General features: G+C 36.3%; 1 protein-coding gene across 1 annotated transcript; it reads left to right on the top strand.

Annotated features, from left to right (window-relative positions):
• Nucleotides 1-13,401: 13,401 nt before the first annotated feature.
• On the top strand, nucleotides 13,402-69,937 carry SNX2 (sorting nexin 2; the record flags this gene model as incomplete). Its single annotated transcript, XM_079703174.1, has 15 exons — nucleotides 13,402-13,509; nucleotides 36,954-37,071; nucleotides 41,832-41,995; nucleotides 43,584-43,650; nucleotides 43,981-44,024; nucleotides 45,732-45,873; nucleotides 49,874-49,952; nucleotides 55,992-56,067; nucleotides 57,011-57,124; nucleotides 57,381-57,474; nucleotides 58,803-59,008; nucleotides 65,878-66,021; nucleotides 67,222-67,302; nucleotides 67,427-67,498; nucleotides 69,452-69,937. 15 exons carry the CDS (start codon nucleotides 13,402-13,404, stop codon nucleotides 69,500-69,502), a joined length of 1,560 nt encoding a protein of 519 aa, XP_079559300.1. The 3' UTR covers nucleotides 69,503-69,937.
• Between the last annotated feature and the right edge of the window lie 2,152 nt (nucleotides 69,938-72,089).

The raw sequence follows: 72,089 nt of genomic DNA, 5'->3' as shown, positions 1-72,089 counted from the left end.
TTGTCTGTAAAAGTTTTCATTTCTCCATTGAATCTGAATGAGATCCTTGCTGGGTAGAGTAATCTTGGTTGTAGGTTTTTCTCTTTCATCACTCTAATTATGTCCCACCACTCCCTTCTGGCTTGCGGAGTTTCTGCTGAAAGACCAGCTGTTAACCTTATGGTGATTCCCTTGTATGTTATTTGTTGTTTTCCCCTTGCTGCTTTTAATATTTTTTCTTTGTATTTAATTTTTGATAGTTTGATTAATATGTGTCTTGGCATGTTTCTCCTTGGATTTATCCTGTATGGGACTCTCTGTGCTTCCTGGACTTGATTGACTATTTCCTTTCCCATATTAAGGAAGTTTTCAACTATAATCTCTTCAAATATTTTCTCAGTCCCTTTCTTTTTCTATTCTTCTTCTGGGACCCCTATAATTCGAATGTTGATACATTTAATGTTGTCCCAGTGGTCTCTAAGATTGTCCTCAATTCTTTTCATTCTTTTTTCTTTATTCTACTCTGTGGTAGTTATTTCCACTATTTTATCTTCCAGGTCACTTATCCGTTTTTCTGCCTCAGTTATTCTGCTTTTGATTCCTTCTTGAGTATTCTTAATTTTATTTATTGCATTGTTTTTCATTGTTTGTTTGCTCTTTAGTTCTTCTAGTTCCTAGTTAAATGTTTCTTGTATTTTCTCCATTCTATTTCCAAGACTTTGGATCATCTTTACTATCATTACTCTGAATTCTTTTTCAGGTTGACTGCCTATTTCCTATTCACTTTTTTGGTCTGGTGGGTTTTTACCTTGCTCCTTCATCTGTTGTGTGTTTCTCTGTCTTTTCATTTTGCTTAACTTACAGTATTTGGGGTCTCCTTTTCACAGGCTGCAGGTTCGTTGTTCCCGGTTTTTTTGGTATCTGCCCCCTGTGGCTAAGATTGGTTCAGTGGGTTGTGTAGGCTTCCTGGTGGAGGGGACTGGTGCCTGTGTTCTGGTGGATCAGGCTGGGTCTTGTCTTTCTGGTGGGCAGGACTGCCTCCAGTGGTGTGTTTTGGGGTGTCTGTGACCTTATTATGATTGTAGGCAGCCTCTCTGGTAATGGGTGTGGTTGTGTTCCTGTCTTGCTGGTTGTTTGGCATAGGGTGTCCAGCACTGTAGCTTGCTGGTTGTTGAGTGGAGCTTGCTCTTAGTGTTGAGACTGAGCTCTCTGGGAGAGCTTTCACTGTTTGATATTACGTGGACTGGGAGGTCTCTGGTGGACCAATGTCCTGAACTCAGTTCTCCCACCTCAGAGGCACAAGCCTGACACCTGGCCGGCACACCAAGACTCTGTCAGCCACACGCTCTCAGGAGAGTCCACAGCAGCCTCTCCAACCTAATATTCTTTGCATCGTCCATCCACGTTAGGCCCACAGACAGCTGGCCTCATAGAGCATCTTAATGACATTCTTAAAGAGGCACTCCTTAAATTACTTTCAGGCAAGTCTAAAAACCTGTTTTTAAAAATGACTAAAGTATCATTTTAACTTTATTTCTTTATTTTGATTAATTAATTAATTAATTAATTTATTTTTGGCTGTGTTGGGTCTTTGTTGCTGCGCATGGACTTTCTCTAGTCGCATTGAGTGGGGACTACTCTTCGTTGCAGTGTGCAGGCTTCTCATCACGGTGGCCTCTCTTGTTGCAGAGCATGGGCTCTAGGCACATGGGCTTCAGTAGTTGCAGCACTCGGGCTACGTAGTTGTGGCTCGTGGGCTCTATAGCTCAGGCTCAGTAGTTGTGGCCCACAGGCTTAGTTGCTCCACGGCATGTTGGATCTTCCTGGACCACGGCTTGAACCCATGTCCCTGCATTGGCAGGTGAATTCTTAACCACTGCGCCACAGGGAAGTCCCTGGCCTTTGTTATTTAAACTGGAAAGTGACTGTAGAAATTTTAGATCACACTGGCTGAAGAATCAAATGAGAAACAAGTGAAAAAGGAGGCAAATCATGAGGGAGGCTGTTTGCTCCCCCTGCACATAAACTCAGGTCTCTATCCACAGCCTTAGGTTTTGAATATCATCAAAGAGCACTTATTTGATTAACACAATAAGTATCCCTAAGATGTATATTATGACAACACACTTAAATACCGAAAGATCTGATAGACATAAAACTACATATCAGTTGGTTAAAGAACTAACTTCCTAGTTCCAGAGGCAGATCCAAAGGCTTTTATCCTCTAGATCAGTGGTTCTCAAAGTCTGATACTCCAGCAATAGCACCAATATTATGGACAACTGTTTAGAAAAGCAAATTCTTGTCCCCACCTCAGATTCTTTGAATCAGAAATGCTGAGGGTAAAGCCCAGAAATCTGTGTTTTGTCAAGCCCTCCAGGGGATTCTGGTACTCAGTGGAACTTGAGAATAACTGCTTTCCATAAGTCAACTTTTACACAAGGACATAGTCCCACAGAGTGTGGAAAAAGCATAAACAGATTGTTATCTCACCATGCTCTCATGACCAAATGAGGGAGAAAGATAATGATCTTTAGCCAAGAGTTAGTTTCTCTAGCCACTTAGGCAAGTGGAGGAGGTAGGTGGGTGGAGACATTCAGACAGCCAACAAGTCTTCAGGGGAATTGAGTCTGACTTTGCCCCAACAAACAAGGTCACTTAAATTAACAAGTAACTTTGACACTGGCAGCATGAACTGGGTGTGTGCTCTGTTGCATTATGCTTTTCCAAGAGATGGTCATTGTTCCCTCCCTCCCACTGGGCTGGCTGACTGTAGTCCTCTTATTGACAGAGGCAGGAAACAGGGACAGGACTGCCCATCACATCGAGGGAAGCCAGGCATTCAGGGAAGGGGCTGCCAGGCAAAAGGGACTCTCCAAGCCTTTGAAAACATATATCCAAAAGTCAATCACACACTAAAATTTAGATAGAACTTTGGTACTTAAACAGCTGTATTTAATCACATACCATCAGCCTATTTTATATCTAAAGTCTATGGCTTCAAATACTTTGAGAATCTGGCCTCAAAGATAGAAAGCCTCATTATAAATGGTATTTACCTGGAGGGTCTTGGCCCCATACTAAGAGATTATCCTAGGGAATTCTCACAAAAACAAACTGACAACTATAATTTTAAAAAATGTCCCCACAATCGCATTTTCAGGGAGTTTTAAAAAATTGTTGGAAAAAAAATTATTAGTATAATCTCTACCAGTTAAAATATGGTTTCTCAGATCCTTTTTAGGGCCATTTTATATAACTTATTCATGAATCATTATATCAAAAATATAGAGACGATTTAGGTTTTTTATTTAATTAGAATATTCCTTTAAACATAGAGGACAAGGGAATGATATGTAAAGACTGCTCTTCCACTGGTAAAATGCCAACTTTCATATAAAACACACTGAAGAATAAGATATTTTCACTGTGGACACTGAATAATGAATAAAAATGTCCCAATCTAACTCTGTGTAAATTACACACTGACTCTATGAATAATATTCTTTTTCCATCTATGCAAATATTTTCCATTTATACTCTGTTTGCTGAGATAAAACCACTTTTCAATTACTTCCTTAAAATGGCACCACCTCCTTTATTTCTTCTAAGCCCTATGTTTACTTTCAACTAAAGATATTTTTAAAGTTTCAGGCTTCACTGGAGATTATTTTAGAAAAGGGTTAGATATTGGCTTAAGGAAAATTTTTTTTTTATTTCATAAAAACTACCAAATGGATGGAATTTCTTCTGATTCTAGTTTACTGGTACACTAGTTTCCAAAAATACAGAGATATTATGCAAATATATGGAAATTGCTCTATTGATTGAAGGAGAAATATCTACTTTTTGTATGTACATTTTTCTAGTTCATGAGAACTTTTCTGACCAGGAGCTCACTCCAACAGCAGGAATTAAATTTCTTGGTAAACTCAGGGCTCTTTTGAGGATTTACTTGTCTAATAATGGTGCTTTGATTAAGAAAATATAATTCCCTTTCAAATGTCATCAGATTCACTGCTTTTAGGGATGATTTAAGTGTGATATAAAAACAATAATATTTGAGATTTCCTCATTAGTCTTAACTTTAAATAGATCATATATATGCTGTCTTGAAATAACAACACACTGAGCTCTTCTGTGGTCTGATGAAAACTTTTCACTATCACTCCCACCGTCTTTAATACTTCTTAATGTGAAAAGAGCAGTGTGCGCAGGAAGTGAAATATGTATCTCCATATGCCTTGCCATCTCCAGGCCATCATTCTGTCTCATCCGCCTAGAATTTAAGGAATGAGACTTTTCTGTTTGGCTGTGTACATTATCTCATCTAATCTTTCCAAAAAACATTAAGGAAGTTCCTATTTTTATTATCCTCCTCTTATAGATGAGAGACTCGAAGCATAGAGATATTCAGAAACTCCAAAGCCTGCGTGCTTCACCACCACACAATATTAGCAAAGACAGAGGAGCCTCAACCAATTTGTATTCATGAAATGTACAAGTATCCCTCCCAAATTATGGGATCTACTGCACACATCCTTCTTTCTGAAGACTATGATTTTTCATAGTGTTTACTTTTTAATAATAGTAATCATGATAAAGAAGAAAAATCCTGCTTATCAGAGATGATTTGTAGTTGTATTATTTGGGATTAGGTTTGGCTGTATGTGACAGAAATTCCCAAACAATGATGGCTTAAACCAAATAGAAGTGTGTTTCTGTCTGATATAAAAGCCTGGAGGTAGGCAGCCCTGAGTTGATACAGCAGATTCTCAGAGCCAGGGACTCAGGCCCCCTCTAATTGATTGCTCTACCAGTCCCAAGTTTACTTTATGATCCCAAATGGCTGTTGGAGTGCCAGCAATTACATTTAAATTCCAGCCTGCAGAAGGAGGAAGTGGGGGAAAGGGCACATTTTTTTTTTTAAAGAAGTTGTATATAAAACTCTGTTTACATCATATAGGATGGCCAGAACTTAGTTATATGGCCACCCTTGGCTGTAAGAGGAGGAAAAGTTCTCTTTATTCTGAGTTACATGATGCCTGCTGAAACCTGATGCTTATTATTAAGGAAGAATGGGATATGGTTGGATTTGAATTTAGGGGATCAACTCACAGTCTCTGCCACAGAGGGATGGGGGGATTCATCCATGTTTTGAGGACAGCAGGGTGAACTGGGGACTGTGAAGAACAGGATAGCACATGCCCATAGAGGTCTTGACCATATGTAGCCAAATTTTTTAAAGAGAAGCCAGAAATCTGGATTTTTATGTGAAATCTCCTGATTTTTAAATATTACCAGTTGATTAAAATATAAAAAACGGTGTGGGCCAAATAAAACTCATCTGTGTCAAGGCTGCAGGCTGAAAATCTGCTTCCTTTGATCTAAAAGAATTGGCTTTGTTTCTTTTGTAGATTTATTTTCAATTAAACAACAAATATTGATTGAGGAGTACAATGTGTAAGGTACCACGTGAAGGACAATGAAAGACAAAAAGATATAATCTTTCATTGGCACAAAAAGTGTCTGATGTAGGAGACAAGGTTCATGACTAGAATTGGAAAAAACAAAAGAAAGAGATTGCAGTAACTCTTTTTTAGTTTTGTTTTATTTCGTTTTGGTTTTGGCCCAGTTTCTTTACCTGACCCCCAATGCTGTATCTTATTTCCTTAGATCTTTTCTCCATGTTTGATAGTTTCCGTCCCCATTTCAGCTCAACCAGGTAAATAACTCTGTCCCTCGAAGTCTGTATTCATAAATGCATCTCTTAGAAATATCAAATATTATCCTCCTTATTTTGTTGCCAATGTTACATTGTACTGAAAAATTGCTTTAAGCCTTTCTTTATATGCTCTAGTTCTTGTAAAGTTAACCATATACACCTACATGACATAACTTATGTCTGAACTTGACTTCTTATCCTCAGAAGAACGTATGATGGGACAAAAATTATTAATATGTAAATGTCTACAACATTCACTACTGCTCCTCCCAGCAGTAGAGAGGTGAGAGGCATGGGTGAAGCCACCAAAGCCACTCAGGCAATTCTCTTGACTTGAGGCCCTAGGGGACCTGGGACACCCAATCCTCCTGCTGTCCTCTGGCACTGTCATAACTGGCAGACTGGTGCCAGGACCAGCTATATAATCTGCAGGGCCCAGTGCAAAATGAACTTGTTAAGAATTTCAAGACCAGTGACAGCGAAGCATTAAACTAAACATGAGGTGCTTCTGAGTGCAAGGTGCCGTGTTGGCTACATAGCTCTCATGGCCATGAAGCTGGCCATGACTGTGGTAGTGCCCCTGTGGACACTTGGAGCCAGGGAAGTGGGTGGCAGGTGTGTAGCAGGAAAACATGGCCCAGAAACATAGGGTGAGGGTTTTTTTCAGGGGCATTTTGGGGTGAGAGAGGCACACGGGTCATTTACAGTATGAGAAAAAGGAGGGAGGGAAAAGGATAAAGGCTTTTTGTTTGTTTGGAGTGGTATGATTTTGATGTCTCCCTTTAGGGTGTTCAAGAAATAGAACCAAAAGAACTGAAAGAAAAAGAAACTGAAAGAAAAAGAAAAAAAAGGAGAAATATAGGTGAAGAGGATGGACCTAAAGATTATCATACTAAGTAAAGTAAGTCAGACAGAGAAAGACAAATATCATGATATCACTTATATGTGAAATCTAAAATAATGATACAAATGAACTTATTTACAAAATAGAAATAGACTCACAGGCATAGAAAAATTTATCGTTACCAAAGGGGAAAGGAGGGGAGGGATAAATTTGGAATTTGGGATTAACATATATACACTACTATATACAAAATAGATAAACAACAAGGACCAACTGTATAGCATAGGGAACTATATTCAATATCTTGTAATAACCTATAATGGAACAGAATCTGAAAAAAAATACATATATATGTATATACATGTAACTTTGCTGTACACATGAAGCATTGTAAATCAACTATACTTAAATTAAAAATTAATTATTTTTGAAAAGAAATAGAAGTGAAGAAACAATTTTGAAAGGATATTTTATTCCGTAGGACTCTGTGACATTCAGGGACTGAGACATAGGGGTCATAACTATATAATCATTTTACGGCTAGTAGTAATGTCAATGTTTAGGGAATTACTGATACTTTCAGAGTAATGGTAGTTTGTTGGCATGTATGACCTGTGAGAAAGAAAACACTGTGCTTGACTTCCTTCCTTCCTTCCTTCCTTCCTTCCTTCCTTCAACAAACAAATGTGGTCTTTCATTATCTTTCAAAAAGAAGCTTAAATATCTTCACTTAACTATTATTAAAGTTAAGCAACCAAACGATTACTCTCCCAATATAATTGCAAAGAAGATCGTAATGAATCTTATTTTTTCATAGCTGCTACCCTATATGTCACGTCACTCACCAGAAGCTATGTTCAAGGACAAGGTCTCTCCAGGGTCTTCTCGACTTGTTCCCCTCACCTCACACACATCCTTCCATCTATGCCTGACTGCTGTCTTCACTCTCACTATGCCTCCTAGATGCCCAATTCCCATCCAAATGTTCTTACATTGTGAATGTCTGCCCAGAGGCTCCTTCAACCGCCTTGCCTTGACTAATATGTCACTTTTCACCAAAAATATAGCTCATACTGGGTTCTAAATATCACTTTAATACTATCACTTTTTAATCCCCTTGGAAAAAATCTCTTCTTTGGAATTCACGCCACCTGCTATCCCTCCTTGTCATTGGAAACCATCTATTTTTGGTCACTCCTCCCTGTTGAGGGGGCCCCAAAATTCTTAGCTGCCTTTTCCCTCCACCAAGCTCATCCTCAAAATATCTAGCCTCAAATCAATCCTATCATCCTCTTGCACTCCTACACCTCCAATTCCAGACTACAGGAGAAAATCACACAAGTGTTGGGATTATTGCTGCCAGAAACATATGGCTTCCACCTCAATAGGCTTCCAGTACTATCTGCCAGTTCCTTATATGTCCCTGGTGAATGTTCTCGCCAAATCTTCAAAAGATCTACTGAAAATACTTCGAATTGCCACCTCTGCTGGTACTGACTTCTTTTCTCTTAGAAATTAACCTTTCCTACACCAATAAATAAATAAACTATGAATTTAAATATATGTACCAATATCTATGTACCTATATGTATATATAAATATATAGATATCTTGGGTGTGGACTTTTGCGTTTCCTGCGCCTATATTTATAAACAAGTCTGTAAATGCATCCCCCTGTGGTAAACTGACTGCACTAATGGCCCAAATTAATGGCTTCCTTTTTATACACCCTTTGCCCTACAATTTTATAGCCCCTTCCCATTCTGATCCTGGGCTTGGTTATGTGAATTTCTTTTGTGAAAGCTTGAAAAAGTACTTGTATGTGTCTACCTTCTTTTTAGGAACCCTGCCATAGCCTTGAAAGGAAGCCCAGTCTAGGAGAAGGAAAGCACATGGAGCAGAGCTAAACTGTCCCACCCCAAACCAGCCTTGTCCAGCCAGCTCCCAGTCAATCCCTCAGCTGACCACGGATACATGAACAAACCCTACAAGAAGATTTGCCAAATCCGGTCCAGGAGAACTACCCTGCCGACCTGCAGACTCATGAGAAATAAGAAATGGTTGTCATTTTCAATGACTAAGTTTTGGAATGGTTTGTTATGCACAATAGCTAGAACAGGCTCTAAATGGCCCTTTCTCTATTCACAAAGGAAGAAGTATACCTTCTCTTTTTTAAGGCACATTCCTCTGCTTGCTGTTTATCCCATTCCTGCCTGTATGCTTTCAGACCTCCTCCATTCTGATTATTTCTCTATATTATATTCTCAACCTACTGTTCTCTTTTCACCTCTTTCCCTAATATATAAACATGTTTAAATCTAATTAAAACATGCAAAAAAAATAAACCTGTGTCTTCAGCAAGTTACTGACCTATTCTGTGTTGCTTCCATTTATATATTTTAAAAGAATAGTTTATACGTGTGTATTTGTCTGGATCTGCCATAGAAACAGAACCAACAGGATGTGTTACATATATAGAGGGAGATTTATTTTAGGGAATTGGCTCATGCAACTGTAGAGGCTTAGTGAGTCCAAAATCTGATGAGGTAGGCCAGCAGGCTGGAGACTCAGCAAAGGGTTTCAGTTCAAGAGCAAAGGGTTTCAGTTCAAGTTCAAAGGCAGTAGTCTGCTAAAATTCCTTCTTGCTTGTGGGGAGGTCAGTCTTTGTTCTATTAAGGCCTTCACCTGATTGGATGAGGCCCACCCACATTATGGTGGGTAATCTGTGTTACTAAAAGGCCACTGATCTACATGTTCATCTCATCCCAAAAACACTTTCACAGAAACATCCAGTATAATACTTGACCAAATATCTGGGCACCATGGTCCAGCCAAGGCAACACATAAAATTAACCATCACAACTTGTTGTATTCCTTTTTTGTACTCATTAATCATTCACCTTTTCAGTTACCATTTTATTAACATACTCAAGGCAATGGATACTGCTGAACACTCTCTTCTTTGTTCTTTTGCTTCCTTTTGCCCTCTCTCCTACATTGCTCCCTATCTCTTCGTTGCTTTTTAGTTTTCTTTATGGCACCTCTTCCTTTACCTGCTTCTTTAATGATCCTAAGGGTTGTGCTTCCCAGGCTACCTGGGGCCTATCATATACTAGTGGCTTAAACTACCAAATCTGTATCTTCCACTTAGCCCTCTCTCTTGAGTTTCATATTCATTCATCTATTCATTGAAGGTGTTAATTGCATACTATTTTATTGAGCACTAAATACTATTGTGGTTTGTGGCAACCTCTAAAATGGCCCCCAAGATCCCTGCTTCCTGTTAGCTGCACCCCCATTTTATCCCTCTCCTTGAGTGTGAGCTTCTAATGAACAGAATACAGCAAAAGTGATGAGATGCCACTTCTGAGATTAGGTTACAGAAAGACTCTGGCTTCTGTCTTCTTCACCCTCTCTGTCCTTTCTTGGCTCACTCTGTCTTTCTTAGAGTTCTTACTCTAGGGGAAGCAAGTGGCATGTTGTTTGAAAAGCCTTATGGAGAGGCTTATGTGCCAAGGAACTCAGTCTCCAGGCAACAGCCAGCGAGGATCTGAGACCTGCCACCAGTCACGTGAGTGAGCATGGAAGCAGATCCTCTCCCAGGTGAGTCTTGCTTGAACTGACTGCAGCTCTGCTAGATACCTTTACTATAGCCTTGTGAGAGACTCTGAGTCAGAGGCACTCAGCTAAGTTGCACCTGGATTTCTGACCCACCAAAATCATGAGAAAATAAATATTTGTGTTTTTAAGCTGTGCTAAGTTTGTTGTTTTACAGTTATAGATCACTAGCTGAGGGCTACCCAGGATCCAGAGTCAAATAAGAAATAGCCCTGGAACACAACGATCCTGCAGGCTATCAGGGGTGATAGAAAAGTGGCCATGATCACAGTACAATATAATAGGTGTTATAGAAGCATGCACAGTAAGTGATGGGAGCACAGAGCGAAGAGAATTTCCATCCTACTTGAAGGCTGAAGGATTCAACTGGCAGATTTTATTTTGTCATTGAATGAGCAGGCTAAGTCATTTGATGAAAATGAGGAGAAACGGTGATGGGATACTTGAGGAGAAAAGAGAACCTTTACTGGAAAGAATAGTTGAAGGATTTGGAAAACAAATGGTGGTATCTAGGCAGTGGGGAGTTGCTGTTAGAAATCATGGACTTACAGGCTCTGCAGTTGAGGTTGGGGTTTACTTTTCAAATGCTCTTAGCAATATGGATATAAGATTAGAGAAGCTGATGACTGAATTTGGGACTTCAGAAAAGATAAAACAGAAAAGCAAAGGACTGAGGAAGAAAAAGAGCAAGACAATTCTTGAAGTCCTGGTAGAATTTAGGTTGAATAGGGAAAGAAAGACAATCAAAGCTGCTAAGAGTTTGGGGAAACGAGGCTGAATCTGACCTCCCACAAATCACTAGGGCCAAGGGAGTCAATGCTAGGTTTGGCTTAAGCCTAGGTCATACACTCCATTCCTGAACTGGTGGAGACTTCCAGGCTAGAGTAGGAAAGAATGGTTACCCAGAAGGAAATTCAGATATGCTACCATAAAAAGAGTGAATAGATGCTTTATAACAGAGACTGCTGGTTTCCTACAATAGTCTTCATTTCTTCCAGAGTAAGGGAACCCCTAGTTTTTAGGGGGTGGCATAATGATGGCATTTTCTAGTCTCCTGTAGCTAGGGATGGCCACGTAACTAAGGAGCTGATCAAAGGGATGAGGAGAGAAGTGGTGCGTGCAATTTCTGGACTACGCCCTTAAAGGAAAGGGGATGTCATTGCATTTCCCTTTACTCCTTTTCTGCCTGCTGGAATGTGGTTTGTGGTGGTTAGCCAACATGGACCATGAGGAAGAGATTACACCCTAGGGAGAGGAGGACCACAGAAGGAGCCTGCAATCCCTGGATGAGCTCATGGAGCCTTCATCTTCCCACATGAGGGATAATTACACTGCATTTTTCTAAAGCCACTTTGAATGTGGTCTGTGTTACAAGCAGCTGGACCTATATTTCAACTAATTCAAATGTCCAATAAAAAAATATGCTGGGAATATAAATGACCATAGCATAAGACAGAAAGTAGTAAGCAATAAACAGAGACACAGGTTAAAAGGATACAGAGAAGAATCACCTCAAGCCACAATGTGAGCTTTCAAAAGAGATTAAAGTTTCTGATCAGTGACAGGCCACAGACTGTCCATAGGTGGTGGAATGCAGGCCAGGGAATGTGCCTCAACATCTGATTCCAGACAGGCCGACGGCAGTGCCAATGGTGATGGGAGCATGACAGTGACAACTGGCCCATGCATCCAACTCACCCAGGCAACACTTGATACCAAGAAATGACTTGGTATACTTACTTAAATTAGTTCTGGTTTGGGTTGATACTTCTTGACAATAATCATAGAAATTCAGAAATTTAGGGGTGGAAGAAATCCTAGCGACTAGAAAAACCTTCTGCTCCAATACCCTTAAAAAAATAATAATTACAGTGATGCTAAGTAAGTCTGGCACATAGCCAGTAGAACCCAGGCCTTCTAACTCCCAGGCCAGTGAGGGCTGAGGGCTTCTATATACTTAATTTGTAAAGAATCCCTGTGAAAATTTTTTTTTTTTTTTGCGGTACGCGGGCCTCTCACTGTTGTGGCCTCTCCCGTTGCGGAGCACAGGCTCCGGACGCGCAGGCTCAGCGGCCATGGCTCACGGGCCCAGCCGCTCCGCGGCATGTGGGATCTTCCCGGACCGGGGCACGAACCCGCGTCCCCTGCATCGGCAGGCGGACTCTCAACCACTGTGCCACCAGGGAAGCGCTGTGTGAAGATTTCTTCTCTAGCAGAATTGTAACTTCAGGTTGCTACCTGCAATGCCCTTTTATTTTTCCATGAACAAACCTTGCATTGGCATAGCAATCTTTAGCTTTCAGAATAATTTCACATTTTTTTCTCATTTGACCGTGACAGTAATCCTATGCAGTGAGGTGAGGTAATTGAAGCTGAAAGTCTTCAAGAAACCCTCTGACAATGAAGATCTATTAATTGGCAGAGGAAGTTGCATATGATGCTCTCACTAATCATCCACTAATTTTCCTAATTGTCATTTTTCCAACCTTTCTGACTCTTACTTTATTGAGGAAAAATATTGTGTGCTGTCTTGTGATGAAATTGGAGTAAATCTCAGACAACAAGTTATTCAGGGTGGTTTTTGTTATTTGGAGCTGCATTGTCCAATAAGTAGCCTCTATCCGCATGCGGACTATTTAGATTTAAGTTAATTAAAATTAAGTACAATTTAAAACTCAGTTCTCAGTCACACTAGTCTCATTTCAAGTGTTCGGCCACCGGCTACTCTACTGGACGCTACTGATATAGAACATTTCCATCATGTCAGAAAGTTCTATGGGACAGCCTAGAGATCTAAGAGACACGTCTCTCTTCCGCCAATCTTCAATCTTGCCCTCAGTCTGTGCATAATCCAAGCCCAAAGACTGGTCCCCAAGCTCTCCCACTTCCTAAAGGAGATTTTAAAACTGGTAACGACAACAGAAATCGTTTGGCCTAGTCCTGCTAAGAAAGGGACGTGGCAATAAAAGTCCAAGATTCTTCCACAAAAGTCAGTACAGCAAGTGGGCGGTGAAAAGGTGGCCGCGACCCAGACGTGGAGGTGGAAGGAGAGGCAAATGGGCGGGGCTGAGCGCGGCGCGCGCCGGGCGGGCGCAGTCTCGAGGCCGGGGGCGGGGCCGCGCGCGGCGGGCCGGGGAGGAGGGGGAGCCCAGCGGCCCGCGCGCCAGCCTAGCCGTGCGTGCTCACGTGACAGGTCCGTGAGGTCCCGCTCGCGCAGTAGTCTGGGCGAGCGAAGATGGCGGCCGAGAGGGAACCTCCTCCGCTGGGGGTCGGGAAACCCACCGACTTTGAGGAGCTGGAGGACGGAGAGGACCTGTTCACCAGCACTGTCTCCACCTTAGAGGTGAGACCGCGTCGCCGTGGGTGCTGCGCTCCGTCGCTGCCGCGCGTCTCACCTTTCGGTGCCTTTGCCGTGCCCCGACTTGTCCCTCCCCACCCCCCCGGATTTGCAAGGACCTGGTTGGGGCGACACCTGTGACGCGGGCCCCACCTCGGGGACCTGTCATTGGGCTGGAGTTGGCCTGGGCGGCTAGGCCTGCTTAAGAGAGCAAACTGCGGGCCGGGGGGCCGACCTGAACCCCTGAGGGGCCGGGACCGGACAGAGCATCGCAGTGCCCTTTCCCCGTTCAGCTGGCCCTCGTCAGTGTCACTTGCAACTCTTCTTCCAGAGCAGAGAAGGTTTTGCTCTGGGTCCCCGCAAACCTCACCGCGCTGCCGGGCGACCTCCGCAGCCCCTTTTAAGAGGTGCTTGCTTTTCCCTTCCCAAGGGAGGGTGTGCCTCCGAAAGGGGAGAGCAGTGAAGAGAGTGCTCAGTGGCCGGGGCGCTGGAGGGAGCGTGTGGATGCACTTTTCCCGGTCCTGGCCCTTCTTGGACTGCTAGTTCCCCTTGAGGGAGGTACCTGTTTTGGACTGTTAAATAGGTAAATGCATTTGACCGGTCTTGCTTGTCTTCTTTAGTTCTTAAGCTTTTTAAGGATCATAGTGTTGATAAAATATAAAGTTGAAGGGAGGGAATAGTTCAGGAAACTGCTGGGCGGTGGGGGAGGTTTTTTGTTTTTTGTTTTAAGTTACCAGGGGAGAAATAAAAAAAAGATCCTCACTCCTTTTTCCTCTTTTCTCGCATGATCAGCGATCTCTGAAGCTAAGTCTTCCTGTTTTTGTCAAAGGAAACGCCCTCTGTGAACTTAACTGTACTGGGCCTCCTGTATCCAGATCATATTTGAATTGCTTTGCCTTTGATGAGCGCGCACACACCTCATAGCCCAACTTTAAGTGTGTGTATGTGTATTAAAATATAAGCACATTTCCCAGAGAATTGTTTATCTTGGGCTGTACTTCTTTATAAACTGCTTTTTAGTAAGCTTTCCTAGCTTGTTGAACTCTGCAGCAAATCATTTGGAAATTACTGTAAAATATCCATTATTTGGCATTCGCTTAGCTGAAACTGGGAACTTCCGGCACCCGTTTTCGGTACTGACCACATTTTGCTAATTGTATATGCAGGTTCCTGCCCAAACCCCACCTGTCCTCAGGATTATATGCTTCTTGGGCCTAGGGATAGTGCCTTGATCATCTTTGTTTCCTCAGAAAATCTTGACCATTGATTGTATTTAGCAAATGTTTGCTGAATTAATTGTCAAAACCAGCATCCCCTAAGAATTAGTAAAAATTATCTTGCACAGCAAATTACCTTTTGGGGCCAATATCCTTGTAGTCCTTTATGTATACTCTACAGCTACCTTAACACGTATTGAAAGTTACTGTCTATGCATGATCGTAAGACCTGTATTCCCTGTGAGGGCTACAAAGGTTTTCCACCAGCAAGGATCAGAAGAAACTTAATTAACATAGTGTAAACTAGAATATTGTGAACACTAAGCATTCTGTTTAATTGAAGTCTTTTAAAGTTGAGTAAAGGGAACTATAATTTATATTTCCCATTTGGATGGGACTTTTAAATAAGGTATTTGACTTTTTTTCAGTAGAAGTCTACAAAATTTTGAGTATGAATAAATTTATTTTGGTTACTGCGTTTTGAAAACTTTTTAAAAAGTTGGTTTTGATTGTTCATCTAAACCCCTTATTTCATGAGACTCATTCAGGGTATTAATTTTAAGGTAGTATAACTGTGAGACTTAAAAATTCAGAAATTTTTTTTTCGCTTTTCAAACTATTTGGGGAAGGATATATAGCAGCATTTATTAGTATACCAAAGCTGCTCTAAAGGAATGTTTTTTCAGTATGCCCCTTTTCTTTTGAATAGTGCTTCTCAAACTTCAGTGTGTAGGGGAAACCATAGGATTCTTGTTTAAAATGCATATGCCTTTGCCTCACTAGAATCTGCATGTTTTATAAGTGTTCTAGATCGTTATTTTTCAAACATTATATGTAAGTTACCTAGAGATCTTGTTAAAGCAAATTCTGATTCTGTAGGTCTGGGATAAGCCAAATTCTGCATTTTTAACAAACTCTCTTCATGACATTGCTTCTAGTCTCAAGGACAACAATGAGTTGCAAAGCCCCAGGTGATTCTGATACAGGTCATCTGCTTTGAATAGTTATTACCTAAGCCGTAAATTGTAAGAAAGGCATAAAAATTAATGTCTTTCTATTTAAAAAAAAAGTAAGTCAGAGTTTTAAAAATATTATGCATGTAGAAACTTTTTCATTTGAGGGCATTTGGAGGAAAAAAATCAGTTGAAATCCATATAAGTGAAAATTAAATTATACACAGCTTCCATGTCATAATTGTTAAGCTTGTAATGACTATACAACTTAGTGTATATGTATGCTATGAGTATGTTTTTATCCCAATATTAAACTCCTTTCCTTTCAAAATTAAGAACAGTCACATAAAGCTATGTTCAGTAGCTAAAGCATATTTAAAACCCCTAGTGTATGTTTCTGTTGTGACTATGAAACAGAGTGGAAAAGGGCTGGCATGGGGGCAGGGAAGTGAATGAGAAGGGAAAAAATCTGGCAAAAGCTTGTTCTTTTTTTGTACCTGAGAGGCTTTACATTGTTTAGGAATACCACTTTTACTGCCTTTTTTTTTTTTTTTTTTAATGATACAGTCCTAAGCTTAAAAGGTGCTTGCCCTAAGGCAGCATGAAGTAGTAAGACAACACCTTAAAAAGGTCAGGAAATTTATATTATATGCCTGTTCGTTTTTTTTCTTTATTGGATTATAGTTGATTTACAGTGTTGTGTTAGTTTCACCTGTTCTTTTTTTAAACAGCTTTATTGAGTTATAATTCACATACCATATAACTCACACATATAATATGTACAATTTTATGGGTTTTAGTATATTCACAGATACTACAACATTTTCATCACCTCAGAAAGAAACCTCGTACCCTCTCACCCCCGTCCCCATTCCCTAAACTCCTCTGTCCCCAACCTTAGACAACTTCTAATTCACTTTCTGTCTATAGACATCCCTATTCTAGACTTTATATGAATGAAATCATGTAACATGTGGTCTTTTGTGACTGACTTCTTTCACTTGGCATAATGTTTTCAAAGTCTATACTTAATTCTTTTTTATGCCTGAATAATAATCCATTGTATGGCTATACCACATTTTGTTTATCCATTTTGTCATTCATTGGACATATGCATTGTTTCCACATTTTGACTATTATAAATAATGCTGCAATAAACATTTGTGTACAAGTAGAGTTGCTGGGTTATATGGTGACTCTACATTTAATCATTTGAAGAATTGCTGGAGTGGTTTCCCAAAATGGTCACACCATTCTACATTCCCACCAGACATGTATGAGGGAACCAGTTTTTCCACATCCTCACCAACACTTGTTATTATTCGACTTTTTTATTCTATCCATCATAATGCACGTGAAATGGTATCTAAGTGTGGTTTTGATTATATTTTCTTGAAGACATCTTTGTATGTGCTTATTGGCCGTTTGTACATCTTTGGAGAAATGTCTGTTCAGAGCCTTTGCTCATTTTTCAGTTGGGTTATCTTTTTATTTTTATAAATTTATTTATTTTAGGTTTTTCTGTTTTTTTTTTTTGCCATACGAGGGCGTCTCACTGTTGTGGTCTCTCCCGTTGTGGAGCACAGGCTCCGGACGCGCAGGCTCAGCGGCCATGGCTCACAGGCCCAGCCGCTCCGCGGCATGTGGGATCTTCCCAGACCGGGTCACGAACCCGCGTCCCTTGCATCGGCAGGCGGACTCAACCACTGCGCCACCAGGGAAGCCCTATTTATTTTAGTTTTGGCTGCATTGGGTCTTCGTTGCTGTGTGCAGGCTTTCTCTAGTTGCAGCGAGCGGGGGCTACTCTTCGTTGCGGGGCACGGGCTTCTCATTGCAGCGGCTTCTCTTGTTGCGGAGCACGGGCTCTAGGTGCGCAGGCTTCAGTAGTTGTGGAGTGAGGGCTCAGTAGTTGTGGCTCACGGGCTCTAGAGCACAGGCTCAGTAGTTGTGGCGCACGGGCTTAGTTGCTCTGTGGCATGTGGGATCTTCCCGGACCAGGGCTCGAACCGGTGTCCCCTGCATAGGCAGGCGGATTCTTAACCACTGCGCCACCAGGGAAGCCCTGTCTTTTTATTTATAAGAATTTTTTGTATATCGTAGATACAAGTTCTTTACCAGATACATGATTTGCAAAAAATTTTCCCCCGTTCTGTGGATTGTCTTTTCATGTTCTTGACAGTGTTATCTGAAGCACAAATTTTTTAAAAATTTGATGAAGTCCAGTTTATCTGTTTTTTATTTTGTTGGTCATGATTTCAACATCATATACAAGAATCCCCTACCCAATCCAAGGTCATGAAGATTTATATCTGTTTTTTTTAATTAATTAATTTATAATAACAATAATCAACCTGTTACGTGTCAGCATAAATCATGTTTTTAACAGAAAATATATTTTCCAAAACAAGAGAAAATATGTGAGAAGAGCGGCATTGTTTTACATTAAGTTCTTTTTACATAAATTTACATCACATTTTTTTATTCAAAAAGAAAGTCACAAAAATTATAATCATCCTCAGCAGTTCACTCAGTCCCATGTAATTAATTTTTTTTATCTTGATCTTTTGTTAGCACTTTATGAATTCATCAGTTTTCCATTAGAGTTCTGAAAATGCTTATTCATTCAGTTCAGCAGTATAGTCAGTTACCAGAAACCTGTACTTGTCAGAGTCTTTTCCATGAATCCCATGAATATCTATTTTCTTCTAAGAGTTTTATAGTTTTGGCTCTTACATTTAGGGGTTTGATTCATCTTGAGTTAACTTTTGTATATGGTATGAGGTAAAGTCCAACTTCATTGTTTTGCATGTGGCAATCCAGTTGTCACAGCACCATTTGATGAAAAGACTGTTTCTCCATTGAATGGTCTTGGCATCCTTTCTGAAAATTGGTTGACTGCAGATGTTTACACCTGGTTCTTGTACTAACCTCAAATCTTAAGGTCAGCTGAAGTTAAGTTGAGAACCACAGTTTCCCCAACACTGTCACATGATAGTTTATAGTGCATTTCAAATGAAATTTCCAGATGGGAGTTTCACAGGTTTTAGAATTCCTTTCCCACCATGTAACCCTATGCCATAATTGCTCAGAAGATACTGTACTTAGTTGACTTCAGTAAATACTTGAGTATTTACTCTCTACCATACTTTTTAGATGATAACGGGAGTGCAGATATTAGCAAGATAATGCAGATCTTTGAGGACAGAAAATCTCCAGTGGAGAAGAAAGATGTACAGAAAACTCTGATACAGACAGACTGTGACTATATGATCTGAAAACACTGAAAGTACCAGTGAAATGGGAGCGATTCTAACTCCTATCAGCATTCCTGACACATAGTAGATGAACAGTAAGTGTTTCTGTTGGCTAGGAAAAGCCATTGAGATGGTAATATTTAAGAGAGACTTCGAAGGGTGGAACGAAATTTCAATGTGGGAGAATGGCACATGTCACTTAAGGTTCAGTCCATATTTTAGGGAAACATAAATAATTCTGAGTGGCTGAATATAGGATGTTACAGGTTAATGTGGTCAGATGTGAACAGCTTTGAAATTTGTTTTGTAGGCACATGAGAGCTCTGGAAGATTTTCAGGGCAGTAACATGATCACCCAGGAAGCTTAATGTGCTAGTGGTCTGAGGGATAAATTTGAGTGCGAGGTATCATTGGTAGGTTGATGAGCCAGAGGTTATTTTAAATCTGAGATTAAAAACCTCAAGAAGAAAAGTGCAAATAATGAAGGACAGAAAGAAGTTGATGCAATAGCAGATTAAAAGATAGACATCTTAAGACTTACAATGTCTAGGGGAAGGAATTATAAGTTTATTTCATTTGGGAATAAGTTACACCAATGCGGATACTATCAGACAGCTAGAAATACTGGATGGCTAGAGATACAGATTCAATACAATTTATTGAATGGTGACTCTAAACCAAACTAGTTTAGTAGAAATCTAGTCCTTGCCCTTATGGAGTATATGAACCAACAGGAGTCAACATAATAAACACACCTGTGTGAACAAGCCCCTGCAATACCAGGTGATATATGTGTAATTGAAATATGCACATGGTACAGAAATAGTATAGAAAACTGGAGTGACTTAATTGCATAGAGATGATCTTTGAAACCCTGAAAAGTGTGTGACATTATCAAGAGAGCAAGTAGAGTAAGACTAAAGAGTCTTTTGATAAAGAACGGAAGTTAGTATCTATTGTTCTTACACAACAGGTAGTAACAGCATATATCTTGTTTTCCTAATTCTGTCTTCTTTGGGTTGGCATCCAACTTTAAATGTTTTAATTTTTTTGAAAATTTCATTATGAATTACCTATGTTTAAGAGGAAAGACATTTCGTGACCAGGTATTTAAAGGCAACAGCATGGAAAATACCAGAAAGAGATTTATGACGAGGTATAACTCTAATTGACTACTTTCCCTGGAAGCCATTAAATATAAGGGTTTTGGAATGAACTATTTTTAGTGCCTGTAAAAAATGTTATTCTATGTAGTTGCTTGAGGCAGAGGTGCTTAATTCTTTTCAGTTTTTTCTTAAAAAGAATAATTTTTTTTTTTTTTTGGCCCTGCTGCACGGCTTGTGGGATCTTAGTTCCCTGACCAGGGATTGAACCCAGGCCCTCAGCGTGAAAGCTTGGAGTCCTAACCACTGGACTGCCAGGGAACTCCCCAGATTTGTCCTTAATGTTACTTTTCAAATGCCCACTTTCCTATAAAATTGAACTCTGGTGTTTTTTTCCTGTGATGATAGTTTTTAGTTGTGATAAAATTTACCTCAGTTGGTAAAGTTCACTACCACCTCAGTCAAGATATAGGACACTTCCATCACCTCCTAAAAATTCTCTCATGTAGTTAACGCCTCCCACTCCCAGCCTCTGGCACCCACTGATCTGTTTTTTGCCTATAGTTTTGTCTTTTCCAGAATTTCATATAAATGGACTCATATAAATGGAATTATATTTTTTATAAATAAAACAGTATGAAACTTCCTGAATGTAGCTTCTTTAACTTAACCTAAAGTATCTAATATTTATTGATATTGTTGCATGTATTAGTAATTCATTCCTTTTTGTTGCTGAATTTAGTATTCCATTGTATTGTGTATCACAGTTGTTTGTTGTTGAAGAATGTTTATGTTGTTTAAAGTTTGGGGTATTAATGACTAGAGATGACGTAAATATGTACAGATTTTTGTATGAACAGTTTTCATCTCCTTTGGGAAAACACTTAGAAGTAGGATTGCTGGTTGTGTGGTAAATACATGTTTAACTTTCTAAGAGACTGCCAAACTTTTTGCCAGAAAGGTTCAAGGGAGATAAAGCATAGGGAGATGAAGTTAATTACTTTTAGTCTTGCAAGTTAATGGCTCTAGTAATAATATAACTCAAGTTATAATAATAACTAGTAATATAACTCAAGACCACGTCCATTAGGACAGTGTTCTCCAAGTCTGAGAACTGATAATATATGGTTTCATTAAAATGAAAGCATGATGTTTCAAGACAAAAGTATGTTATGGTATTTCCTCCCATCATAAAAGTTATTTTAATGTTGAAGTTTTAGGGACTTCCTTGGTGGTTAAGAATTCTTAACAGTGGTTAAGAATCCACCTACCAATGCAGGGGGACACAGGTTCGAGCCCTGGTCCGGGGAGATCCCACGTGCCACGGAGCAACTAAGCCCACACACCACAGCTACTGAGCCTGCACTCAAGAGCCTGCAAGACACAACTGCTGAGCTGGCATGCCACAACTGCTGAAGCCGCACGCCTAGAGCCTGTGCTCTGCAACAAGAGAAGCCACCGCAATGGGAAGCCTGCACACTGCAACGAAGGGTAGACCCCGCTCACCACAACTAGAGAAAGCCTGCCTGCAACAACAAAGACCCATTGCAGCCAAAAATAAAATAAATAAATAAATTTCTTTAAAAAAATATATATTGAAACTTTATTCCTATTCAGAGAGTCACACTTTGTATGTATTATTGAGTGTTTGAATCCTGAAGTCTAGTCCAAAGGAAACTTCAGTGCCTCTGGATTTGCCTGTTTTAGTCTCTGGTCAGGTTTTCATTCATTTTATCTCTGCAATATAAAAAAATTGTAAAAGATTCTAAGAAAGAAAGAGAAAGAAGAAAAAGATAACAACCAGACTGTTTTCTTCAATGATGGAGAATTCAGTTCCACATCCTTGTCAGCACTTGTTAGTGTCAGTTTTATTTCAGGCAGTGGCACGCTTGGGGCTGGCTTATACTGGCTTGAAAGAACTGATGTTTAAATTTTCAGGACTTTTGTAAGCTGTTTAGTAAACAGCCATTGTTAAAAATTAAATTATATAAACAAATTATATTAAAAAAACAAAGGTAATAAATATATAAAACTTGTCACTTCCTAATTCCTTTACTATGTTTTACTAGTTTCTTTATATGTCTGTTGTATCCGTATGGTGGAAAGTAACATATCTTCTTAGCTCCACATTCTATCGGGAGAAATCAGACACAGAGGGTATGTTTATGCCACAGAAATAAGCAAAAGCTAAAATTCAGGGTCTTCTCTCCCAAAGACCTGATTGCTAAACATATACCAGCATACCAGTGATTTTTAGCCATTCTAAAAGGTATGTAGTGTTATCTAATTGTGGTTTTAATGTACATTCCTTAATGGTTAATGATGGTGCGTATCTTTTCACATACGTGTTCACTGTCTGAAAATTGTCTTCTTTGGTGAAGTGTTCTTTTGTATCTTTTAGCCATTTTAAAATGGGTTTCCTTATTGAGTTTTGAGAATTCTTCATGTATTCTGAATACACATCCTTTGCCAGATGTGTGTTTTGAACATATTTTTTCCCAATCTGTGGCTTGATTTATCCTTTTTTAATTGATAGTACTTCATATGTTACATATGAAATCCTTGGCTAACATTAACACAAGGTCACAAAGGTTTTGCTTATGTTTTTTCTATAAGTTTTATAGTTTTAGCTGTTATATTTGGACTTCAGATTGATTTTGAGTTAATTTTCTTATGAGTTGAGGTTCTTTTTTTTTTTTTTTTTTTTTTGCGGTATGCGGGCCTCTCACTGTTGTGGCCTCTCCCGTTGCAGAGCACAGGCTCTGGACATGCAGGCTCAGCGGCCATGGCTCACGGGCCTAGCCGCTCCGCAGCATGTGGGTTCTTCCCAGACCGGGGCATGAACCCGTGTCCCCCGCATCGGCAGGCGGACTCTCAACCACTGTGCCACCAGGGAAGCCTGAGGTTCATGTTTTTGAATATAAATATCTTGTTCTTCAACCACCATTTACTGAAAGATAATCATTTTACAGTTTGTTTTATGGCTCAGAATATTGTCTTCTGTGGTAAATATTATGTGTGCACTTCAAAAGAATGTATTTAGTCTGATATTGGGTGGAATGTTCTATAAATATTGTTAGTTGATAGTATTTTTCAGTACATGCAACAAACATCAGTGAATTTCAGATGTTTTATATTAAGTTAGAGAAGCTAGACTTTAAAAGTTTCTTCATTGGGTTGTCTTTGCATCTTTGTCAAAAATCAGTAGAGCATATATGTGTGGGTCTATTTCTGGACTCTGTTTCATTGATCTTTTGACTGTCTTTTTGCCAGTTCTGTGCTGTCTTGATTACCTTGATTAACTGAGTCTTGAAATCAGGTAGTGTGAATCCAGTGACTTTGTTCTTTTCAAAATAGTTTTGGCTATTCTAGTTCTTTTGCCTATCCATATAATTTTAGAATCTATTTATTGATTTCTATCAAAAATTCCTGCTGAGATTTTAATTGAGATTGTAATGAATCCATTGATTAGTTTGGGGGAGAATTAACATATTAACCATATTGAGCCTTTAAGCCATAAGTATACTATTTCTCTCTTTTTTTTTTCTTTTAGGTCTGTCTTGATCTTTTTCATCAGTGTTCATAGTTCTCAGCATACAGATCTAGTACATATTTTATTAGTTTATACCTATTTTATGGTTTTTTGGTGCCTTTATATCTTTTACATTTGCTCATTGGTGGCATATTTACCCTGTTTTCTGCAACTGTTGCTAAACATTCTAGTTCTAGTAGGTTTTTTTGTAGAACCTTTGGGATTTTCTATGTAAACAATCCTGTCTCTGATTAGAGTTTTATTTCTTTCCAATCGGTGTGTCTTTCTTTTTCTTGTCTTAATGCACTAGCTAGAACCAACATTGTAATACTGAACAGAAATGGTGAGAGTGGGTATCTTTTCCCCTTCCGTGCTAATAGGAGGAAAATATTCATTTTTTCTCCCTAAAATATGATTTTTTTTGGTAGATGACCTTTATTGGGTTAAAGAAGTTTCCTGCTATTTCCAGTTTTCTAACTTTTGTATCTCTGAATGATGTTGATGTTGGTAAATGATTTTTCTGCATCTAATAAGATGTTCATATAATTCTCTTTAGTTTATTGATAAACTGGATTATATTGATTGACTTTCAAATGTTGACTAAACCTTGAATTCCTGGCATAAACCCCACACAGTCATAATGTATTTATCCTTTTTATATATTGCTACATCCAATTTGCTAGTGTTTTTCTGCTATTGTGTCTGTTTGTGACAGATATTTGTGTGTCGTTTTCTTTTACTCGTAATGTCTGATTTTGGTATCAGAAATGCTTACCTCATGAGTTGGAGAGTGTTTCCTCCTTTTCTGTATTCTTGAAGAGGTTGTGTGGAATTAGTCATATGCCTGCCTTAAGTGTTGACAGAACTTGCTAGTAAAATCATCTGAACATGTTGTTTTGTTTGCTGGACGATTTTTAACTTCAAATTTAGTGTGTCTCATAGATACAGAAGTATTTCTTCTTGTTGAACTTTGGTAGTATGTGACTTTCAAGGAATTTGTCCGTTCAGTGTAAGCAGTGAAATTCATGGGCATAGGTTTTTCATAATACTCCATTATGCTATTACTGTATCTGTGTAGTCTGGGTAATGCCCCTCCTTTTTCATTGCTTATATTGGTAATTTATGTCATCTCTTTGTTTGCTTATTTATTCATTTAAATCTTGCTAAACGTTTGTCATTTTATTGGAATCTTTCCAAAGAATCAGGTTTTGGTTTCTTGGTTTCTTTTTTATTTTTTGTTTTGTTTTTTAATTTCATTAATTTCCTTCTGCTTGCTGTCTGTTTAGTTTGCTCTTCTGTTTTGTCAAGCTTTGATCATTGGTTTAAGACTTTTTTTTTTTTTGAGTGCTAGTATTTAGCTATGTATTTTGCTGTAAGCACCGCTTTAGCTGCATCCCATAAATTTTGATACTGTGTTTTTGTTTTTATTCAATTTAAACTATTTTCTAGTTTCCCTTGTGACTTCCTGTTTGACTTATAGGTTATTTAGAAGTGTGCTAATTTCCAAAATTTGAGGATTTTCCAGATAGTTTTCTGTTACTGATACAGGTTTATTTTATTAGTGTCAGAGAATGTTTTATGATTCCAGTTCTTTTACATTTGTTAAGGTTTGTCTGATGGCCCAGAATGTGATCTGTTATGGTGAACAGTCTGTGTACACTTGAAAAACATGTATGTAGTCTAATGTTATTGTTGAAGTGTTCTCTAAATGTTAAGTCAAGTTGATTGATAGTATTTTCCAGGTCTTCTCTATCTTCCCTTATTATCTATTTATTGTATCAATTACTGTAATTTAGTATTTTTATAATTTCTTGGTAAATTGATCCTTTTATCACATGATACCCCTCTTTATTGCTGATAATACTCCTTATTCTTAAGTTTATTTTATCTGATGTTAATGTAACACTCCAGCTCTTTTTTGGTAGCATGACATGTTTTTTCCATTCTTTTACTTTTAACTTACCTATGTCTTTAAAGTAGGGTTTTGTAGGTAGCATATTGTTGTGCATTGTTATTTTTGTACACAATACGGTCACTTCTGTCTTTTAATTGGTGTGTTTAGAATATTTACATTTAATGTGATTATTGGTGTGATTGCATTAGATCTAGCATTTTATTTGATTACTGTTTTTCTCTTCTGTTTTTCCCTCTGAAAACAGAGGGAAATATATACCTAAAAATTTACAGTCCAATTAGAGTTAATATTGTACTTTGACAAACAAAATTCAGAGCCTTACAACCATATAGGTCCATTTATCTTCCTTCTTTCATGTTATATTTCTCATGTGTATTATATTTCCATTCATTGAAAACTTTACCATTGTTATAATTTTTGCTTTCATAGTTATACACATTTTACCATTTCTTTGGTTCTTCTTTTATTTCTTCTTAAACATTTTTATTTATGTATTTATTTGGCTGCATAGGGTCTTAGTTACGTCATGTGGGCTCTTCATTGTGGCATGCGGGCTTCTTTCTAGTTGCAATGTGTGATATCCAGAACGTGTGGGCTCAGTAATTGCAGCACGTGGGCTCTGTAGTTGTGGTACACGGGCTCCAGAGCACAGGCTCAGTTGTTGTGGCACGCTGGCTCTCTAGTTGTGGTGCATGGGCTCCAGAGCCTGGGCTCAGTAGTTGCAGCACATGGGCTCTCTAGTTGTGGCCCATGGGCACAAGGGCTCTCTAGTTGTGGCGTGCAGGGTCTAGAGTGCCTGGGTTTAGTTGCCCCACAGCATGTGGGATCTTAGTTCCCTGACCAGGGATTGAACCCGTGTCCCCTGCATTGAAAGGTGGATTCTTAACCACAGGACCACCAGGGAAGTCCCAGATTGCAGCCATTTTTAATAATGAGGCTGCATCTAGTTTTCTCTGAAGTTGTCCTGTTTGGAGTTTTCATTTTTTTGGATCTGTAAATTAATGTCTTGAACCAAATTTGGAGAGTTTTTAGCCATCATTTCTTGAAATATTGTTTTGCGTTGCTCTTTTTCTAGGACTTCAGTAACATGAATGTCAGACCTTTTTATACTGTTTCACAGATCCTTGGGGTTCTGTTCATTTTCATTTCTTTTTTCCTCTCTATTACTCAGATTGGAGATTTCCTAATGATTTATCTTCAAGGTCACTAATTTTTTCTTTCAAGAACTGTAAAGGGTAAACTTTACCCTCCTGGTAAGGTAACAGATTAACTTGTTTTATGGTTGCTGGAAGTTGACATGATAAAGGACTTTCTTACTCAAAGCATAGCAAGTATTGGGTTAGCCAGAAAGTGCCTTCGGTTTTTAAGTAAAAATAAAAGACACGCTTTTCATTTTCACCAAGAACTTTATTGAGCAACATATTCACCCTTTTGTTCCACTACCTTCTGCCATTTTTCAGGCAACTTCATAATTCCATCTTCCCAAAACTTTCTTTTTGAGCAAAGAACTGTTCTAGGTGCTTTTTACAGTCTTCCAGGGAATTAAAATTTTTCCATTAAGAGAATTTTGTGAAGACCAAAATAAATGGAAATCCAAAGGTGCAATGTCTGGTGAGTACAACGGATGAATCAGAACTTCCCAGCTGAGCTGTAACAGTTTTTGCCTGGTCATCAAAGGAACATGCAGTCTTACGTTATCCTGATGGAAGATTATGTGCTTTCTGTTGACTAATTCTGGACGCTCTTCATCGAGTGCTGCTTTCTGTTGGTCTAAATGGAAGCAGAACTTGTTGGAATTAATCATTTGGTTTTCCGGAGGGAGCTCATAATAGAGGACTCCCTTCCAATTCCATCATATACACAACATCACCTACTTTGAATGACGACCAGCCTTTGCTGTGGTTGTCATTTCACTTGCCCCACAATCTGTTCCGTTCCCCATTATTGTACAGTATCCAGTTTTCATCGCCTGTCACAATTTGTTTTAAAAATGGAATGTTTTCATTACGTTTAAGTAGAGAATTGCATGCAGAAATATGGTCAAGAAGGTTTTTTCTGCTTAACTTATGTGGAACCCAAACATCAAAGTTATGAGCATAACCAAGCTGGTGCAAATGATTTTCACCGCTTGATTTGGATGTTTTGAGTATGTCGGCTGTCTCCCATGTGGTATAACGTTGATTATTCTCAATTAATGTCTCGATTTGATCGCTATCAACTTCAACTGGTCTACCCCACTGTGGAGCATCGTCCAGTGAGAAATCTCCAGCATGAAACTTCGCAAACCACTTTTGACACGTTTGATCAGTCACAGAACCTTCTCCATACACTGTACCAATCTTTTTTTGTGTTTTAGTTGCGTTTTTACTTTTCTTGAAATAATAAAGCAAAATATGCCGAAAACATTACTTTTTTTCATCTTCAGTATTAAAATGGCTACACAAAAATTCACCAATTTTGATGTCTTTTTTCAAATGCATGCTGATATGACAGCTGTCACATACCATCTAGCAAAATCGTTTTGAATGAAGTTAAAGACAGCTAAGTGCTATGACAGCCATCTTGTGGAAAAAAACGAACGAACATTTGGCCAACCCAATAGCATGAATATGTTTTTGACCATTTCCCTTGTCCCTCTCTTGCCAGGATGATAAATGGAGGGGCCCAGGCAGGTGTTGCACCAGCCTTTGGTTTGTGTCACAGCTGAGGAACCTGAGCTTAGGGAACCCAAATCATTTATAATAGGCAATGTCTGCTTGATCTTTGCTCCAGAGGATACTTATACTGGACAGTAAACAGACCTGGTCTTTTGGGGGGAGAAAGATGCTGATCTCTTTCTTCCAAGGCTGTTTCACAGAAACATAGGCTTCTCTCAGAGTTTTAGGTGTCTGCACTGTCACATAGTGGACTGGAGCTCAGCTTGGGCTACCCTTGTAGCAAAGCAATGAAAGAAGGGAGAGATGGGCTTCTCTGGTGGCGCAGTGGTTGAGAGTCCGCCTGCCGATGAGGGGGACACGGGTTCGTGCCCCGGTCCGGGAAGATCCCACATGCCGCGGAGCGGCTGGGCCAGTGAGCCATGGCCACTGAGCCTGCGCATCCGGAACCTGTGTTCTGCAACGGGAGAGGCCACAACAGTGAGAGGCCCGCGTACCGCAAAAAAAAAAAAAAAGAGAAAATACTAATGAAGATTTCTGTCTCCTGCTCTTCAGGCTACTGGGCCCCCTTTTCCTGGTTCAGCTGGCTAGAAAGTAGATTTTCTTTTGGGGTTTTAGATGCTTTGTCATGCAGCTAAGCAAGTAGGTGTGGCCTTAGGGCAGGGACAGGAGAGGAAAGGTTTGGGAAGCAAGGGGGAGAAAAAAGAATTTTCCACCTACGTTCTCCAGGTTGTAGGGGCCCTGGTGTTATAGCTAGATAGACAAAGGTTTTTTGTTTTGTGTGGTGGTGGTGTTGTTTTGAGTCTCTTCACATAATCCTAGTGTAGTTCTGCAGTTGGGGCCATACTCAGGAAAAAGTGGGAGAGAGAAGAAAAAGAAACAAAATCATAAAATTCATCCCCATAAGGATCAGTTTTCACATTTTTGGCTCCCTCCCCAACCTGCCTATTTTTTATTTTTAGATCATTGTCTCTGTATTCTGTCCAGAGCTTTTAGTGTTAATCAGTGGGAGAAAGAGGCTTAGGTGACCTTCTTTAGTCTTTGTTGCAATCCAAAGCACTAGTTGTTTTGGTTTGTTTTTGTTTTTTTGTTTTGGTTTGTTTTTGTTTTTTTGTTTTGGTTTGTTTTTTTTTTGAAGAGATATTAGCAACCTTGAAACTTTTAATAAAAATAATCTCTAGCAAACTACTAAATGATGATATAGGGGAAGAAAAGAATATATATTTATTAAAAACACTGATGTCTCCTCATTGCCTGTCTCAGACAACTATAATTCTGATCACCCAGAAGCTGTCACTGTACCCTTTCACCATCACTTCCTTGTTTGATGGACCACTCTCTCCTTACTCCTTTCCACCCAGTGGAGAACACCTCTTCCTGAACTCACTAGGAAACTGAAAGAGACATGGAGAGGCAGGGGCAGAGATAAGTGAGTCCTGAGAGCCTTTAGTGAGTGACTGCTCCATGACTGCTCTGTGAGCAGTGGAGCAGGGCACTCCATGCTGCTGATGGATGGGCACCAATAGAAAGTGCATGCCTCATAGTCTCCCCACAGTGGGGTGCCTGCTGCGACCACAGCCATTACTGGAGTTGCTCACCCGTCCACACCATTCCCATCTTGTTCTCCACTCTCAGACACTGAACTGTGATATAAAAGAGTCCTTTTTGTTACATAAGCATGCCAGTTTTTCATTCTCTGACTTTGATGTCAGAGAACAATGAATACCCAAGATATTAGAGTAGTATAAACATTCAGTTACGATAAGAACACGTTATAGGTGGTTAATAGTCTACATGTATTATAACTATGGACTGTATTACAATTTTTACTTTGAATAGACGTATCTATTTTAGAGAATTGAAGAGGGAAAACATAGTTTCTTTTTGTTATTCAGATATTTAGCATTTCTGTTGCTTTTCCTTCATTCATTGTTTCCTCTTGTATCATTTTTCTTAAGCGTAAAGAATTTCCTTTACTGTTTTTTTTAGACCTGGTTTATTGATGATGAATTATCTTATTTGTGCTTCATCTGAAAACTGTTTTACCTTTATTCCTGAAGGGTATTTTTGCTGTTTATAGATTTGTGGTTAGACAGTGCTTTCTTCCATCACTTTGAAAGTATTCTTAGACTGTTTTCTTAGTCTTTGTGATTTCCGATGAGAAATCTACGGTCATTTTAATTGGTGTCCCCCTGTAATAATGGGTTTTTTCTCTCACTACTTTCATTTGTTTCTCTAATACTTTTATTTTTAGCTCTGTGATGATGTGTGTACACATAGTTTTCTCTGGTTTTATCCTCTTTGAGGTTTGCTCCTATAAATTTATGTCCTTCAACTTCAGGAATTTTCAACCATTTCTTCCGTAAATATTTGTGCAAAAATTTTTCATCTGTCCAGGAACTTCAGTGACATGAGTGTTAGACTTTTTGATATTATCTTACAGACTCCTGAGGCCTTGTTCATTTTTTTAAAAATATTTACTCTTTTATTTATTTGGCTGCGTCGGGTCTTAGTTGCGGCATGTGGGATCTTTTGTTGTGGCACACAGACTCAGTAGTTGTGGCACAAGGGCTCTCTAGTTGTGGCACGCGGGCTCTAGAGCACATGGGCTTAGTTGCCCTGCAGCATGTGGGGTCTTAGTTCCCCAACCAGGGATCAAACCCGTGTCCCCAGCATTGGAAGGTGGATTCTTTACCACTGGACCACCAGGGAAGTCCCCCTTGTTCATTTTATTCAACTTTTGTTTCACTATTATTCAGATTGGACACTTTATGTGGATTTATTTTCAAGTTCACTGACACTTTTTTCTGTCATCTTCATTCTTTTATCGAACCCATTCTGCGAACTTTTTACTTTAGATAATTTTTTTCAGTTCTGAAATTTTCCTTTTTTTTTTCCTTTTTTTTTTTGGTAGTTTCTGTTTCTTTGCTGTGAACATCTTTCTTTTCATTCACTTCATATGTATTTACCTTTATCTCTTGGAGCATAGTTAGAAAAGCTTTTAAAAATTTGTTTGATTAATATTTCCAACATCTGAGCTGTTTTGGGGTTGGGATCTGTTGATTGTATTTTCTCTTGAGATTTGGTCACAGGTTCATTACACAGGCATTAAATTATAGCAGTGAGTTGAGACTGACTATTTTTAAAATTGCGTTTAGTTTTTACAAATTTTGGTGTTTCTTCAAAGTTATTATCAAGCAAGGTTAAGAAATGCAAAAAGAAATCAAATTAGGTGATTTTAGATTTAGAAATTGTGAAATAGTAAAATGTGTAGGTAAAAAAAGAGACTGTTATAGCAATTCTGATATACTTCTCATTAAATAGACAAAAAATGGTACTCAAGGAAATTTATGTAACCATAGACAAGTTAGTGTGCAGGCAGAACTAGAATCCAGAGCTTTGATCTCCAGGAAATTTTGGTATTCAAAAATAAAATCTTTGTTCGAAATGAAGTTGAGGGCACAGGTATATTATATGTAGGTCCTTAATGCCTGTATCTTATTCAAAACAAGTACAGTTCTCCCTCAGTATCCACAGGGGATTGGTTCCAGGACATCCCACAGATACCAAAATCCCTTTTATGGAAGTCTCTTATATAAAATGCCATAGTGTTTGCATATAATCTATATACAGTCTCTCCCATATATTTTAAATCATTTCTAGATTATTTATAATACCTATGTCAATGTAAATGCTTGTAAATAGTTGTAAGTACAAGGTAAATGCTGTGTAAGTGGTTGCTGGTGTGTGGCAAATTCCAGTTTGCTTTTTGGAACTTTCTGGAATTTACTTTTTTAATATTTTCAATCTTCAGTTGGTTGAATCTGTTGGAACCCCCAGAAACAGAGGGCCAACTGCTGAAAACATTTGTTTTTAATGAGTAGTGTCAGGAAACTGGATCACATGTGTAACTATTTCTCTTAAATAATGGCATATTAAAAGCATCTTTCTGTGTCAGTAAATGCCACTCTGGTACTACATTGTTTGAAAAATAGACTAGTTTTTAGAGCAGTTTTAAGTTCACAGCAAAATTGAATGGAAGGTATAGAGATTTCCCATATAATGCCCCTACACATGCATTTTCCTTCATTATCAACATCCTCCACCATAGTGGTACTTTTGCTACAATTGGTGAAACCACTTTGACACATCATAATCACCCAAGATCCATAGTTTACATTAAGGTTCACTTAGTATTGTACATTCTCTGGGTTTGGACGAATGTATAACGATATGTGTTCACTGTTACAATATCATACAGAGTAGTTTCACTGTCCTAAAAATCCTCTCTGCCCTGCCTGTTTATCCCTTCCTTCCCCCAACCCACTGATCTTTTTACTATCTCCATAGTTTTGCCTTTTCCACAGTGTCATATAGTTGTAATTATACAATATGTAGCTTTTTCAGACTGGCTTCTTTCACTTAGTAATATTTAAGTTTCTTCTGTATTTTTTCTTGGTTAGAAAGCTCATTTCCTTTTAGTTTGAATAGTATTCCATTGTCTGGATGTACTGTAGTTTATTTACCCCATTCACCTACTGAAGAACATCTTCATTGCTTCCAAGTTTTTGCAATTATGAATAAAGCTGCTGTAAACATTATGTGCATGTTTTTGTATGGGCATAAGTTTTCAGCTCCTCTGGATGAATACTAAAGATCACGGTTGCTGGAACGTATGATAAGAGTATGCTCATCTTATAAATGTACTGCCAAATTGTCTTCCATAGTGGCTGTACCACTTTGTATTCCCACCAGCAGTGAATGAGAGTTCCTGTTGCTCCACATCCTCATCAGCATTTGGTGTTGTCAGTGTTCCAAATTTTGACTACTTTAATAGGTATATAGAATGTACCACTATGAGGTATAATGGTGTCTCATTGTTGTTTTAATTTGCATTTCTCTAATGATATGTGATGTGGGGCACGTTTTCATATGCTTATTTGCCATGCGTTTATCTCTGGTGAAGTATCTTGAAGGTTTTTGTCCTATTTTTAAACTGAGTTGTTCATTTTCTAATTGTTGAATTTTAAGAGTTCTTTGTATATGTTGGATCACAGTGCTTTATAAGCTGTGTGTTTTGCAGATATTTTCTCCCAGTCTACAGCTTGTTTTTCCATTTTCTTGACACTATCTTTTGCAGAGCAGAAGTTTTCATTTTAATTTTAGTGGAGTCTGTCTTATCAAGTCTTTATTTCATGGATTGTGCCTCTGTTGTATCTAAAAACTCATTATGAAACCCAAGGTCATCTGGATTTTCTCCTGTGTTATCTTCTAGAAACTTTATACTTTTGTGCTTTATGTTTAGGTCTGTGATCCATTTTGAGTTGATTTTTGTGAAGGGTGTAAGGTCTGTGTCTAGATTCTTTTTTCACATGTAGATTTCCAGTTGTTCCAGCACTATTTGTTGAAGAGACTAATTTTTCTCCATTGTATTACCTTTGCTCATTTGTCAAAAAATCAACTGGCCATATTATGTGGATCTATATCTGGGCTCTCTATTCTGTCCCACTAATCTATTCTTTCACCAATACCACACTGTGTTGATTATTGTAGCCTATGGTAAGTCTTGAAGTCAGGTAGCTTCAGTCCTCCCATTTTGTTCTTCTCCTTCAGTAATGTCTCTTCTGGATTTTTTGCTTCTCCGTGTAAACTTTAGCATCATTTTATCGATAGTCATAAAATAACTTGCCGGGATTTTGATTGGTATTGCATTGAATCTGTGGATCAAGTCAGGAAGAACTGACACCTTGACTATTGAATCTTCCTATTCATGAATATAGAATATCTCTTCATTTATTTAGTTCTTTAATTTTGTTCATTAGAGATTTTTAGTTTTTCTCATATGGATATTGTATTGTTACATATTTTGTTAGATTGATTCCTAAGTATTTAGTTGTTTTGGGTGCTGATGTAAATGGTTTTTTTTTTTTTTTAATTTCAAATTCTGTTTGTTTGTTGCTGGTATATAGAAGTGACCAACTTTTGTATGTTAACCTGTATCCTACAGCTTTGCTATAATTGCTTATTAGTTCTGGGAGCCTTTTTTGTCAGTTCTTCTGGATTTTCTACTTAGAGGATCATGTCATCTGTGAACACAGAGTTTTATTTCTTCCCAATCTATATACCTTTTATTTCCTTTTTTTGTCTTACTGCATTAGCTTGGACTTGCAATATGATGTTGAAAATCAGTAGTGACGGGAAATCCTTGCCTTGTTCCTGATCTTAGTGAGATAGCTCTGAGTTTCTCATTAAGTGTGATGTTAGCTCTAGGTTTTTTGTAGCTATTTCTCAAATTGAGGAGGTTCCCCAGTATTCCTAGTTTACTGAGAGCTTTTATCATGAATGGGTGTTGGAGCCACTCTGCTACATTTTTATGTAGCTGTGCTTTAGGGTATTTCAAACCTTTCAGTATTATAGACAATATGGTTGACAGACTTGTGGCCAATTCTTACACATATTTGTAATTATTTTCTTAGAATTCAGTTAACAGATAGTCATTGAGTGCAGCCAGGAACCTGATAAAAAGTAATAAGCAAAATAAGATATTCTTCTTTCCTTATAGAACTTGTAGTCTATAAACAGATAATAATTATAATATAGTGTGGTAAGAGAAATTATGGCAAAAGAAATAGATATGCTGTGGAAGCATATATATCACTCACCTAACCAGACTCAGCTAGAGATGAGATTGAGGTTGTCAGGAACATCTTCTAAAAGAAGTTTATAATAAAAGCTTATTTGTTTCCAAATTTCTTAAAGAAAAAATGCTAAGATAAATAGAGGCCTACCTTTGTGAGAGTTTGGTCTATAAGCATGAGATCCTGAGAGAAAAGAAAACCGCTTTTTAAAATTTTCCCATAAGGAATTTAAACTGTTTTTGCAAGCTCTTAAGAAATGTCCTCATGCTGTAGAGGATAGTTTACTCAAAAAGCTGATCAGAAAATCTTATGAATTAGGAGTGGCCTTAAAAGATTATTCATCCTTGGGGACTCCCCTGGCGGCGCAATGGTTAAGACTCCACACTCCCAGTGCAGGGGGCCCAGATGTGATCCCTGGTCAGGGAAGTAGATCCCACAGGCATGCTGCAACTAAGAGTTCACATGCCACAGCTAAGACCTGGTGCAACCAAATAAATAAGTAAATATTAAAAAAAAAAAAAGAAGAAGAAGAGACATGTCTCAGTGTTCCCTGGACAGTGTTTAAAAAAGAAAAATTATTCATCCTACAAAAAATTTACTAATCTTAAAGTTGATAACTTACCCTTACTGAAATTAAGAACTTCTAATCATCAATACCTACCATTAAGTAAGTGGAAAGGCATTAAGTACGGACTGGGAGAAAAATATTTGTGATACCTATGTCACAAAGAACTTGTATCTAGAACATGTAAAGACTTACAAATCAATAGGAACAATAGAAAAAAATAGGGAAAATATTTGAAGAGACCCTTCCCAAAAAAAGACATCCAAATGTCCGTTAATCATATGAAAAATTGCCCAGCATCATTATTCATCTGGGAAATGCAAATTCAAACCACAAAAGGTACACTCTACACCCTCCATAATAGCTAAAACGAAAAAGATGGAATATAGTAAAGTGTTGACAAGGGTATGGAGCAACTGAAATTTTCATATATTACTGGTGGGAGTATAAATTAAATAACCACTTTAGAAGAATGTTTAGTGATATCTGCTAAAGCAGAACATTCACCTACCCTGTGATCCAGGTATTCCACTCCTAGGTACGTGCCAAACAGACTTTTGTTCACTGTTTGCTAAAAGATACATGTACTAGAAAGTTTATACAGTACTATTGGTAGTGGTATAAAACTGATAATGAAATTTGAAAACCCAAATGCCCATCAACAGTAGAATGGATCAATTGTGATGTATTTACACAGTGAAATATTCACAGAAACGAAAATGAGTGTCCTATTATTACATACAATAATATAGAAGAATCTCGTGTATATAACATTAAGATCAAAAACCAAATACACAACAATATATTTTGTATGATTCCAGTTCCATGGAGAGTGAAAACAGGAAAAACAAATCCATGTTGGTAGAAGCCTGGGTGGAGAGAGGGTAAAGAATGGGAGGGAGCATGAGTGGAGCTTCTAGAGTTGACGATAATGTTCTCTTTCTTGATCTGGGTGCTGATTACACAGGGATGTTGGGTTTGTGAAAATATCTAGCTGTGCACTTTTGACGTATTCAACTTCCTTTTTGTTATTTTTTAAAAAATAATATTGGTTTTAACTATTACTGTAAGAAAACTCTGATAAAACTAAAAGCTTTACAATCTTCATTCCACGTGGGTTCGTGCCCCGGTCCGGGAAGATCCCACATGGCGCGGAGCGGCTGGGCCCGTGAGCCATGGCCGCTGAGCCTGCGTGTCCGGAGCCTGTGCTCCGCAACGGGAGAGGCCACAACAGTCCCTTAGCTTAGTTGAAATGTAAATATTTGGGGGAGGGCCCAAAATAATAATATTTTTATTATTATGTCATAATATTGTATACTATGTATATATACTATGTAAATCATTAAAATTTGATTTTGTTAATTATAACTCAACATGGCAAATTAGCGTATCTAACTGGGTGACTAGAGAAGATTTTATTTTTAAATCTAAGTGACTTCTTGTTAAGAAAGGAGAAAGTGAGTAAAAGTATGTTTTTGATTCATTCTTACCCTCAAAGGAGGAACTATAAATAGCTGTTCGTCTTCTTTTCTTATCAAGAGAATATTCTATTTCTGTAGTGTATAGAGATATAACAGACAAACATGGCAATCCATTGTCAATTATTGTTTTTTTAACAGTCAAGTCCATCATCTCCAGATCCAGCTAGTCTTACTACAGAAGATATTAGTACAAACTCCAATGGTCCAAAACCTGCAGAAGTTGTGCTGGATGATGACAGAGAAGACCTTTTTGCAGGTAATTATAAGTACCTTTATTTTTTAAAAAAATAATTGTCAATTATAGCGTATATCCTGTTAGAAAATATTCTCTAAAGCAAAACTGACATTTTGTGTAAAGTATTTGTGGTAGTTCTTGTTACCAACTGAGGAGGGTAGGAAATTTCAGTTACTTTGCTTTGTGAAAAATAAAGACTGTTGAAAGAAGCACGAATGTGATCCTTTCTGGTTTTAAGCATATGAAAATAAGTCACACTAATAATTTGATTATTTTGATCAGTACTTGGACTCAAACTAATGGTTGTGGCATTCATACTTTGAGAAATAGCTTTCATACTTTGAGAAATAGCAAGTGATTATATTTTCTTATTACTTACAAGTTGTCACAAAGCAAAATTAAACTCTGGATTTAAAAATCACTTAATTTAGGGACTTCCCTGGTGGTGCAGTGGTTAAGAATCTGCCTGCCAATGCAGGGGACATGGGTTCGATCCCTGGTCCAGGAGGATCCCACATGCTGTGGAGCATCTAAGCCCGTGCACCACAACTACTGAGCCTGCGCTCTAGAGCCCGCAAGCCACAACTACTGAAGCCTGCATGCCTAGAGCCCATGCTGTCCAACAAGAGAAGCCACCACAATGAGAAGCCCGTGCACCGCGAGAGAGAGTAGCCCCCGCTCTCCACAACTAGAGAAAGCCTGTGCGCAGCAATGAAGACCCAATGCAGCCAAAAGTAAATAAAATAAATAATTTTTTTAAATAAAAAAATAATTTAAAACAATCAATTTATAGTCTGTATATATTTCAAATCTGTTTTAATAAAATGCTTCAGTATTTACCACATGTTCCATTTTGATTGAATTTTAGGTGAGTAAATTGATGGTTCAGGAATTTATTTTTGATACGGAGGCAGGATTTGGCGTAGTCCATTCTACCTTTTAAAAAATTGGACTGTTCAAAGCAGTTATCTGTTTTAAGATTAAAATTTAGGGACAAATTAATGTTTGGATATTAAGAAACAAAATCTTGCTTAGAATTAGTGACACAAATAATTAAAATAGTAAATCTTTGTGTATTTAAGAGCTTAATTTACCTAAACTGGCTTTCATGAGTTAAAACTTAATAATACTTCCTCAGCTTTTATAGTGGTTGAATATTCAAACCATCCTGTATTTTTTTTACAAATTTTTTTTTTTTTTTTTTTTTTGGCCGCGTTGGGTCTTCGTTGCCGCGCGAGGGCTTTCTCTAGTTGTGGCGAGCGGGGGCTACTCCTTGTTGTGGTGCTATGGCTTCTCTTCTTGTGGAGCATGGGCTCTAGGCGCGCGGGCTTCAGTAGTTGCGACACATGGGCCCTAGAGTGCATGGGTTTCAGTAATTGCAGCACACAGGCTCAGTAGTTGTGGTGCGCAGGCTTAGTTGCTCCGCGGCATGTGGGATCTTCCCAGACCAGGGATCGAACCCGTGTCCCCTGCATTGGCAGGTGGATTTTTAAACACTATGCCACCAGGGAAGTCCTGGCAGGCGGATTCTTAAGCACTGCGCCACCAGGGAAGTCCCCTACAAATATGTTTAAAGATACAATCCTCCATCACAGAGGTCCGTATAATTTCCTGCTTGATATAAGAAAAGTTTTCACTGCAGATGAATTCATGTATTTTATGAATTCATGTCAGAAAGTTAAAAATGTGATACCAAATTCCAATCATTTTCCTACCCCCACCCCCCCTTTTTTTGTAGCTACCTTACAACTTAGGGTATGACAGTTAACCGAAGTTGTAATATTCCTTTTTCTTTCCTTTCATGGAATTTTTTCCAGGCAGTCCTTTAAAGTTTTTTCATGGCATTTATGTTTTAATCTGAAAGATGACACAAGTTCTTTCTCTGCTAAGTAGGTGCTAATCTAAAATTGTGCCTATTCCTCTAATAGTAGAGGGTCATACATAGAACACTTGGATTATCCATTTTATTAAAGGATCTTTCACCTTTAAGTCTCAGAATTCTGTTAATGAGTGTGCTGAAACTCTAAAAACAGAACTGTGTTTGTGTGTTTGTGTAAAGAAAGAGGGTTTTCTTGTTACAGTGTGCCCAGCTGATCAAACAGTTTGCCACATGAGGATTATATGGTGATATTTGCCCACTAAGCTTGATTAGAAAAATCTTTTTTTGTGTTTTAGTCTACCTAGTGCAGCCTATGCTAAATATAATGATACAAATATGGTCAATGTCAGTGTTTGGTTTGTCTTTGTTTTTAAGGAGAGACATGGACTAAGCAGTAAAAATAGTTATTTGTTTCTTTTGTTACCTACAGACACTTTTTTATGCTTTATCTTTTATCTTAAACTCAGCTGCATTTCATAATGACATCATTAGGTGTTCTAAGACATGTATCAGAGGAGAAACTATAGGTATTGCTCTAGTGATTTAGCCATTTGGTTTTAAAACCATAAGAAGACTAGATTGTAATTGGTATGTGTGCTCATGTATTTTGGGTAGCATTTCAAATACTATTATGTCAGAAGTGGTATTAGAAAAAGTTCAAGTGTGACTTTTGTTACTGTTACAAGCTTACTTACAGAGTGTTCACCAAATATGAGTGACTACAGAGCCCCTTTCCACCATTACTTACATCCTGCACTAAGCTACACTGAACTTACTAGGAAACTGTCCTAGAAGAATAAGGGAGGGTGAGCAAATTGCCAATATTGACATTGTCCTAGACTTTTAGAACTTGTTTCTGCCAGGGTACTTAGCTTATTTCACTTATGCTTTTCAGCAAATGATACCAAATCTAAGTTTAATGAGTATTTCTTTGTTTAAAAAATTTTCTAGTGTCTGTGGTATGAGTGAAATATTACTTAGCTGACATTGACATAATCAATTTATACTTATCTGCAAAGTATCTCTTCCAAGGAAATGCTAATCTTTGTACTTACGTATGGGGCATTTTATGGAATCTTTAGGTCTGGTTTTAATTCATTTTTGTTAATTTGTAGTATGTTAGATCACTTTTACTAAAATAATAATTTTTCATGGGAAGAATTTAAAGCAAATTGTACATTGGTATGCTGAACCTAAGTCTCTATCCATTTTATTTTCTTTTTAAAAAAATTTTTACTTATTTTTTTATTGAGGTATAGTTGATGTACAATATTGTATAAGTTTCAGGTTATGACATAGTGATTCACAATTTTTAAAGTTTATACTCCATTTATAGTTATAAAATATTGGCTGTATTCCTTGTGCTATACAATATACCCTTGTAGCTTATTTATTTTATGCATAGTAGTTTGTACCTCCTAATCCAAGAGGTAAGATACCACTTCAGGTAAATAACATGTTACTAGTGATATACTTTTTGAGGTATTAAAATGACTCACTGACTATCATTACTACCTTCCCAAACCTCAAGGAATGTAGGAAACTCAGGTTAGAAACGGCTGATCTGATCCTGTTTCCTTTATACTCCTGCCTGCCTTTTCCTGGTAGCATTCTATAAACCAACAGATTATCATTTTGGCCACTGATTGTAATTTTCACTCTTCTTGCTTTGCTTTTAGCTTATGCTGTATGGTTGACTCCTGAACAGTATGAGTTTGAACTGCTATGGCCCACTAATATGCATTTTTTTAAATTAGCAGATACTACAGTACAACTTGATCTGAGGTTGATTGAATCCAAGAATGTGGAACCTCGAATACAGAGGAGCCACATATATGGAGGGCCCAACTATACATTATACTCAGATTTTTGACTGTGTGGAGGGTCGGCAGCCCTAACTCCTTTGTTGTTCAAGGGTCAACTGTATTTCATTTTCGTGAAATGCTTCCCTCATTTTTTTTCTAAACTCATTCAGATCTTCTCAATTCAGTTTCGTAAAATATTCCTCATTTTCCCCAGCCTAAATTATTCTGTCCCACTTCAACGCAAATTATAGCGTTTATTCTTTAGTTCGTACAGCAATTAAATGTCTTGTAATTTTCTTTTTATTGTTCTCTTGGCTGTTATTTTTCTTTTATTATTATTTAACATTCCACATGCTTATGTCTTGTTTTCCCAACTAGATTATAAACTCCCTGAGGGCAGGTATGATATTTTACATTTCTTTATGGTTCTTCATTGCATTTAGCACGTTACATAGCTTGTAGACATTCAGTTTATCGATTTGATTTGTTTTTAAATATATTTAATTATAGATTTTTCAAATGAATGAACACTTTAAATGAAAACCTAAGCACCTATTTGTTTTGCATCATATTTGTGTATTTAGCTAATATCCAGTAATCTTTAGTGGTTAATTACTTTAGATTACTAACATTGGGGACTTTCCATAACAAATTTTTACTCCCAGTTGGGATAGTTCTGGGCAGTTTTCTGCCATGAAATTTGTGTTCATATGTATAAAAGAATAGTAATGTTAGCCTGAATACAAGATTTTGGAAGGTAAGTTACCACAAGTATTAGATATATTACAGATCCAAACACAAACGAATGTGGAATTATCCACGTCATTGCTTTCCTCCTGGCTTTATCCCTACCACTAGTATAGATAATTATGCTGACTTACTGGAATTCTTCCTAAAATCAACAGAGTCACTGTTGGTTTTAAAGTTTTGATAAACAATTAAGGAAGGATTCATAAATTATTTATAACAGTTATTTTAAGATAATATTTTGATACTGTGGATCATATAAAATATTTTTCATAATTTATTGACTGCTCTGTAGACTATTGGGAGTTTGTTACCAGTGTCCTCAACTAACTTGTTTAATTTTTATCTAGAAGCTACAGAAGAAGTTTCTCTGGACAGTCCAGAAAGGGAACCTATACTCTCCTCAGAACCTTCTCCTGCAGTCACACCTGTGACCCCCACGACACTCATTGCTCCCAGAATTGAATCAAAGAGTATGTCTGCTCCTGTGATCTTTGACAGATCCAGGGAGGAGGTATGGAAAAATGTTTATATTCTAAGTTAATATGTAAATAATACATTTTTTGTCCCCCACCCAACATTTCTTTACTGTTAGTCATTTGTAATCAAAGCCTTTTAGAAATGTTTGGAAAAGAACACTGAACTAAAGAGGTCAGGTGATTTGGCTTCTAATTTTATCCCACCCCTTTTTCATCCAGTAACTTGGGCACATCACTTTCCTTCTCAAGTCAAGCAGTTTGTCATTTGTGATCTCATGATGGTAATGTGTGCCTCTCAGTGTTCCTCTCTTGGTCAAATAAGGTAATGTCTGAAAGTACTTTGAAAACTTAATCACAATAAAGTGGTATCTTGAGTAATTTTATTTGATAGAAGTATGTAATAAATGTTAATGGTTATGTCGGCAGAGTAAGAGATGTGAGTGGAGAGGAAGCATGAGGACCTTCTAAGGTGTAATGATGGTGTTTTTTCTTAATCTACATTCTGGTTACGAAGATGTGTTTACTTTGTAAAAATTATTGAGCTCTTTACCTAGGATTTATATACTTTATGTGTGTTACAGTTCAAATAAGACTTACTTTTAAAAAATCTGTACAGGAGGGCAACTTTGAAAAAAATTATCATTAGAAAAACATCCTTTTTTTTTGGTAGCCTTAGACTATTAATATTGCTTTTAAAATTTGCAAGATTTAAGTTTCTGTGTTTTCTTCTTGAAAGTAAAAAAACTTTCCCTCAGAACTTCTATTAATAAGGATTGCTTATTTATAATGGATAAAAATGCTTCTCTGTAGTCCCGTAGGTTTATCATTTTTCCTACTTTTTTTTTTTTTTTTTTTTTTTTTGAGGTATGTGGGCCTCTCACTGTTGTGGCCTCTCCCATTGCGGAGCACAGGCTCCGGACGCGCAGGCTCAACGGCCATGGCTCACGGGCCCAGCCGCTCCGCGGCATGTGGGATCTTCCCGGACCGGAGCACGAACCCGTGTCCCCTGCATCGGCAGGCGGACTCTCAACCACTGCGCCACCAGGGAAGCCCTCATTTTTCCTACTTTTTTCAGTGAGCTTTATAGTGCTTTCATTGGCTTCAAGAAGAACATGTGTTTACTAGGTAATTGGTGAAATCATGATGCTCAAGTTGCTTATAATTCCTGCAAGTATGTAGGGTTCTACTGGCAAAAGTAATGGCTACCTCCTGGTTTTTAAAGAGGAGAGATACAACCTTTAAAAATACTAATATTAAAAAAAATCGAGGAATTAATTATTTTCATAATCTGAATCTGAAGATTGAGTATATAGAACAAAAACATTCCACAATATTCCTACAGAAGACTACAACGTTTTCTCTACATCTGAGGAGTTGGAGGAAAACAAGGTTTTCTGTTCCTTCTCCCAGTGATCCTTTTCCTGTTGTCTTTGTGTGTGTGTATCTTTTACATAGTTAGGAAATGTGAAAGCTTTTATTGTTTTTCATAAATGGAGTGCTGAGTGACTTTTCAAATTGATGTGACAGTGACCCTAATAAAAGATAGATGGTAAAAATTATAGTTATTAGTATTATGACAATAATATAAACTGGAATCTTTAATAAGAAAAAAATTTTTTCTAGATTGAAGAAGAAGCAAATGGAGATGTTTTTGATATAGAAATTGGTGTATCAGATCCAGAGAAAGTTGGTAAGTTAATATTTATTATATTTTGTACTTGCTTCTTTTTGATAATTAGCTTGGTTGTTAATGTGCTATTTTTCTTAACTAAATGCATTGTTACAGTATTAAAATGGTGCTTTTATTTTTAAACTCGTGGCAGCTTGTTTTGTTTTTTCCCCAGTTTTATTGAGGTATAATTGACAAAAATTGTGTGTATTTAGGATGTACAATGTGATGACTTAATATATGTTATAAAATGATTACTACAATCAAGTTAGTGTATTACCTCATATAGTTACCTTGTGTGTGTGCATGTGGTTAAGCTTATGATTTTTAATAGTTTGACTTTTCTTGTAGGTGATGGCATGAATGCTTACATGGCTTATAGAGTAACAACAAAGGTAAGTCTTTTGCTCCTTTAAAAAAATATTGAGCCCTCACCATGTGTAGTATGAGGATACTACAGTGATTAAGGTGTAAGTGATCACTGTCTTTACAAAGGTTATCATCCAGTAAAAGTTAAATATAAATAGCTACAATGAGTTCTGAGTGGTTTGGTAGGTAAAGTATTCTGGGAGAGTATGCGGGAAGGGATCTAATCTAGGCAAAGGTAGGAGAAGTGATTTGGGTGGGAGAGGGGCAAAGGGATTTGCTTGTGTAAAAGCCAGAAATCAAAAAAGCATTGTTCGGGCTTCCCTGGTGGCGCAGTGGTTGAGAGTCCGCCTGCCGATGCAGGAGACACGGGTTCGTGCCCCGGTCCGGGAAGATCCCACATGCCGCGGAGCGGCTGGGCCCGTAAGCCATGGCCGCTGAGCCTGTGCGTCCGGAGCCTGTGCTCCGCAATAGGAGAGGCCACAACAGTGAGAGGCCCGCATACCGCAAAAAAAAAAAAAAAAAAAGCAAAGCATTGTTCTTTCTAGGATCTGCAGGACGTGGTGCCAGATTAAATTGTTTGGCAGTAAGCCTTCCTATATTATGAACAGCCACATTAGGAATTTGGCCTTCATCCTTAGTATATATAATGGAGAGCCATTGAAGAGATTCAAACAAGAATGTGGTACAATTGATTTTTGTTCTAGAAAGCTCTCTCTGACTCAGTATGGATTGGGAGGATCAAAGTAAAGGTCAGGATTTCGAGTTAAGAGGCGGTTGCAATCCTTAAAGGGATTGTAGGCCTTCAAATCTTAAAGAGAGAGGATCTGAAACAGTCCTAGCTGTGAGAAGTGATTCTTAATACTAAGGAATTAGTTCTAGGGATGAGTGAAATAAATGTCTTCTTGTGATGTATAGGAGGTAGAATCAGTAGGGCTTGGATGTAAGGAGTGAGGAAGGGGGGGATGCCTAAGTGTGTGTGTGTGTGTTTTTAATCTTTATTGGAGTATAATTGCTTTACAATGTTGTGTTAGTTTCTGTTGTACAACAAAGTAAATCAGCTGTAAGTATACATATATCCCCATATTCCCTCCCTCTTGAGACTCCCTCCCATGCCTAAGTTTTTGTCTAGAGGAACTTTGTGGTTGTTGGAGTGATCCTGGAGAAGAGGCAACACAAGGGGAGGAACACAGTGTGGAGTCAGATTTGTTCATTCATTGAACAGATCCTTATTTATTAAATACCTTGGGGTCAGGCTCTTTTCCAAGGACTACAGTATAGTAGTAAACAACACAAAGAAATGCCCTTCACTCATGGAACTCTTATGTTCGAGCAGGGAACAATATGGTGAAATTGAGGTGGCAGTGAGATTTAAGTGGAGGTTTCCCTTGGGCTATGTATTATTGGACTGGAGCTCAGAGGAGATCTGGGCCAGAGGTAAAGATTTAAGAATCATTAGCATAAATACAGGTAGAGTCAATGAGATGAGTTAAGGGTAGAATAAAGCAAACATTTTCTGTCCTCTTAAGTTTCTGTTAAAAAAAAAAAATCTATGATTTGGGTTTTTTTCAGTTGTTAGAAATCTTTACATCACATTAGTTAGCTACTCTGCATTTTTTTAAGAGTAGATCAGTGTGTGTGATATGTATATATGCATGTTCACAATTATGTATTACATTAACTTCTAAAAAATTGTTTAGTATTCAAAATTTGAAATACCTTTTCTTCACTTGTAGACTTCTCTTTCCATGTTCAGTAAGAGTGAATTTTCAGTTAAAAGAAGATTTAGTGACTTTCTCGGTTTGCATAGCAAGTTAGCAAGCAAGTATTTACATGTCGGTTATATTGTGCCACCAGCTCCAGAAAAGAGTATAGTAGGTAAGTATGAGTTTTTAAAAATTTACTGTTGTTACTCTTACTAGTTCAGTTTTAACTGTATAGATGTGTATATTCCATGATCATTCACTATCATGATATCTCAATATCTAGAAATACTGAATTTAAGTATTCTGTTTATGATAGTCATTCATCAACTGAAGAGTGTATAGCTAAGTTTTATTTTCTAACACTTGAGGATTTGATTTGTATAATGTAATGATGTTAAATATTTGACAAGGTGAAAGCAACTAAAAACCCTTTTAGGGTCATTAGAGTATCTTATTACTGAGTAACACTTAGAGAATATTCAATATTATTAGTATATTAACATTTTTCTAAGGGTTTGGAGGTGTTTTGTGCTTAGCTATACATTGTACAAAAAGATTTGATCTAGCCTTGCTCACACAGGAGCTATTTAAACTCATCTTAGTTTATTACGTACTTCAATTTAACATTTAAAAACATTTCTACTTTTACAGGTAATAAAGGCTTACTTAGTTAAGAATATGCATAATATTACAAAAGAGGAGGAGAACCTCCATTTTCCCACCATTAAAAAACATGTCATGTCTTAAAATTTTGTAGTACATTTTCCAAGCTTTTCAGTCATAGGTTTTTATTTATCTCTATTTTTTTATATACATGATTATTCTGAAAAATATTCAAAATGAATTTTACTTATCCTTAAGTTATTGTTTTTACTTTTTAAAACATTTGATTTGAAAAGCAGTTTTATCCATATCTTTTATGATTTTTGAAACCTGATATATTTAAATGTATTTATTCTTTCTCTTTTTAAATTTTTTTTAATAAATATATTTTATTTATGAATTTCTGACAGCTTTGGGTCTTTGTTGCCATGCGTGGGCTTTCTCTAGTTGCAGCGAGCTGGGGTTACTCTTCATTGCAGTGCCTGGGCTTCTCATTGTGGTGGCTTCTAGTTGTAGAGCACAGGCTCTAGGCACTCGGGCTTCAGTAGTCGTGGCATGTGGGCTCAGTAGTTGTGGCTTGTGGCCTCTAGAGCGCAGGCTCAGTAGTTGTGGCGCACAGGCTTATTTGCTCCGTGGCATGTGGGATCTTCCCAGACCAGGGCTCGAACCCATGTCCCCTGCATTGGCAGGCGGATTCTTAACCACTGCACCACCAGGGAAGTCCCTATTATATGAGAATTTTAAAATTGTATTTATTAATGCACTTAAAAATAATAAACTCATTACCTATTAACAAATAAAAAAATTTTGTGAAAAATAATTTTTATAAGACAAAAAAATTTAATAAGAGTGGCTTGCTTTTTTTTTTGTTTTTAACATTTTTGCAAAATCTCTTTAAATTGTGGCTTAATAGAAAATAGCTGTATTTTCATATCTGTTTCTACACTCTACCTGTTGTGATACAACACATCATATAGCTTTTGTAAAACTCCACTGAGCTCTCATGAAAGAATGGGAGCAAAAAAGACACAAATAGCAGCTTAGTATTATGAAGGTCAATTTTTGTACACATCCCCCACCAGCCCAAAGGGTCTCAGAAACCTTACGAATATGCTAACCATACTCTGAGAACTGCTAGTCTAGTTAATAATGTTATTTCTCTCTCCTCTAAACTGTTGCAGTGTTATCTTTTGGCCTCCCATTATCTATTTAGTGAGCTTCAGTTTCATTTATCATAAATTATTTGTTATTAATATCCTTTTTTCTTTAAGTTGTACAACTATTTTTTTTTTTTTTTTTTTTTTTGCGTTACGCGGGCCTCTCACTGTTGTGGCCTCTCCGGTTGCGGAGCACACGCTCCGGACGCGCAGGCTCAGCGGCCATGGCTCACGGGCCCAGCCACTCCACGGCATGTGGGATCCTCCCAGCCCGGGGCACAAACCCGTGTCCCCCGCATCTGCAGGCGGACTCCCAACCACTGCGCCACCAGGGAAGCTCACAACTATTTTTATATATCAAAAGAGAAAAAAACAAAAAATAGTTTTTCTCATTTTGATGGCTAGATACACTAGTTTAGTCCTTAAACATTGAGCCAGAAAAAAGAATTTTTTTAACTAAATTTTTATGCCCAAGTTTGTTGTGTTTCAAACTAATATTTTGCCCTAATAATCTTCAGCCTTTCACAAATTATTGAATTAAAAGGAGATTGAAAGAATTTGAGGCAACCACATAAAATGCAGTTAAAAAAAAAAGATGTAAATAAAGAAATTAGCAGGAAAAATAATTGTAGTTAAATAAAAGATGAAGCCAAGTTAAACAGTTTCCTCTAAATGTGCATAAAGTCTGAACAATTATTGAAGGTGGGTAACAAGTTGTTCTGTGAAGTTCCTGGCAGAAAATCAAGTAGAGAAGCAATCATCTAAAAAATTTCATATTGTCCATCAATTTTTAAAAATAAAAATGAATATATTGTCTAAGAAAAATTTTAAATATGAAGGGCCCTTTTAATTATATACCCAGTGGTTTTCAAGTAACAAACACAGTGGTGTAATAAGAATAGTAACTTCTCTTTCCTGGGAAGCTATAACTGCCACTGAAGGAAGGGGGGTACTTTTCATTAGCATATAACTGTTACTGCTTTTATAGAACCTTAGTTGACTTAAAAGCACTATTTTTGTGAAGCTTTTAAAAAGCAACAAAGAAGTTGAAAAGTGTTAAGGAGTAACTGCTTACAGTAAGTTTTTATTTACTGCAGTGGCGCATAATGGTTACTTACCTCTAGGAAGTAGCATGAGCAGAAAGAAGATCACAGAATTTAAAAAAGCAAAAAATTATATAGTGGTAAGGTTTTCTTTCACAAAAACAGAATATGTGAAATAACATCCCACACCTAGTAGTCCACTCAAGGTAGGTAATTTTAAGTGTTTGAATGAGTTTTCCTTTTCAAACTATTGTATTTCAGAGGAATTACGTTAAAACATTCATAGGTGATATATCGTTTTTCACCAGGTGTACCAACCTGAATAAAAATTACATGGTTTTACATGATCTTTTTTTTAAATGGCTTTATTGAGACATAATTCATATGCCATACAGTTCATCCATTTAAAGTGTATAATTCATTATTAGCTTTTCATATATTTAGACTTGTGCATACCTCACCACAGTCAGTTTTAGAATATTTCTATTACCCCTTAGCCATCATCCTCTAATTTCCTCATCCACCCCCAGTCCTAGGCAATCACTAATTTGCTTGCTTTCTCTATAGATTTTCCAATTCTGGACATTTCAAAAAACAGGGAATCATATAATACATGGTCCTTTGTGACAAGCTTCTGTCAACATAGCATAATATTTTTAAGGTTCATCTATATTGTACCTATGTCATTACTTCATTTCTGCAGAATCGAATTTTGAAAGTAGAAAGAACAGGGAAAAGAAGAAAAATCTGCAGTCTGATAGTAGTGTTAAAGTTGAAATTACTAATACAGAAATGATAAGCATGATTTTTATTCTCTAAATTTGAAGAGTTCTAAATGTCTCTGTGAAAGAGCTCATTATTTCAAACTGTTATAAAACCAGCTATGATAAATGAACAAGAACATGTTCTTAGAATCTGCAACAGAGGAAATACTTAGCATATTATTGGATTACACTTATTTTTATTTTTCTAGTCCCCAAAGTAAAGAACGTTAATTATTGCTCATAAGAGATGAAAATATCAGATGTGCTTAAATTTACTAATTTGAACTCCGTTATGCATATTGAAATGCAAACACATTTTAACTTACCAAGAGTTTAATGTATGTCAGATAAAGAGTCCAAACAGTTATAGGTTAGAAAACTACAGACACAGCTCAACCTCTGCTTTAGCTGTACTCTTTTAAAACTTACATTATAAGTGCTTGCCAAGTACAGATGTTAATTTCTCAAAACTATGATACTAGTTATAATTTTAGGAGCTTTTTTGTCAAGTTCAAATTTAAAATATATTTTAAATTATGCAGAAATGATTATAAAAGAATGTTTCTCAGTAATAGAAAATCATGAGTCTTTAAATTTTTTCAAAGGCATGACCAAGGTCAAAGTGGGTAAAGAAGATTCATCGTCCACAGAATTTGTAGAAAAACGAAGAGCAGCTCTTGAAAGGTAATTCTAATCAGCTGTGTTTTATTACAATAATGGTTTTACTTTAGTAATATAAGTCTAATTCCATTCAATGGCACAAGTATATTTTAAGTATTAAAATTCTCAAAGTACCACTTGATTACTCTTATTAAGTGCTATAAGCTTTTATTAAGAAAATTGATTCATTCAGAAACACAGTACTGTATACTTGTTCCATTTTTATTCTCATTAGTAGTCTAACAAAGTAATACCTATTTTCATCTGAATTATTTCCTTTGAATTATTACTTGGTGATACTGAAATGTTATTAAATACAATGAAAAATTAGGTTTGTGCTCCCTCCTTCAATTCTTTATAATTGATTTTGACTTGAGTGTACAGAAGTATTAGTCATTGCTCGAGTTGACTGTATAGTTAAAGGCTGATAGATATATATGCTGTGCCTTGCTTTAGCCGTCTTGACCTGACACATTTCCTATGGCTTTGAAGACTTGTGTTCATTGTGGCCGACTAAATGGGAAATGGATGGGAGGAATCCCACTCCCAGAATCTTAACATTTCTTCCTTGCTATGCTGAAAATGTGAGAAAACAAGTTCAAAACTATCTTAAAGCCCAATTTATTGTACATAAGTTGGTAATTACCTGGACTTAATACATTTTCTAATTTCATAGTTTTTGTTTGTTATTTTAATTGAATTTGCTTATTTGTTCTCTGTCTTATTTTCTCTCTTGGCTTAAAATTAGTGGTTGGGGGCTTCCCTGGTGGCGCAGTGGTTGAGAGTCCGCCTGCCGATGCAGGGGACACGGGTTCGTGCCCCGGTCGGGGAAGATCCCACATGCCGCGGAGCGGCTGGGCCCGTGAGCCATGGCCGCTGAGCCTGTGCGTCCGGAGCCTGTGCTCCGCGACGGGAGAGGCCACAACAGTGAGAGGCCCGCGTACCACAAAAAAAAAAAAAAAAAAAAAAATTAGTGGTTGGCATAGATAGGACAGACTTTAAGAAATAGTATATATATCTATAGGGTGCAAATTATTTTGTAAAACTGTTTGAGACAGTGTATTTCTGGGTTTTAGTAATAAATTGTTTCAATTTTAAGAAAATACCACAGTAAAGTCAGGTTTGAACAATTTGCAATAAGAAAAGCTAGTGTGAAGCTTAAAATCTTAAAGACTTAAAAGATAAGATTATGTCTATGAGACTCAGCAGTTACTCAGGAGAAGGATTTAAATTGCATCGAAAGAAGTTTAATTTAGGCATTAAAATTGATTCTCTTGTGAAAGAGGTCATAGAATGAGTGTTTTTAAGAGTAAAGGTAGATAATGTGCTGCCTTGATTTTGCTTAGTCCTTCCTGAAAATATAACCATGACCTTTTGAGAAGCCTTTCCAGTCCTATTTTTCTGTGAGTAAATTTGAAATATTTTGGATGGCATTCTTGATAAGGAACTTAATGAAGATATATTGTACCAAGGGCATATAATTTGATTCTACATTCACCTTTCTTTTAACTTGAATGTATTGCATAGTACTTAAACCATATCTTCATTCACTGTGTAACACTGAGGAGAGTTTTAAGGAAATATTGAAGCTTGACCTAGTGCATATGTGAAGATAGTTTCTTACTGATAAATGTTACTTGTTAAATACTACCTTAGTGGAATTTGCAGTAGTGGGGGGCGGGGAAGGAAACAGTGTACTGTGAGTTCATTTTGCATTAGAAAAGATAACTAAAGAAAATATAAGTGTAAAGATACAGAAGCAAAGGAACTGGAATGATTTTTCTCAAGTGATTTTTCTGTGGCATTTCTTAAAATTTAAACATTAGAATAGGCATATTTGTGGATATATAACCTAGTTGTATCTGGCGGGTCAAGGAAGTAGTTCTTTGTTCACACTCTGGTATTCATTTACATATTTATTTGTTTGTATAACTTAGAGAATCCAGATAACTATCTTGAACAAAAGGATAAACATCTGGTATTGAAATATGGGAAGAGAAAGGGAGTGGTTAAGAACCTAAGTAATTTCCCTGTGCCGCACTCAGTAAAGTAAGCAGAAATTACTTCTAAGTATCCCGAAGATCACTCACTTGATTCTCTTGAGAGTGCTTCATATCTTACCTACAAGCATAGTGAATTTATTTTATAGTAAGGATACTCTTCTGTAAGTATAAACTAAAAAATGTAAAGTAGCATTATACAGTGTGTAGGGTTTTAGAATCCTTTCTCTGTTGAAGCCTGCACTCCATTACACACTACACAGTATCTGTGAGGCCTTGGACAAGTTATTTAACTTAAATTCATTGTTCCTTTTCTCTAAAAGGTAAGTGTATCATAACAAGCACCTGAAAACCCAACTGGCAAAGCCTAAACAGTTAGTGTCGGTTGATTAATCCGTTCGTTCATATCAGGAAGTGTGGAGGTAGGCAGATGTTTAGTTAGTATTATCAAATCCATCAGGAAATCCTATTGCTTCCTTCTGATATCTGGACAACCATTTTTTCACCCGTCCACTACTAGTCCAAATGTCTGAATTAACTGCGGTAGACTCCTCATTGGTCTCCTTGTTTCCATCCTTGTACCTCTACTCTTTTTTCTAATATAGCAGCCAGGGCCATCCTTTTAAAACATGAATCAGATCATCTTCCCACTCCTATTCGTCCACCCACCCAGTTTCAGTCAATAAAAGCCAGAGTCCTTATAATGACCTATAAATTCTTACATGACTTGCACTGCTCACTCTGTTACCTACTTGATCTCCTATCACTGTTACCTACTTGATCTTCTGTCCTCCTTGATCACTTTGCTCTAGGCCACACTCACCTTTTTGCTGCTCCTCAAAGATCCCAGGCATCTTCCCACCTTAGGGTTCTACCCCCTACCCTGTCCCCACTGCCTAGAAAGCTTTTGTTCCCAGGTATCTGCGTACCTAATTCCCTTACCTCTTTCAAATTCAAACATTCAGATGTCACCTTGCCAGTGAAGCCTATTTTGATTATTGGTTTCATTCTGACCTATTCTGTTTACATTGCCATCAACCACACCTTACACCCTTGATCCCATTTACTTGTCCTTTCTCCACTTGTCCTTTCATTTTTCCACAGCATTTGCCACCTTATCACATACTACATAATTTTTATGTTTATGATTTATTGTCTGTCTTCTGTTAACTAAAATTAAAGCTCCAGGGACTTCCCTGGTGGTCCAGTGGTAAAGAATCTGCCTTATAATGCAGGGGACGTGGGTTCAGTCCCTGGTCAGGGAACTGAGGTCCCACACGCCACAGGGCAACTAAGCCCACGTGCCACAACTACTGAGCTCATGTGCCTCAACTAGAGAGAGCCCACGTGCCACAAACTACAGAGCCCACGCGCTCTGGAACCCACAAGCCACAACTACCGAGCCCACGTGCCCTGCAGCCTGCGCGCCACAACTAGAGAGAAGCCCATGCGCCGCAACAAAGGATCCCGCATGCCTCACCGAAGAACCTGCATGCTGCAACTAAGACCCGAAGCAGCCAAAAATAAATTAAATAAATAAATAAGTAGTAAATAAATCACTTAAAAAATAAATTAATTAAATTAAACCTCCACTAGAGAAGGAATCTTGTTCTCTTTTGTTCACTGGTACATTCTGAGTACTCAGAACAGTAACTGATGTGTAGTAAATGCTCAATAAATGTTGAATGAACAAATGAATGTCATCAAAGACCCAGGCTCTTTCTACCTGTCTATTCTCTCATTCTTAGCACACATGTCTGAGTCTTAAGCGAGAGAAATATCTTTAACTCTGTTCCTCTCAAGCATTTTGTATAACCTGCTTTATTTTGTTTTGGTAAGTAGGAATTTGAAAGCCCTAAGTGATTCTAAATGTACCAATAACTTTTCCTTAGCACAAATCTCAGGAACAACTACTGACCACCTCTTGTTGAATCTGATACTTATCTTTCATCAGTTCCATTGCATCTTCCACTTCTGTCTTCCTTCAGTGTTTCTGCTTCTCTCCATACCTCTTTTCATGTATTTTTCTTACATTCTTTTCCTTTTTGTTTTGTATCCTTCCTTTATATATCTACAACCCTCTCTGACCTTAATTCTGAATTGATGACTATTTACAAATAGTCATCAATTTAAAATCCATTTTATGTTTCTTAATTTTAACATTATGTAAGTTTAATACCTTTTTTTTAATGGTTCATTGCTCTTTATTTTCATGTAACCCTTAAGAAGAAAAGTTTTACCATCTCTTTTTCTAGAATATCATTTTCCAAAATGGATTCCTCAGATTGCTAGTATGTGGTAGGGTGAAAAAAGGAAATCTGTTGTCAGTTGAGGTTTATAAATGTAGGGTGTAACAAAGTTAAACCAGGTTTTTTTCCTGCAGTACTTCTCACAGCATTTAATATGCTGCTGTTCATTATAAGTGTTAAAGAAAGGAATATGTATGTAATACATTTCAAACTTTCTTGATTGTAGAACCAGTCCTTTTCATGGAATATTGTATGAGACTAGTATTCTGCAGAACTCACTTTAAAAAGCTATTTTAGAATATAAATAGTATTAGGTATTTCCATTTAGGTTGAAATATTAGAATATTTCTTAAAGGTTTGGGTACTAGATGTTTTGTCTTCCTGCTTGTTCATTTTACGAACATCTGAGTGCTTGCTATTTATCAGCTGTTGTGTGCACTCAGATGAACAACTTACGCAAACTGCTTTAAGCAGTACACAGTCTAAGTAACTAAATAACTCACCTAGAGTAGTACTGGAGAACTTCAGTGTTAAAATTGTAAAATTCCAGTGGGAAAATACCAACATTTCTTAAACTTACAGGATTAGTGTTCCTACTGCATCTCTTTTTTACCTTTATAAAGTAAGCTGCAAATACTTTTTAAAACCACAGTGTAGATTGCATTGTACATATCTATTAAATGCTCTGTTTCTGTTATAATGACTTCTTATGTGGGCTATTGACTTAAAGTGAAGTTTAATATGGTGTGTATTTTATTTAAATATACAAAAACAGAAGTTAACATTTAAGCAGCGATTAGTCATTTTAACCATTATATATAGTGTTTGACTTTAGAAAAGATTATCACTTTTTTTAGAAACTATTTAGGCATACTTTATAATCTTGTAAAGAGATAGAAGTCATCACTGACTACATTTATGCTGCAGAAATAAAGGTATATTAACTGTTAGGCAAAATATTATAATTGAAATATTACTGCATGTTATTAATCTGGGGAAAGAGCAATTTTTTAAAAATGGGATTAGATAAGTAATCAATGATCATCAAATAGTGAACCTTTTTTTTTAATGAAAGATTGGTAATTTATTATGAATGTCAGGGCTGTACCTTTTCTAGTAACGGAAAATTACTAAAGTTAGGCTAATAGTGATTTAATAATGATGTTTCTCTTTCCTTTTTATTTTATGTGGTATCATATAAGGAAGACATTTATCAAAAATAGCATCTTAAAAATAAAAATATTGAAGAAAATTTAGTCCTTCTCAAATAAGGACCAAAACTTACTTGATAATTAAAATCCGCTGCCAAGGAAAAAGAAGTTGGTAGGCTGTTCTCCATTTTGGTAATGATGACAATTAAAAAAAAAAAAAGTTTGACTGGACTATATAGTAATATATAGTATATATAATATATACTATATATATAGTATATATACTAGAATATATATAGTAATAACTGGAAACATACTGACCCACCGAAAGATAGCATTATTTGATAAACTTACCTTTATACCCTTTTATAACTCTAATACTTCGCAGTGAGAAGTTTGGTAAGTTATTTAACCTCTCCCCATTCCTACCCCCACCCCCACCATGTCTCTTTTTACATAATTATGAATTTTCAAAAGATGAACAAAAAGCTTTTTAATCATTAAATTACTATAAGATTATACATAATTAGAGTGAAGGCAAACTGATATGATAGGAGGCAAACAGGACATCTTTTTTTTATTTTTTAATTTTTATTTTGTTGAAATAAGATTTAAAATAAGATGGTACTGATAAATAAAGGAGCATTTTATTCTTAAATCTAGGTATCTTCAAAGAACAGTAAAGCATCCGACTTTACTACAGGATCCTGATTTAAGGCAGTTCTTGGAAAGTTCAGAGGTATTATTTCTACTTTAAATTTTTATATGTAAATGTTCTCATTTATGATTATCAGTGTAATAATTTGTATAAGAATAGGTGTTCAGTAAACAGTTGCATTAATAGATGGAATAAAGCAAAGATTTTTTTTTTGCTTAGTGCTTTAATTAGCTTTAATTACTTTAAATTACTAGCAAAATATCTTTTTTGCATTGATAATTGTAGGATGATCATTCCCTTTCTTGAAAAATTAAAACCAGATTTAAAAGAATGGCTTATAAATCGTCTAATTCTGAATGCCCTAAGTTGTTGCTTAGGCATTGTGTTGAAATAAGTATATTCAGACCTCATTTTAGAGATAGTTGAATAATGTGTGTTGGTGTGTCTACATTCTAATAGTCTTATTACGGTTTTGAAGTGCAAATTTATGATGGGAAAGAGCTTTAATTATAACCATGCTGCTCTTTATATTTGGCACATTTTATCCTCTAATTGTTACCGTTTGAGATTTGTTTTTAAATTTACTTGAACCCCAGAATTGTTAAAAAATTCAAAATCACACAGTCCTAACTAAGCATAAGGAGATTTTTCTCAAGACTTTCTTCTTTTTTCCTTGTAAACAGTTTATTTCGGCTAGCAAACAGGTGGCCAGTGTTAAAGTGCTTGGCAATTTCTTAATATATTTTGACAAACAGAGTGTTGTTCCATCTAAATGTAAACGTGCAGAAGAAAAACAAATGGAAAGTCTATTTTTTAAGTTTTCCTTTGAGAAGTAGTGTATTTGAGAAATTAGATCTCACTATTGAAATGTATGAGAGTGAAGAAAATACAACCTCCTTTTTTTCTTTTTTCTTTTTTCTTTTTTCTTTTTTGGAGCTGTGTGTGGGGGCAGTCCCTTCTGTGGCCAGTTAAACCTCCAGGCTTTTAACCGGTTTGTTTGCCCTTATTTGTCATTCAATTCCAGCTGCCTAGAGCAGTTAATACACAGGCTCTGAGTGGAGCCGGAATATTGAGGATGGTGAACAAGGCTGCCGACGCTGTCAACAAAATGACAATCAAGATGAATGAATCGGATGCTGTAAGAGCTGATTTTTTGACTTGAATAATGAGATGAATTAATGAGCCCAACAATTGCATTTTAAAGCTGTACAAGTAGAAAATAGGATATTAATTTGCTTATTGAGTTTAGTTCTCAGCACATCAGTTGACCACCATGGTTATACATGGTTAATTTGTTGCTTTAAAACAAGGTATGTAGCTTGCTATTTATTGGTAACCTAATTTACAGTGGTTTGTTCTGGCTAAATTAGCTCCATTTTTCATTTTTTTCTTAGTGGTTCGAAGAAAAGCAGCAGCAATTTGAAAATCTGGATCAGCAACTTAGGAAACTTCATGCCAGTGTTGAAGCCTTGGTCTGTCATAGAAAAGGTTTGTTTGTCTTGTTATTTATATGTTTAACGCTGTAAGTTAATTCAGATATTTTATTTAAATTTTATTAAAAATGAACGTTTTAAAGAGGATGTTTTCTGTTTCAACTTTGTTATTTAATGTTTTCTGTTCCATTTTATGTAACTTCTAGTTTAGAAGGAGAAAAATCTTGAACTTGTAAAAGTATATTTTGAATTTTGGATTAAAACTGATTGATTAACTCTTTGTTAAACATATTTAATGAATGAATGAAGATGTCTTATTGGTAACTTATATAATTAAGGAATGAAATTCAAAAATGAATGATGAAATTTTTCTTTAAAATGTTAGTTTTGTACCTATATTTCATAGAGAACTCTGGAGTATTTTCTTCATTTTTCAAACACCACATTTAAAAACCTGGAGGGGGTGTTAAAAATTCATAGAAAATTTTAGTTGTAATTTTTTTATTCCATGGTGAGGTTTTTGGTTTTATTTTTGAAGAATACATGGCTTTTACGATCATCTCTCTAAAACACCTAATAAATAATTTAGTATGTGCCATTCCCAGCAATACATTGCAAAAAAATAATTACAGAAAATCTACTGGTACATTTATTATTGAAAGTAACTTATAGCAGGTTTTGCTATTTGTATTCTTTCTCTTAGGGAACATTTTATGGTTCTTTAAGAGAACTCTACGTAATGCAGAGCAACAGAGCAATCCAAACAATATAATTGTTAGTCCTTGACATCTGTTTTTCTTTATTTGATGTATCTGAAATAATCACATTGAAAAATCTTTACAGAAATTCTTAATATTTCACTATGCATTGTTGTTGCACACAAAGAAGAAAAGAATAAGATTTATGTGAATTGCATGTACAATTTTACTTTGCTTTCCTCCTGTGAGCTAAATAATACTCTTATCAAAAATTGTAGACATTATTTTCAATAATAAATGTTTAAAGGCCAAATAATGTAGTATAAATCAATTGTGAGTGTTCCCAGTGCTTTCCATATGAAAAATATACTTTTTGTCTTTTTTAGGACTAGACAGAGAAACAGTGAGCACTTTAGGGGAGAAAGGGAAGGGAGATTATTATATTATTAAACATAGTTCATCCCCTAGGAATATAGGCAGTGGTTCTTTTAAATTTTCAGTAGTGCTCTGAGCAGTTAACATTTATATGCCCAAGGCATTTTAATGACTGATTGTTGCATGTTAATTATTTTGAAATATTTGAGCAGTTTGTGAATAGATAAAATTTAGAATGACAGTAAAAAATCAATGCAATATTGAAAAATTTCACTAGTGAACACTAAAAGTGCATACTTTTTTATTTCAGAACTTTCAGCCAACACAGCTGCCTTTGCTAAAAGTGCTGCCATGTTAGGTAATTCTGAAGATCATACTGCACTGTCTAGAGCTTTGTCTCAGCTTGCAGAGGTTGAGGAGAAGATAGACCAGTTACATCAAGAACAAGCTTTTGCTGACTTTTATATGTTTTCAGAACTACTTAGTGACTACATTCGTCTTATTGCTGCAGTGAAAGTAAGCCTTATTTTGTAATCTTCCTTGAATTCTTCATACTTCAGTGTTTTGCTTATAAGAAAAATATGGTATCCTATTAGGCATGCATTTAAGTGTGTAAATTACATACTAGTAAGTATAAAATGGCTTCAAGATGATTATTCATAGCTTAATATTCTCTTCCCCTCTGACTTAGTACAATAGACAGAACTGATGTTTTTAAGAGATCTAAGGATGCCAAATAAAATAAAACCATTACACACTTACTTATATATTTATATATAGAAGTTTGCAGCTAACTGATAGCATTTGTTTACTCCTTCTATCATAAGCTGAAACTACCCACTGGATTCTGTTGTCATAAGTAAAGTTATAATGAGAAGCAGGAAAAAACCAGAACTGATTATTGCACGAATATGTTTAATGGTGGCTTTGGCATGAATTTGGACTATAAGCAAACATTCTGTGTATATGTCACCATCTAATTATAGACAAGATGGGACTAGATTAGATAAAAAATTGTGTTATCTAGTGGTAATATTTAAGGATGAACAGTCTTTAAGTTTCTGAATGGTTAAGAAAGTAATCCCATTAACTAATGAAAATTAGTATTTTATAGATAACTCCAATATTCAGATAATGAAACTGAACTGACTGTTATTTTATGTTACATGTTTTGGAATATACTTTTTAAGATCTTATGGTGTCTTTGAATTACTGTTAGGAACGTTAGTTCTCATGGAGTCGGGGGGAACTGGAAGTTTACCTTGGATTCAAACATCTAGAAAGTTAAATTAGTATTTATAATCAGAACATTGATGCATTGCGTATTATAGACGATTCTGTTCTCAGGTTAATGATGACAGTTATTACTAGAGGGTTCTTAGCATTTCAGAGTGGTGCTTTCTTAGGTTTAGTTTGTCTACATTACCAATTTTGTTTGTGTTTATTCTTAGGTGTTACTCTTTCAGTTTTTATTGGAGTGTAGTTGATTTACAATGTTGTGTTAGTTTCAGGTGAACAGCAAAATGAATCCATTATACATGTACTTATATCCACTCTTTTCTTTTTTAGATTCGTTTCCCATATAGGCCAATACAGAGTATTGAGTAGAGTTCCCTGTACTATACAGCAGGTTCTTACTACTTATCTATTTTATATATAGTAGTGTGTATATGTCAGTCCCAATCTCCCAGATTATCCCTCCACTCCCTTATCCCCTGGTAACCGTAAGTTTGTTTGCTACATCCATTGACTCTACTGCTGTTTTGTAAATAAGTTCATTTGTACCCTTTTTTTTTAGATTCCACGTATAAGCGATATCATATGATATTTGTCTTTCTGTGTCTGACTTACTTCACTCAGAATGGCCATCTCTAGGTCCATCCATGTTGCTGCAAATGGCATTATTTTATGGCTGAGTAATATTCCACATCTTCTTTATCTATTCCTCTGTTGATGGACATTTATGTTGTTAGATGTTACTCTTTATATTCCTGGCAGTTAATTTTTCTTTTCACCTATTTAAATATATTAATATAGATAGTTATCAGTTTATTTTATATAGGCAACTTGTGATATACAGAAATTCAGTTTACAGATAATGGTTCCTGTTTCTCACCTGCTCTCACCTCATTCCAGAGCTCCCACTAGCATGAGAGCTATTATTAAAAAGTATAACACCTGGGCCTCCCTGGTGGCGCAGTGGTTGAGAGTCCGCCTGCCGATGCAGGGGATACGGGTTCGTGCCCCGGTCTGGGAGGATCCCATATGCCGCGGAGCGGCTGGGCCCGTGAGCCATGGCTGCTGAGCCTGCGCATCCGGAGCCTGTGCTCCGCAACGGGAGAGGCCACAACAGTGAGAGGCCCGCGTACCACAAAAAAAAAAAAAAAAAAAAAAAAAAAGTATAACACCTGCAAAAAACCTGTGGGTTCAAAAAGGGACACTAGGCAGTGTCTGTGAGAAGTAGTACCTGCTGAGAAGAGCTAACCTGGGACAAGACTCCCTGACAGGGTTGGCCTCCCTGTGTGTTGGATGCTCATCCCTCAAAAACAGCTTTTCTCATACTGCCTCTACCTTCTTACTGTTTTTTTACATTCCATGAAATTACAGTTATATTAATGTTTCCCAGAATGTTTTCTACATAACACTGACACCGAAAGGTGTGCCACAGTCAGCTGAGTTTTGGAGATAATGTATGCGGTATCCCTGTCTTGCAGATTCAGAGTGCATTTAAAAAGCTTAGGACTGTCTAGCAGTAAAAAAAGACATTTAACTTTATTTAATCCAGAGGCTTCCAAATTCATATGAACAGGAATTCTTTTCCACTTAATATATTTTTACATATATGCAACACACTTTGGGAGATACTGAATTAGTGATTCATTGACTAAAAGAAGAGTTAAAGAGCTATGGTCAAGTTATACCTTAAGATGAATTAAGCTCTTTCAGATTGATTTTCTACTGAAACCTAGCCCAGGTCAACTTCATAAAGGAGTTGAGAAATTATGGAGTAAGATGACAAGGCATTTTTTATGGTCTTTATTTTTTGTTTGTTTTTTATTTTTAAACTAATTCATTTGTATTTGAAAGAGTAATACATGCACAGAATAATTCTAACAGCCCTAAAAGGTAAAATTTCTTTTTACTAAAACCTCTAGTTTTTCTTCCCTTGGTGAAATTCTGTTAGATGTCTTTACAGAATTAGCTGTGCACATTTATGAAGCTAATTTTCTCTTTGTTTTTCTTTCCTTCTTTCTTTCTGTGTTTCTTTTTCTCAGCCCCCTTCTCCCTCCCTTCATCTCTTCCTTCCTTCTTCAAAAAGGCACATACTATATACACGATTCTTTGCCTGCTTTTTTTACCCACTCTATTTTAAAAAGGTCTCTTTATCAACTTACGTAAATATGTGTTGCATTCTTTTAAGCGGTTGTATCGTATTGCATCATTTAGTATATAGATGGACCTTGAATTATTTGATGAGTCCAATATTAAATATTATTGATAATAATTGATAATTATTGATAAATAATAAATAAATAAAGAATAAATAAATAATAAATATTGATAATAATTCTTTGGGCATAAAATTCCTAGAAGTAGAATTACTTGGCCAAAGGGTATATGAAGTTTAAATTTCAATAAACATTGCCATATTACTGTCTGAAGAGGTTATACCTCTTTATACTCCCACACCAATATATGTGTTGCTTCTTCTCCCACCCAATGATGATTTTTTGTGTGTGTGTGTAAATTTTAATTTCTTTAGTTATTGTGAATTTAAGCATCTTTACAAATGATAAGCCATTTGCATTTCTTTTTTCTATGAATTGTTTATGTTTATGCCCAGTTTTATTTTTTGTCTTACTGATTTCTAATACCTGTTTAATACTATTCAATACTTAGCTCTTTCTTTTATCCGTATTGAGAGTACTTTTTAAAATGATGGTAATTTTGAAACTAGGAGTACTTTGAGAATTAGAATTTAGGGCCAAAGTGTAGGGGTAATGAGAACATGAGAAATTGAGGCCTTAAAGAAAGTGATGAAGTTCATCCACTCAGAATACTGCCCAAGCCTGGCCCTGTAGCCAGGGAACTCCTGTTTCCCTCTTTTGTACAGGCTCTGACATCTGGGACTCTATATTTTGGGTAATACAGTTAGTTAGCTTACGTGTATTAAGTGGTAAACTCGTTAGATGCATTTTCATGTATTGGCCTTCTGTGAGCCACTAGAGTAGGGTCAGGGATTGAGGGTAATAGCTTTGAATGTTTTTAGCACTAGAATCTTCATAAGGAATTCTTACAGGGAATGCAGATTTATAAAATATATAAAATAATTTTTTTTAAAACCAGTAGATGGATTCCCCAAGGAGTTTAACATCTTCATCATTTGACTGTAAGTAATCAGCATCCTTTCAGGACTCCAGGAATCTAGGCAGCATACTTTCAGATTCACTGAATTAGAATATGGTATTAATTAAAATTGCAGCCTCAAATTTCCTGGTTGGCCAGGAAAACTGCTCCATAACTGCAACCTTGTCTAACCTAGATGAGCTTGCATACAATTACGTACCATAAATTAGCGGGGGCTGAGGGATGTCTAAAGTGAATCATCAGTGTAAATGTATCCCTCTTGTAGAAGAAACTGGTTGTACCAGAGTGGATTAGTATCTTGACATGCAGAGGCATACATTAAGTTATGATTTGATATTTTGGGATTGGCATATATACACTAATATGTATAAAATAGATAAATAATGAGACCCTGCTGTATAGCTCAGGGAACTCCACTTCTCTGTACAGTAGAGACTAGCACAACATTGTAAAACAGCTATACCCCAATGGGAAAGAAAAAAAGATAGCATTTTAGAAGATCAGGTATGGTTCTGATTCTTTTTTTCTTTTATATTCTGGTGTTACAAGGGTAGGAAACCAAATGAAGAAAAAGTTAATTCTTATGGAGTTAAGATTAATTTTTTTATCTAAAATAACCTGACTTTAGTAGCTTTGCCTTTACCATAGCTCCTATATCTGTACCACAGTGAACATGTGATTTCTGGAATATTATGAGATAATAAACCGGGCAGAGAACAAATTAGTTTAAGTTGGTGTATCACTGAAAAGGCCAGTTGATATATACTAAGAACTTAAGAAAATATTGAAATTAAAGGGCATTTCGGTTCGCTGTTGCACTGTATTGGTACATATTTTAAATAATCAAATTGTTATTGAACAGAGGAATTTATAAATGAAGAACTGATACGGCCGCGTTCCTTTAAAGGAAAACTAGGCCTAAAGTCTTAAATTACTTTTAAAATTTGTGTATGTGTAGCGGGTGAGGCACAGGGATTGTTTATTTGTTTTAAATGATAGTGACTTTTTGAATGTATTTGTGCTAGATGTATACTTTTGTGATTTTGGCCCAAATTAATTTAGCTGAAGCAAAATCAATTCATAATGAGAAATGTTTTAAGGAGAATGTAGTCTTTTAAACATAAAAAAAGCAAACAAAGAGAACAGTAAGACTACTGAGAGAAGAGAAATTATATGAGATGACAAATCTAGTAAAATGTATTTAAATGCCTATAGAGTGCGTTTAACTTACCAGTTTGCCTAGGATGTCTCTTGTCCTGGCTAATTAAAATGTGTACGGTCTTTAAGAACTCTGGATGTGGAGTTTTTAATATTCTTGCCCACATTTTCAAAATACGCTGTATGCTGTAAATACAGTCCAATTATGTTTTTTTCCTGTTAAGTTATTATTTACACTTCTGGTAGAAATCTAAGAGTTAATCAACTACATTTATATGTGTATGTTATCTAGAAGTAATCCATAATAGTACTTACTAATTATTAAACATCCCCTAGGTTAAGTCACCATGCATGCTATATACTTTTCATTTTATTCCTAGTCCACAAATCTAGATCTCATTTCACTCTTTTATATTTGGAAGAACTGTGGGTTATAGAAATTAAATGAATTTCCCCAAGATCATACAGTGACAAAACTAGTATTTGAATCCAAATTTGATTTGTTCCAAAGCCTACATCTTGAAAATACACTATCTATGTGCTTTCTTCTTCATCAGGTTCCTATAACAGCGTGTATTAATTTACTGTTTCTTGATCCAAAAGCTCTCTATTTGGAATAAATGAAAATAACTCTTTCACCCATGTTATTAATGCTTGCTTCATTTGTTCAATTAATAAATACTAAAAAAAAATGAATATATCCCCAACATCAAGCTAGAAAAGGGATTATTGTATTCCAGTCTGTCCATCAGTTTTTTTTAAATGAAATTTCTAATTACTGTCTTACATTCATATTTCATTTCTTTCCTCCATTCACTTGCTCTTGCTCTTGCTCTACCAGACTCCTTGAAAGAAGTCATGGAGTTGGTTGAATTGTTCTGTTATGGTCTTTTTGTCTATGTCTTCGTTTAATTCTGCATACTAGATACATACATCCATTTGCTCTTTTTATCTTGTATAGGACTATCTCTCCCCCCACCCCCCGCATTTTGTTATATCTTTACATTGTTTTGCCTTTTCTTTTATTTGCTATTGGTAATCTCTTCCACCACATTTTTACTTTACTTTGTTATCTTATGGCTTTTAACATTTCCTATTTTTAATTTTTTGGCATATTTCCAACACTTAAATCTGCTTTTGATATTTTAGTAGGAAAACTTTCAAATGTAAATATGACATCAGCATTTTCCTATTAAATCTTTCTTCAAAGCATAAAACTCTGTTAGAAATCTTATTATAAGCCACATTTTAAACCCTAAATGTGGGACTTCCCTGGTTGTCCATTGGTTAAGACTCTGCACTCCCAGTGCAGGGGGCATGGGTTTGATCCCCCTTGTCTGGGAACTAAAAATAAGAAAAAAATCCTAAAGCCTAGTGAAATGGATTTTATATGTAGTTTTTTTTGTTGTTGTTTTTGTTTTTTTTGTGGTACGCGGGCCTCTCACTGTTGTGGCCTCTCCCATTGCGGAGCACAGGCTCCAGACGCGCAGGCTCAGCGGCCATGGCTCACGGGCCCAGCCACTCCGCGGCATGTGGAATCTTCCCGGACCGGGGCACAAACCCGTGTCCCCTGCATCGCCAGGCGGACTCTCAACCACTGCGCCACCAGGGAAGCCCTGTTTTTTGTTTTTTTATTCTGAGCTCTTATATTTCATCCAATTACCGGGTTTTTGTTTTTAAGCAAATGAATATGGACCTGTATTTTCTTCGATATTGGCATGTTTATTTTCAGTATCTCATTATATTAGAGTAGTGTATAAGTACTTGGTTTTATTGTTTTTAGTACTATAGCACTTCTAGTATTTTGAAAGTATTTCAGTGTTAATTCCCAGTAGTAATATTATGTCATTCACTTATAGGGTGTATTTGACCATCGAATGAAGTGCTGGCAGAAATGGGAAGATGCTCAAATTACTTTGCTCAAAAAACGTGAAACTGAAGCAAAAATGATGGTTGCTAACAAACCAGATAAAATACAGCAAGCTAAAAATGAAATAAGAGAGGTGATTAATACAAAATGCTTTATTTATCTCTTTACCCAAATTTTCCATGACTCATTCATATATGCATAATTTTTCATAAATTTTTTTCTGAACCATTCAACACTTAGCTATTTTTTCATAACTTATGAACTGTTTTATAATTACTTTAAAATTTTGATCATCATTAAAATCTCCAGATCCCTTTGTTACTTTCACATAATTATGGAATGGATAAAGAAGCATACAAGGAAAAGATTTAAATTAACCTTGAATTAATGATCACACATTTCTTTTGAGATGGTTAATTTGATTTCAGATTATTACTTATTTTGTGTCTAAAATTGGTTTTAGAGATAGACTTGTCCCACATGTAGCTGTCCAGGTGACATTGTCCCCCATATATATGTATTATATATGGTATTTTAGTAAATTTGTATAAGTTTATTATAATTTATACTTTTTTTGCCATGCTTCAATAAGGAAATTGAAGAGGTAGGACAACCTTTATATTACTTAAAGTAAATGTACCTGCTCTTTGAAGAGTATGTACCAGTGTTTTGGTTACATAGTGGGAAAATATAATTTCATTGCTTAAGTCTTCATTTATTTTATTTTAGCTGTTCCATTGGTCACTAATCACAACGTTCATTGTTTCTGTAGTGAATTTAATGTTTACCGATAGGTGTTCAGTAGACCATAATTGCACAATTTTTTTTAATCTGTACATTTCACCATTACAAAAATGTTTTTTAAATGTTTGTCATATAATTTTTCTAATTATTTCCATGGGCATATAAATTGTGATGAACATGTATTCTTGAAATTAGCCAGTATTATTGATATATTTTGAAATAATTTAAAGGTATATAAAGAAATGAGAAAATTACACTGTAACACTGCTAAATTATTTGATAGTGAATTTTATACTCAAAATCTTTTCATCTAAATTAAGGTGTGGAGACTGTAGTTCATTAAGCACTAGAATATCCTAATCATAAGTCTGACAGTAAAATATTAATGGAAATTAAGCTGATGTGCATTTCCACTACTGGAAAGTTACATACAAGTTTGAATGATGCCAAACTGGGCTTTGCCAATATTGAGCTTTCAGGATTTTTAGGCACTGCATTATAAATCAAATGAGTGGTCATGACAGCTAGTTCTATAAATTTTTCCCAGACAAGATTAAAAAATATGTACCTTTTTGTTTGTTTTTGTCAGTGGGAGGCAAAAGTGCAACAAGGAGAAAGAGATTTTGAACAGATCTCTAAAACAATTCGAAAAGAAGTGGGAAGATTTGAGGCAAGTATAATAATTTCACACTTTTCTTAACAACTTGGTCACATTTTGCCACAGTATCATGGTAAAATCAAATTTGGTTTTGTACTAATGGACCTTTTTTTTTCCATGTATTGTACTTTAACAGAAACAACGAGTGAAAGATTTTAAAACTGTTATTATCAAGTACTTAGAATCATTAGTACAAACACAACAACAGGTAAGGTAATTTTTTATGACTTAAAAACTTCTTCTAGAATTTGTTTTTGATATGCTTTTTTATTTTAAAGATGATAATCAATGAAATGAGCTTTACTTGAGAAGTAATAAATGGAGTAGAGAAAACCAAAGACAGCAAAGGAAGAATGGTAGTAAAAGTAATTGGAAATTCTCGGGTCCTTTTTGCCCCTACTGGTAACCTCTGGGAGAGATATACTTTTCCCAGTTTTAGACTATGAGAAACACTTTGGACTACTTTTCCCTTTTTCTCAGTCTTCCCAGTTTTACTTCCCTATTGATCATAGCTGTTTGAGTACATTCTTGTAGTAAGTTCTTCTTTTCCATACCAGATAGAACTTAAACTAAAAACTAAATTTTAAAGGTTTTTAAAAAAATATTGTTTTGATTTTTCCTTTAGTTTGTGTGGGTTTGGTGTTGATTGTATACCACAAGTGGCATTTGTCTCCTTAAATAGAGAAAACCATGGATTTTAATGTTACATTAAAGAAAAGTCTGTAACAAGATAATATCAGAGGTTTGTTCCTGTGTATTTTAATATAAACTTGAGTAATCAAATTATTTAATATCTTGAATAGAAGGATTTTTTCCTCCAGTTCTTTTTAAACTATATATCAATAGATTAAATTTTTATATTAGGTGATAACATTATATCTTCAAATTATATTTGTTTTTGATTTTAAATACTTAGTTCATAAAGTCAGATTCTTTAAATATAAAAAGAAATCGGGGGCTTCCCTGGTGAAGCAGTGGTTAAGAATCCGCCTGCCAATGGAAGGGGCATGGGTTCGAGCCCTGGTCCGGGAAGATCCCACATGCTGCAGGAGCAACTGGGCCTGTGCACCACAGCTGCTGAGCCTGCACTCTGGGGCCTGCGAGCCACAGCTGCTGAAGCCTGTGCACCTAGAGCCCGTGCTCCGCAACAAGAGAAACCACAGCAACGAGAGGCCCACGCACCGCAACAAAGAGTGGCCTCACTCGCAGCAACTGGAGACGGCCCGCGCACAGAGCAAAGACCCAGCACAGCCAAAAATAAAATAAATTTAAAAAAAATTTTTTTAATGAATAAATAAAGCAACTATCTGTAAAAATATATATATATGATGATATAAGCTTGTTTTTAAAGGAATTGTTTTAAACTTAGTGTTAGTTTATATGTCAGTCTATTCTGTTCTCTGGACTCTGGACTATCCAGGAAAGACTGGCAGCTAATTCCTTCCAGTCTCTTTTCCCATTCTTGCTTGGATATTTTCTTTTTTTTTTTTTTTTTTTTTTTTTGAGGTATGTGGGCCTCTCACTGCCGCGGCCTCTCCCATTGCGGAGCACAGGCTCCGGACGCGCAGGCTCAACGGCCATGGCTCACGGGCCCAGCCGCTCCGCGGCACGCGGGATCCTCCCGGACCGGAGCACGAACCCGCGTCCCCTGCATCGGCAGGCGGACTCTCAACCACTGCGCCACCAGGGAAGCCCCCTGGATATTTTCTTTTCTTCCTCCTTTTCTCATTGTTTTTGGCTAGCAATAACATAAAATGTGAATATCCTCTGAATTAGGAGATGTTATCACTTTATATTGGAAAAGCTCATTGCAGTTCTATTATTTAAGGTAATCTTATTTAACTTATACTAACAAACTGTTTCTATGTATACAATTCATAAATTAAAGAAATCTTAAGTTTTTCGGTATTTAAAAAAATTTTTTTCTTACATCAAAAACTAAAATTACCCAGGAGTAATTAATATTTTAAAATAATTTATATATGAATTATATTGACAGACTTAATATAAGGGAATTTAGATGATCACTTTAAGAACCAGACTTTAGTAAATGTTAATTATTGTTAGCTATTTGTATAGATTTTTTTTTAAATGCTTCACAGGATACATAAACGACAAAAGGATTATGAGAATGTCTTTTATTTTGTGTTATCATCCACAGCTGATAAAATACTGGGAGGCATTTCTACCTGAGGCCAAAGCCATTGCCTAGCAAGAAGATTATTCCTGTTAAGAAGATCTTGGATGCTTGTTCCAGTTATGCAGAATTCCATAGTGAAATCATCTAAAACCATCTAAATAAACCACTATATATTTTATGAATTACATGTGGTTTTTTATAAATATATATTCTGACATTTTATTACAAGCTGCATGTCCTGACCCTCTTTGAATTAAGTGGACTGTGGCATGATGTTCTGCAATACTTTGCTGAATTGAACACTATTGTGTCTTAAATACTTGCACTAAAAAGTGCACTGCAAGGCCAGAAAATTTTACAATATTTTTTTCTTTACAATATGTTCTGTAGTGTGTTCACCCTCTTTATGAAGTGAATTATCAGTGCACTGATTAATGTTCACTTATACATTCCTGTACGGAAATGATGATTTTGTGATTACAGTAATAAAATGATATTCCTTGTGAAGTATTAGTAACAGATTATTTGGGTATGTAAACATATTAGGGATCTTTTAAAAGCATTTTAATAGGAAGAAACTTTTTCTTTTAGATGTATATAGGTGATGCTATGATCACTGATTTTTTTAAATTCACAAAAAAACTGAACTCTTTCATTATTAAATGACTCAATGAAGGTTAATTAAGTTTTTTTATCTCTTGGTTCAACTTTGGGGAATGCTCTTGAGTGGGAGTAAATAATTGTCTTTGCTTGTTTTTATCCATTCCTATTATAAGTGCCCAACTTAAGAATTAGAAAAAAATAGATGTTTCTGTTACAGGTCCTGTGGATTTTGCTCATCTTCTATTATCTTCAAAGTCCAAGACTTCGCATATATTTAATTTATTCCTTGCTTTTCCTTTGTTTTTCGTTTTAAACTAAAAGTAGATCATCTGTGGTCATCATTGACAAAGAATAGTGCCATGCTAAAATGCCCTGTGATTTGATGAATAACCAAGGATAGTGCAAAGGAAATTTGAAGTAAAATGAAATTTGTCTTCGGCAGCCATCTCACCTATTTCTGTATCCTGTTTAGATGGCAATTATATAACCCTTAATGTTGATGAAAGTTTAGTTGTAACTGGGATCAGAGTTATTTTAATTTTTTAAAAGTATTCTTAAAGATGCCCCTTTTCTCAGGCTTAACAGAAGAGTAGGATGTTGTATGTGTAACTGCACACTGGATACAATTAATATATCAGTATCCTCAGGATATGTTTGCTTCCACTTCTTTTAGTTGAAATTTTAGGCCTCCTGTAGGTGTTGTTCATGTTTATGATCCTGGAACCCAGAAGAATGCCTTATACATAATAGGGAATAATAAAGACTTGATGAATTGAACAGGAAAAAAAAAATTCTGGGTGATGCAAAATAATGTTTGCTGTCTTAAGAAGAAGGAGAAATTGAAGCAGAAATAGTATAGTCTTTTGTTGTCGCTTCTCTTGGAGGTAACCTAGATACGTTTAAGAAATGAGTAATTCCTATTAATATGTATCAGATTCTATCTTGTCCTGTTAATACTGAGCAAAATATAGGCTTACTGGGAACAGTTTCACTACAATGACGGCCTAGTATTAAGTACATAGGTTACGTTTACCCATGGGATAATTTAGTTATTCAAGCTCAAATCGTCCATTATGCTGTGGTACATGTGTAATAACATTCAGTACCTCCAAATAAAATAATAAATATTATCAGACTTGATCAAGCTGAAGAGAGTAACAGACCTGAATCCATTCCAGATTTCATTCCCCTTAACAACCTTTACTAAAAGATAAAGAGGCTGTTGGAAATTTCAAGTAAATTATATGAACTTCTGATACCTATGAACATTTTAATAGGATTTACTTTCTTCAACACTACACCTATCTCCGCCCATCAACCTTCACATCTCTTATTCATCTTACTAAAATACTTTCACTCTAAATAAATAGAACAAAAGCATTAATAGTGCTGATAACGTAATCTTTTAGTTATAAAGGTCTGAATTTTAATTTTTTTTTCTTTAACCAGATAAAAGTTAAAGAAGGACTAAGGCAGCATAGTACAGTGGAACAAGCTGAACTTGGAGTCAACATACTTGTGTTCAGTCTTTTATCACTCAGTAGCTGTGTGACACATCTGTAAAACAAGAGTATAAAACTGAGTCCTGAAGTGCCTTTCTACTTTAAAATGTTGTTTAAAATATCAAACTTCGGTATAAATATTATTCTATTAGAGAATCAAATCCTAATCAAAACCACCTTCTATTAATAAAGTAAAGCAAGGCTAAAGCAAAATAAATGTGTGTAAAAATATGATTTCTAAAACGTAAAATAAGCTTTTATTGTATTTTTTGGTGAGGTATTTTCAACTCTCCATCTTGTTTTATACATGTATTTATACTAGTGTCAAAATACCATTGTTGCTATTCTTTAAGCCTTTTTATTATTCAGATATAGCAAAGTTTTACAAATTCCTTGTACAAATTGTTTCATAAGTGGTTTTTAAATATAAAATAAATAAACCTTAATAAATCAGGTTTCTTTAAAGGAAAGAAATCAGATGAGTAAAGAAGGAAGATGATTATATCCCTTTAAAAAATACTTCTTGATGTCTAAGGGAATTATAAAGACTCTTT

The sequence above is a fragment of the Hyperoodon ampullatus genome, assembly GCF_949752795.1.
Source record: "Hyperoodon ampullatus genome assembly, chromosome: 4".
Taxonomy (NCBI): Eukaryota; Metazoa; Chordata; class Mammalia; order Artiodactyla; family Ziphiidae; genus Hyperoodon; species Hyperoodon ampullatus.
Note: the sequence above shows the minus strand (reverse complement) of the source record. Positions and strands in the feature narration are given on the sequence as shown.